The 72,089-nt window shown below is 36.2% G+C and overlaps 1 protein-coding gene across 1 annotated transcript; it reads right to left on the bottom strand.

Moving 5' to 3' along the window:
- Positions 1 to 21,667: 21,667 nt before the first annotated feature.
- Positions 21,668 to 43,411, bottom strand: LOC131160627 (uncharacterized). The gene is made up of 5 exons (XM_058116477.1): positions 43,189 to 43,411; positions 42,809 to 43,062; positions 42,069 to 42,525; positions 22,578 to 22,654; positions 21,668 to 22,170 (listed from the first exon to the last, which is right to left on the bottom strand). Exons 1-5 carry the CDS (start codon positions 43,352 to 43,354, stop codon positions 21,922 to 21,924), a joined length of 1,203 nt encoding a protein of 400 aa, XP_057972460.1. The 5' UTR covers positions 43,355 to 43,411; the 3' UTR covers positions 21,668 to 21,921.
- Positions 43,412 to 72,089: the final 28,678 nt, after the last annotated feature.

Genomic DNA, 72,089 nt, shown 5'->3' with positions numbered 1-72,089 from the left:
TGTTAAAACATCCTAAAGTATGAAATTATTTGTATGAATTAATTTTGGCAAATGAGCTGTTAATCCACAACAAACTCCATAAACGAACACCAAATTGTAGGAGTTATGGAGGAGCTCATAAATATGCAACTCATGCATAAGGACAAGAATACCTTTAAATAGAGACACAAGCCACAAGGAAATATATTGTGCATAATGAAATTTTGCATAAGGAAATAAACCAATCAAATATAATTTTATTTATTAATTTAATTTCTTAAATTACATAGTTCTTTGCATCCTTTTGCCTTGAATGGATTTATATCGAGCATATTGTGCATTATTTATGTGTAAATTAGAATGTACCATTTAAGTTAATATATTAGGGACTTATATTAAATTTATTAGTGGTGGGAGGGGCTTGGTTGAGATGAAACTGTATATATTAAATTTGAATAGTATATGAGTTTAACATTGTTGAAAACAAGAGTTGGACGCTGTTGAAGCCAGGAATTAAAATTCAAGCAAGGAAATGAAAAAAAAAAAAAAAGTGATCAGAATACAGAACCTAATAATTGCATGTTTAAGCCTAAGATCGTCTCTTTTCTTACGAATTTCAACATGTGATAGACGCGAGTTAGAACAACTTTAAGTTTTAACTGATCATGCATACATTTCTTTGTACATAATTTTATTATAGACAAATTTTAACGAAATTTGGGTAGCATGCCGTCTGTAAATTGGACATTTCCCAAAAAAATTCTGTACTAAAACTTGATAGATTCAAGCAAACAAATCACAATAATACGCATCATGTAGATACTAGTGAGTTTGAGCATGCGAGAACCTAATGTAACCAAGCTAATGTAACCAAACTAGGTCTACTGTTCAAATTGCTACTCATTTGGATTAGCACTTAGTAGTCCCGCTCAACTTTGTGCACGTAGATGTGCCCCATCTGAAGATTGTTCGTAAGCTACACTATTTTGGGCAACAAATCATCAGAATTATTCATAATGTGCATTGAACTTGCCCTCCATGCGCCTTTTCTAGGAAGGGCAGATGGCGCATCTGGTATTTATGTGATCATGTCATGTCTTTGTGGTGTATGTTTATTGTTGACCATGCCTAATTGATAACAAATGAACAACTTTATTGTTGACCTAAACCTGCTCTCAATTCATTGCATTTGGGATGAAAAGAGAGTTTTAACATATAGCTGTATAATTTTTAAGAGCCTAATAAAAACCTCTATCATCATTATAATAAAGGATATATAATAATAGGTGTATATGGCTTACTCAGCTACTTTAAGTAAAATACTTTATTCGATAATAATAATAATCGTAATAATATTATTTACATAAATGTAATCTTATATGACTCCATAGTACATGGTCGGTGCTATCAAAGCGAGATGCCATTTTTATTATTATTATTATTATTATTATTATTATTATTATTATTATTATTATTATTATTATTATTATTATACATTTTGAATTCTCATAAAAAGATAAATTTATCTTCCTAAAAGACATGTAAATATAAAAATCTTATATTTAGAGAGCCTTCAATTTGAATATATACAATTATATTAAAATTTATCCATATTAACTCAAATTCAAATTCAACCTAATAATGACGATACTCGTAACAAATGGTGCATCTATCCCTCTACCCTCCAAAGATTAAATACAAATATTGGCACATTTGAGTTCATTTGATATCATTGGACAATGATCCCAATAAATGAAATATTGCAAACTTCAGTTCATTTTTGAAGAAAAATAAGTCATTATTTATTTGCAATGTTTTAAACACTAGCATTTCATTCACATCATGAGTTGGACATCACCTTCTTAAGTTTCAACAAAGTGCTCACTTGATGTGATGATGCCCACTTGATTTGATGATGGATAGGTTTCAGAATATCTATTTAACATAATTTCAAAAGGTTTTATTAGAGGTACGCATTAAATTTAAATAGAATAAAATCATCCCTAAAATAATAATGAAATTATGTCAAACAAAATAAAGTTAAATTGATCACTTTAAATATTTGTATGTTTCCATTGAAATATCTTTTTCAGTCAGAAAACTTGAAATCAATTGAAATGTACAAAAGTTCATGTCTTCTCTCTCTCTCTCTCAAGCTTATAAAGCAAAATAAGAATGGCCACTACATTTTCAAACTAGATTGTATTACTCAAAAAAAAAAAAAAAGATAGAAAATATATTTTGAGTATTCAATGGGAACTCTCCATTAATTGAGAACAGCACAAAATGAGGGTTCCTGGATGATGATGTGCTCATCAAGAATAACCTGCATCCAAAGTCCAAACAATTTTGAAAGGCAACATTTTCACAACATTACAGACCATTTCCTAAAACAATTCCAACAAAGTGAATTTTTTTACTTCCGAAGTGTTCCAATTTTGGACACTTCAAAAATCAAAACAAAATCTCCAATAAAGCATATTTGAATGAAATGATTTCCTACTATTTTACACACAAAAATTCAAAAATAACAAATAATAAATGCAGCAACAAAAGTAGAAACAAGACAAAAATAGATACCCTAAAGCACCAACAGAATGCAAAATATTTCTGGAATACAAAATAGGCGTATAGGTCTCAAGAAATACCTGGGAGTAGCAAGAGATTGGGAGAGGGGTTCGACATGGGTTGTGAGTTGGCTAGGGCTCCGACCAAACTCAAGATGTCCGGCGAGAAGGCCTTCAGTTGGTTGGGAACAGCGGGAGACTGGGAAAGGGGTTCGACGGGGGTCGCGAGTCTGCTAGGGCTCCGACAAAGCCTGAGACATCCGGTGAACAGGGCGTACCAAGTCGAAAGAAGTGGGAGACTGGAAGAGAGGTTCCCGGGAGTAGAAGGGGAGGAGGAGGAGCCAGTTGGAGCAGGAGGGAAAAGCGAGGAGCAGGGGAAAGTGTGGGAAAATATCTTGTGGGAAGGGATAAGAGTTTTGGGCATTAGTGACAGTTTCAAAACCATCACTGCTACTCTCCTTCTATTTTTTTTAAAAAAATGACATAACAATAGTGACAGTCCATAATTCGTCACTAATAATGGCCTATTAGTGACGAATCTAGAAATTTGTCACTAATAAGGGACCAACGGTGACGAATTTGTAAATTCATCACTAATACTCTAAACTTAAAATTTTTTATTTTTATTTTTAAAAAAAAGAAGTATTAGTGATGAATCTACAAATTCATCACTATTAGTCCCTTATTAGTAACGAATATACAACATTGTCACTAATACTCTGAACATAAATTTTTTTATTTGTTTTTTTTTTTTTAAAAAGGAAGTATTAGTAACGGTTCTCAAATCCGTCACTAATAAGGGACCAATAGTGAAGAATTACTTAAAATTTTTTATTTTTTTAAAACAGGAAGTATTAGTGACGGTTCTTGAATTCGTCACTAATAAGGGACCAATAGTGACGAATTTACAAAGTCGTATCTAATACTTTAAACTTAAATTTTTTTTAAATTTTTTTTTTAAAAAAGGAATTATTAGTGACGGTTGTCAAATCTGTCACTAATAATGGTCTAGTAGTGACGAAACTATAAATTCGTCACTAATATTCTGAACTTAGCATTTTTTATTTTCTAAAAAAAATAGTACTAACGGTTTTTTAATCGTCACTAATGTTTATTTTTTAGTGACGGATTTAATTCGTCACTAATACCCCATAAATCGTCACTAATATTTTCACGGGTTATTTTACGCGCAAAAAATGTTTTCGTGCGATATTTTCATATTTTTAATGACGAAAATATTAGTGACGAATTTAATTTCGTCACTAATATGTTCGTCACTAAAAACCAGTTTTTTTTGTAGTGTTTGTCCAGACCTCTGTGAGGAAGGATGGAATTTCAATCTGGGGACCTTTTGTTTATAGGGATTAGAGCTTAACCCCACATGATTATTCATAATCCCTTGCCTAGGGTAGAGCCTCAAAGAACCCCATGTACATACCTTCCCTTGAGTTGGGACAGAAGCCACATCCTTCTCCACATGTTGTAATCCATGTCTGCTATATATATGTTTTGAAATGCTTCATGTTGTACATCCTGCATCCATGTCAAGCATCCATATCACTTGGCCAATGTTTCGAGAAAAGTCTAATTCATTTATGAAAAATTCAAATTTTATCTCTTAAAGTACCCTACCTAGGAGAAAATGGATTATTCATGGGATCATTAAGGTTTTTCCTGAAACTCTGACTCAATGATTGTTTAGGTTTCATTACATGCATGCATGCATGGATGTTCTTCTCCAATGGGCTGATAATCACTTTCTAACTTCCATCGAGCCAAATTAAAATCTAGAATTCCAACATTGAGCCCACCACTACTCACCCCTACAACACTAGGAGTAAAGCAAAGATCATGGTAGAAAAATTGGAAGGCAGAGTCCTGAGAATAGAACAATGGCAAGAAAAGCTAAATAGTAAGATGAATAAGCTTTTGAACCTAATGATGAGTAAGGGTAAGACTATGCAAACACAAGATGATGAGGAGTCAGACCCTACTTACCCTCTGGGATTCACCCCAGTACACGGAAAAACCTTGACACAACCTCTGGTCACCATAGAAAACCCCCCACCAAACAGTGCTTCATTCATTCTTACCACAGCGACACTAGAAGTCCTAGTAGTCAGAGCACCCCTGATAATGTTGACAGATGTGGGGGTGAATAGAATCACAACTGAGTGTCGCTGTGACATACTTGAAGAATGGTTAAGGGCCATCGAAGGATCCAATTCATTCGGTCTTGTTGATCCAACTGACCTCTGCTTGGTGCCGAAGATCAATTTGCTGCCAAAATTCAAGATGCCGGACTTTGAAAAGTACGACGGAACCCAGTGTCCTCGAACTCACTTACTGATGTACTCTCAAGCGATGGCAGTGTACTCAAATGATGAAAAGCTAATGATGCACTATTTTCAAAGTAGTTTGACCCGGTTTGCTATCCGTCGGTACATTTAGCAAGATAAGACTAGGGTCCGTACTTGGAAGGACTAGGTCAATGCCTTTGTCACTCACTATCGCCATGTGACGGAGATGGCACATGACCGAATGACTTTGCAAGAAATGGAGAAGAAGTCCACTAAAACGTTCAAAAAGTATGCTTATAGGTGGAGGGATGTGGTGATCCAGGTGGATCCCCCGGTAAGTGACTGAGAGACCATTTATTTGTTTATGAGCACACTAAAAGACTCCTACCGCACGCATCTTCGGGGGGCAACTCCCCACGATTTCATGGATATTGTGGTTGCAAGAAGGAGAATTGAAGCCGACATCAAGGCGGGTCTAGGCAAGGATAGTGGAAACGAGGTTAGTACAGGCAAGAAATGGATAGGTAGGAAGAAGGATAAGGAAGCTCATATGGTTTAGGGGCATTATTATCAGGGAGGTGGAAATCGGTGGCCTAAGAAGAATTTTGCTTTCAGACCCACCGTTAATCATATTGCGCAAACAGACATGAGGCCTCAAAAGGCTCCTCCCGAGCCAATGCCTACCCAGCCAATTAACCAAGCACAGGAAAGGGGCATCCAAAGAAATGTTAGGAAGATAGACCCCATTCCGATGGCATATTCAGACTTATTCACTTAACTGAAGGAACAAAACATGGTTACAGCCATTCCGGGGACTCCTGTCTTACCCCGTTTTCCACGTTGGTACGACCTAGATGTCTGACGCATTTATCATACCAATATTCCTGAGCACTCCATTAAGCGCTGCTGGGCATTCAAATACAAGGTGTAGACGCTGAGGGATGTAGGGTGGTTAGATTTTGATGATAAGTGACCTGGAATTCAGAGTGATCCTTTACCTGACCACGGGGAAGGCAGTAGCAAGTAAGGGTCAGGGAGCCGAGAAGGGGCAGAGAAGCTTGCCGATGACAGAAATCCCTCCATAACCTGAACAAATTAATTTGCTTTTCAACCACCGGATTGGAAAATCTTTGGCTATTCAACTTAGTTCATGTGATGCTTTTGTTATTTTTGTTTTCCTCTTGTAATCCTTTGACAATTCAATGAAATTATGCATTTTCGTTATGAGTTCAAGTGCCAAGATTTTGTTTGCTCGTGTCTCATGCTAAGATTAGGAAAACAAAAATACTAGTATTCATGAGCCATGAAAATGATGAAAACTCAAAAAAGGGAGGATAAAAAGATAAAACAATTTCCCTCCCCTCATGGATTCACGCGTTAAAAAAAGCATGAAATGGTGTTGTTTGTTCCATAAGTTTTTGATGCTTACCACTCCTGTTTTGATCAAATAACAGATGACCATTATTTGTCAACTAGTCTTCCCACCAAAAAGAACCAAGCACTGATTTATTGCTCATTACACCATTTGAGCCTGAATGACAAAACTTTTCTTGTAAAAAGTCATTTTCCTAAAAATTAAACCAGGTTTGGGGTTTCAAGAGCCTGACAAATTAGATGAGACAATAATTGACTACCCAAAATGATGGTAGGCCATTTTTCTGCTTCCTAGAAAAAAGATTGAGAAATGAAAAATTCTTTTGATAACCCCTTTGAGCTCGAAATATTCGATTCTTGATTTAACCCGTCGAAAGATCACACCTCACATTGGGGCAATTTTAAAAGGTTTAGTCCCAAATGGAGATCAAATGAAAATAAAGTTAAAACTCCTCCATGAAAGTGAAAGCAAAAAAGAAGAAGATGCAGAAAAAGAAAGAAAGAGGAAGAAAGAAATTAAGGGACATACATCGCATGTGATCCTTAACTAATGATTACTTTTGATGATGTCAACAAAATTTGAGCCTTATCATACCTTTTTCTTTGATAACCTTTATCCCTTAGCATACATTACGATCCAAATGAAAATCCTTACCAGATTGGCATACATTATTATCTCAAATAATTTGTTAGACTTAATATTGAGTCTAAACTATGAAATGACCTGATCCCGAAAGGGTACGTAGGTAGCTTGTTCAAAAGGATAGGTTCGGTCAATACTTTGCAAGTACCCCACCACAAACTAGGGCAAAGGATATCATTTGGGGAAGGGAATTTTGATTATTGGTTTCCTTATTTTTCTGAGAACCCGTATCCTAAGGCCTACGTTTTGTTTCGAGTCATAAAGTCCATCTCGAGATCAAAATAGAGGTAAAAGCTTCCTTAAGCTATGGATAACGACCAAAACAAGAAAGTGATGATGGTTCCCCATCAAAAGACAAAAGGGGAATATTTACTTCAACAAAATTGGGGCAATGAACAAAGGGAGAAAGCCAGTCATCCACGCTGAAAGACCAGCATCAATATCACATGAATTTCGAATACTGGTATAAAATTTTTCTCTCAAGAATGAACATAGTAAAACACCTATCTTGTGCATAGGCCCTTTTTACTTTGCAAATTGATGTCTAAAATGCATGATTTCTCATCCACAAAAACCTCTTTTGTCCTTCAAAAGCCCGAAAAGATGATCGAACAACCAAAGAAGTATCCTACAAAGCTCACTGATTTACTAGAAGTCAATTCAGAGATTTGCTTACTCAAGTAGGATTTGAAGAGAAGGCGAAGAGCAATTATAGATGCATGTAACTAGGGCAAATTCCATAAGGATCTTCATTATAGTTAGTTCTTGTGCCTTTGTGTCAGAATAGGACTCAGAGGATGAAAGCTTGGCCACGATCAGTGGCAACTGGGGCAAATTTTGAGTTGAGCCTTACTATAGTCAGTCCCGATATCTTCACATCAGGGTGGAAGTTGAAAGAATGTAATTGGGACATCTTTTGAGTTCCATTAGAGCGAAGTCAAGCATCTTTATATCAGACTAGAATTTAAAAACATGCCCAAGATCAGAGATTGGGTTGTCGATTACAAGCCCGTTGGAAGAAGGAAAGTTCATGCGTCGCCATGCATTCCATGCATTGCATAAGAAAGAAAAAACAAAGGGCATCTCATGTAACATGCATACATCTTTGCATTTATGCATCATATGCACATGCACACGTAGCAACATATCACTGCTTTCTAGCATCTCAAGTAGCAACATACATACAAATAGCAATAGAGCACCATTCATTCATACTTGCCTGGTTGAATAAACTTTTGAATAATCCTTTTGCATCCTTCACTGAGCCATTCTTGTCTTGACATATTTAGAAACTGGGGGCAGTTGACCCCAGGCACACAAAAAGTTACAAGGAAACTACGGAAGCTGACCCTAAATATTGGGAAAAATTTTGAAACTGGGGCAACTGACCCCATGCACAGATTGACATACTTTGAAACTATGGTAGTTGACCCCATGAATCAATTGAGGCATTGGTTGTTGAGTCTCAAAGCGGGTAATCTAAAGACAGCCAAAGAATCTCGGGATTTCGTTCCCGATTGATAATCCCCAATGGAGTAACTTTGAGCCCTTCACCTAAGGACACTTTTCAGAAGAATCTCGGGGTCTTGCACCCGATTGATCACCCTCAGTAGGGTAACCATTTTCCAAAATACTGATCTTCCGAAAGATTTTGGGACCTGGCACCCGATTGATGATCACTAGTGAAGCAATTTTTCAAGACTTAGAACCCTACACATGAGCTTATTCTTCAAACAGCCTCGGGATCTTGCACCCAATTGATCATCCTCAGCGGAGCAATTCTTCAGGACTTAGAACCCTACACTTGAGGAAATTTCCCTAAAGATCTCGAAACCTTGTACCCGATTGATCATCTCCCATACAGAGTAATAATCCCCCTAGTCCAAATTGAGTCGTCTACCTTGAAATTAGGGCCTCGGCCCTTGCATCCAAAAATTATGTTGTTCACGATGAAACCGAGGCATTGGATCACCTTAAAGCCTTCTTGATTATCTCATTCATGCAAGTAGTTTCATCCAAATTGTTTTGATTATCTTATTCAGTCTTATTGACCCTTCGCGGTCCTACTCTTATTGACCTATCGCGGTCCCACCTTATTCACCCATTACGGTCCCGCTCTTATATTGACCCATCGTGGTCCCATTCTTATTGATCCTTCGCGGTCCCACGCTTATTGACCCATCGCGGTCCCACCTTATTGACCCTTCGCGGTCCCACCTTATTGACCCTTCGCGGTCTACTCTTATTGACCCATTGCTGCCCCACGTACTTATTAACCCTTCGCGGTCCCACTCTTATTGACCTATTATGGTTCCCCACCTTATTGACCCTTCACGGTCCCATTCTTATTGACCCATCGCGGTCGCACTCTTATTGACCCTTTGTAGTCCGTTCTTATTGACTCATTGCTGTCCCACCTTATTGACCCTTTATGGTCCCACTCTTATTGACCCTTTGTGGTCTCACCTTATTGACCCATCGCGGTCCCACCTTATTGACCATTTGCGATCCCACTCTTATTGAACCTTTGTGGTCCCACATAATTGACCCTTCGTAGTCCCACCTTATTGACCCATCGCGGTCCCATCTTATTGACCCTTCACAATCCCACCTTATTGACCCATCGCGGTCCCACCTTATTAACCTATTGCGGTCCCACCTTATTGACCCATCGCAGTCACATTCTTATTAATCATTCGCCGGTTCCATTCCTATTGACCCTTCGTGGTCCCACTCCTATTGAAGCTTCGCGATCTCACTCATATTGATCCCTCGCTTGTAATTTTTGGGAAGTAATACTTTGGTCTCTTTTGTAACATTTGGCCCAATCTAAAATCGGCGTCTTTTATCTTTACAAGTTTGTTGCTACAAATAACGTACAAGAGTTCCTACTGTTACTTTGAAGCAACGAAACCTACAAAAAGGGGCAGCTGTCGACACCCCATTTTGCTCAAGCCAAATATAATAAAGGCGCCATATTTATTATTATTATTATTATTATTATTATTATTATTATTATTATTATTGTTGTTGTTGTTGTTGTTGTTGTTGTTGTTATTAGGATATTTTTACTATTATTAGTATTATTATTATTATTAGCTTTACTATTATTACTATTCTTATTTGTATTATTATTATTATTATTATTATTATTATTATCTTTAGTACTAGTATTATTATTATTATTATTATTATTATTATTATTATTATTCTCAAACAAAAACAGCAAAAGAAGAAAAGTAAAAAAAAAAAAAAAAAGCAAACAAAAAAGGGGCTAGGGTTTTGTTTTAAAAGCCTATAAATAGGCACTATTCACGCGGGCGGGGGGCACAGCTGTGGTGGCCGCACTGTTCATGATTCATCCTCGCTCCCTCTCTCAGACTCTCTAGCTTTTCTTCAAGCTCACCCAAACCATGCTTCATCATCTCCCTCAACCTGCACACCAGACTACACCTAGGAGAACCGCCACCATCGCCGACACCATACACCACATTCGGCCATTGCAGCAACCTTCGAGCACCCCACCACCTTCACGACCACTGGGCTTCACCAGTTACGTTCGGATCTCCCAGTGTCCTCAGATTATCCCCTCTCTCCTTCGTTCCTCTTCCATCCTCGTTCTCTGCCCCTCTCTTCATCTTTGCCTCTCTCCTTCTCACCGTCTCACTATCTCAGTCCTCTCGTAACCGCCCCCACAGAACCACCAGCAGCTCTTGGTATCTCGCCCCTATTTCTATCTCACCACTGTTGTAGCCACTGTTGTGAGCTCTACTACCACCACTGTGCATCATCACAGCAGGGCCACGCCAGCAGCATCAGCCGAAACCACCACTACCAGATCTCCGGCCATCCCTGCACAACCTCACGACAAAGCCGGCAGACCAGCCGTGAACTCGCCACCCTCGTCCACTACCCTCACGGCCAAACCCGCAAGCCAACAAACCAGCAGCTCTCCAATCTTCATCTCCTCCATAGCACCTACACCATCCTCTACCATCATCGCTCCTCTCTCTCTCTCTCTCTCTCTCTCTCTCTCTCTCTCTCTCTCTCTCTCTCTCTCTCATTCACGGCGACACACACAGACACGGTGCCGCTCCTCTTCTGGGCTTTGATCTCACTATCTTGCGCCAGGGCGCGTAAGTTGCCTGCTTCCCGGCAGAAGCTTGAGGTCTGGAAGCACCTGAAGCGCTGAACAAACCCACCGTGAAGAGCATTCCGAGTACGGATTGAGATATAATCGACTGTGTTCATATGGGCCATTAACCAGCTTTTAGTTTCAGCAAGGAGATTTTAGGATTTGGAATTTTAGCGCAGTAGCGGGATTTCAGCCGAGAGTGGGGTTTTTTTGCATACCAGAGTAATTTTAGCTATGAGATTGCAGCATTGAGGTTTGAAGCCTCTAGTTCTGACACGGCAACCTTGAATAATCGACACCGAGCCTCTTTACTCTTTAGGTATCTCCATTTTCTAATTTTTCCCTCTGGCTTTGGGTTCGTAGATTGCCATCGAGTTGTGGTAGATTGGAGTTTTACGATGAATATTTCATGAGTTTTAAACCATTTTGATCTAACACCTTCATCCTTGCATGCTCTTGAATGATTTTGTTTTTAAGCCTACCACCTGTTTGATAAAATTCCTAAACCAGTGTCTATTCCCTTGCACTTGTGCTTAAATGCCGAACCCCTACTACCTGTTTGATAAAATGCCTAAACCAGTTTTGTTTCTAGGTGAATGGTTGAAAGAATTTTGGGGGATGGCAGCATCAATTGGGGTTTTGTTTGGGGCTTTGAGATCAAATTTTGATTTGAAATGGGAGTAACGTGTGGAGTTTGGTTTGTTTGCATACTAGGTGTTTGACATAAGTCCATGTGGATACGGTAACTCACTAACACTGTTCACCCACTATCTACACACACTCTTTCACACACCCTCACAAATTAACTCACTAACTTATACTAACATTTGCTAACACTTTATTTATTTGCTTGCATTCATACTAATTCTAACCCATGCATACTAACATTTATTTATTCGTGCTCTAACATTTACTTTCCCGCGCCCTTTTAATTTCATATATACTAACATTTACCTTCTTGCACTCTAACCTTTATTTACTTGCTTACTAACCCTTTTAACTACTTGTGTACTTGTATATGGTCCCCTTTACACACATTTATACACAAGCATTCACACACATGCATATACATGCATGCAATTTCACACATACACATGCATGCATGCAATTTCACACATACACATGCATGCATGCATGCACATACACCCACATCCACATACATGCATATACATGCATTCATATACACTCATATACACATGCATGCATGCATTCATATACACTCACATACACATGCATGCATGCATTCATATACACTCACTTGCACATGCATTCACATACACATGCATTCACACGCACATGCATATATATGCATGCAATCACACATACACACACATTCCCATTCATGCATGTACATGCATACAATCAACATAATCACATACTCGTATACATTCGTGCATGCAACCCATCTCATGCATCCTGATATCACCCATGACATCATCATTTAGGTCATTTTCCATTCATGCATGCATGCATGAGTATTCTAGTCCATGCACGCCCATCCATGCGTATTCAGGAGCGCACTTACACACACCACGCATGTGTGCTTCTTCTTGTCCATACACACGTACACTCATGCGGTACATCATCACCCGTGACCTCATCCATTCATGCATGTACACAACATTCACTCAACACCCATGCATGCACATACCCTCAATGCACGTGCACATCCATGCATGCACACACATTCAAACACGTACACATCCATGCATGCACACACATTCCTACAGATACACATCCATGCATGCACACACATTCATGCACGTGCTCATTAATGCATGCACACACATCCATGCGTAATCATGCGCGCACTTACACACACCACGTATGTGTGCTCATCCTCATCCATGCATACACACATTCATACACATACACATCAATGCATGCACACACATTCATGCACGTACTCAATCATGCATGCACACACATTCATGTACACTTACGCATGCATTCACATACACATGCATATACATGCATGCAATTTCACGCATACACATACACACACATTCCCATTCATGCATGCACATGCACACAATCATGCACATACCCACACATTCACATTTATGCATATACATGCATGCAATTCCGCTCATATGCACCCATTCATATACCCATGCATGCATGCATGTAGTCACACATACACACACATTCACATTCATGCACATGCATGCATGCATTCACACTCGAACACACACATTCACGTGCACATGCATGTAGATGCATGCAATGCACATAATCACATACTCATACACATGCGTGCATGCAACCCACCTCATGCATCCCAATATCACCCATGACATCATTATTTAGGTAATTGTCCATTCATGCATGCATGCACGAGTATTCTAGTCCATGCATGCACATCCATGCGTAATCATGCGTGCACTTACACACACCACGCATGCGTGCTCGTGCTCATCCTCATCCATGTATGCACACATTCATACATGTACACACGTGCTCATTTGTGCATGCACACACATTCATGCGCGTGCTCATTCATGCATGCACACACATTCACGCACATACACATCATTCATACACATGGTCATGCATTCGTGCTTATACACATATTATGCATCATTAATGCACTCTAACATACACCTGAACACACAGCCCACGCGTCTTGACTAATGGTATTGATCAAGACCTTAAACTAGTTTCCCCCCAGACAGGTCAATGTTTGACCGATTCACTCCCCCCGAACCTGTGGGCACCGGGTTTCTTCATTTTATCTATTTAGTATCCTTCCAATATTTGAAAAGTTCACAAAAAGTCACAAAAAATGTCAAAAAAAAATCACAAAATTTTTAGAAAATTCCAAAAATATTTTTAGACTTTGACTTCCATGGTTTTTGTCTTAATTTTATTTGTACTATTTTAAAATTCGGGAAAAATATTGAAAAATCACAAAAACCACAAAAAATATTTTTGAGGTTTGTTTTCGTCCCGAAGGAGTCCGAAAACCTCGCGGAATACTATTTTCATATTTAGAAAACCTATAGATTTCAAAACCCCGCGAGCATATTTTGTACCATATTTTTTTGATTTTCCATCCCAATGATTGCAACAAAGGGCATGAACTCTTCGGAGTATTGGATTGCCTTGGTTATGAGGGAATATTTATGTAGCATTTTTTTTTGTGCATTTTTTTTTTCGATTTTTGAAAGGGAATAATTTTCAAAAGCTTATTAGATTTATTTTGGGATAATTTTCAATTAATTTCATATCGTTCGTAAGAACGGGCGCGTAGGGTGTGCTAATACCTTCCCTTTATGTAACCGTACTCCTGAGTCCGACTCTGGTAACGCAGAACGATTCTACCCCTAACGGGGTAGTAATCAAGTGTTCTAACAGCACACCAAAAGGTTAGTGGCGACTTCATCACACTTTGTTTTTCCACAACAATATCTTTTTCAAAATACACTTCCATTTTTCCCAATTTGCAATCGAATCCATCGCCAGAGTGGTTTCTCGTGGGTCCGGGACGTCGCGACAAGCATTACTACCTCCTAGTTCCATCCTGTAATAATAACAAATTCTTCGGAGAATCCAAACCTCATAATACTATTCTAACTGTAATCTAACTAAAATGTTCTCATACTACCTATTACTAATTTAAGGTCTAGTGCTACCATATGGAAAAGAAACCGACAATAGTTTACTATGGTTTTTCTAAAATCGTCACCCTAGGAAAAAAAATAGAAACCAGCCCGAAGTTCCTGCTTCCAAACTACAAAATAGAACCCTAAATTCTCACCCTAGTTTCCCAACATTAACTCACTGATATCATGTTCTATCCTTCTCTAAAATTCCATTTCTATATTCTGATATTATTTTTTGCTGTACTCTAGAGTCTACAAAACCTAACTACCTAGACTCTGATACCCAAATGTAACGACCTCAAAATTCATATCATTTTAAAAAAAAAAATACAATATAAATAGACTGATAATAATTTGCTCTAATATCCCTATAACAACTACTGAGAAACACCTATGCAGCGGAAAACATAATACTGTATAACCATATACACAATACTAGAATTCAGTATTTCCCCAAAATATACACACATAAATACATATCTTTCTAGTTCATCTATAAAACCTCCAAGAGTCTACCCAAAAATACTTCTCCCTGAAAACACTTACCCTACAAACAGGGTAGTGCAACCGACCTTCCTACCTTCGAGCCTGATTTGCTCGTCTAGTTGGATCACTTGAAAAATGTTAATTTACTGGGATGAGACAACTCTCAGTAAGAAGAAATATGCTATTACCAATGTGTGGCAATTAAGTTTATATAAATAATTTACTGATAAATAACTAAAACTGAGATAGCATGTAAAATAATATACAGTATAACTCACACCTATGTGACTTAAAAATATATCTATAATATTTAAGCTTTCTATTTAATCATACTTCTAATATCATAATATATTTATTGTTATCCTGCAAATCTGTATATATATACTACCCTGAAAAACTGTATGTCATGATTTAACTCCTCAGAACAGGGTTGTGCGGCCCGTAGGCGGTACTTAACTCTGGTTGGCCCACCAGGATAAGTCAACTGAAACTCTATCAATCATCAGACCGACCTCCTCAACCCAAAATACTGGGGAGCCTGCAATCTTTCTTGTGTGGCCCATAGGCGGTACTTAATTCTGGTTGGGCCACCATGATAAGTCAACTGAAACTCTATCAATCATCAGACCAACCTCCTCAACCCAGAATACTGGGGAGCCTGCAATCCCTCCAGGCACAGTAATTAATCTCCTCACCGTCAAATCGGCCACCTCAACTAAGAATATTAGTGAGCCTGCAATCCCTCCAAGGCACGATTAACTGAAATTCTCACACTATTTGAGATGTGTGGTTGCACTCTGATCTGAAATAGCAACAGTACAGTACTCTACTGATTGAATCTGACTGAAATAATTCATTAAGGTCCGATACTATATAATACTAGCATATATATATATATATATATATATAATTATCTTACTGTTTCAACATGATTCCAAAATAATCATAACACTATAATACTGATCTGAAGATACTATAATATCTGACTGAAATAACTGTAATATCTTATCTGTAATATCTAAACTGAATAAACTGAAATATTTTATCTGTAATATCTAAACTGAATAAACTGTAATATCTGAGTGTTATGGTTTTGAAATTCTGGAAATCATGGTATTCTGTAAATACTGTAAAATATCTGTTTGTACATACACTGTAATTTATAACTCTATAAAATTTGGTAAAGCATATTTCTGTGCAATAATACTATATATCAGGATATTCTGAAAAACTATATAAACTATGTACTGAACAAATACCTACTCATGTCACATAATTAATAAACCCATGTTCTGAAATCTGTAAAAATATATAATTTATATCTTGTATTTTAATAAACAAATACTATAATTTACTGATAAAATTTTTGAATTTACTAGCATAGCATATTTCCCTTACCTGACAAATTAGGCTCATTTACTGATTTCTAACTTACGTCCACGACGTTTATAATTTCATAATCTTGAAATTATACACATACATATTTCCTTATTAATCAACTGAATTTTCAGAATAATTTTCATACTCACATTTCCTGAATTTATAAACGATTTATCTTTTACCCGAGTTCCTGAGAACACCAACTAAGTTCTCTAACCTACCTGTAGTAGAAGCCCTAAAATCCTGAATTCACAACACCCAAATTTAATCATCCCAAACACCAGTATAATAACATCTACAACCAAATCTAGGTTCAAAAAAACCTACAAGCCAAATAACTCTTAAATAACCTACTTACCTTGATTTTGGGATGATTCCCAAATCTCTCAAATCGAAATTCTATTTCGACTAATTGTAGAGAATCTCCCTTAGATCATCATGGTAGCTTCTAATCATTAAACTAGGGAGAAACAAGGCTAGATTTGTAGAGAGAATTCAGAACAGACGTTTTTCTAGAGAGAGAAAGGAAAGAAGATTTCATTTCCTTGCTATATATATGGGTGACTTGACATGTGGCTTCGTCGATGAGCCACGTGTACTTATCAACGAGATGAAGAAGGTAGTTTTTCGACGAAGGTAAAAATCTCGTCGACGAACCACTGGACCCAAAACACTCCCTTTCGGTATCTCTTCATTGATGAAACACTAACCTTCGTCCACGAACAGTATAAGGGAGTTCGTCGACGAAGCCAGGGCATTCATCGACGAACCCTGCTTTACCTCCTTTAAATTTTTCTTTTTCCTTTTTATTTAGTTACTATTATTTTCTAGGTCTTTACACAGAAGGTCTACAACAGATTATGTATTTTCCTTTGTAGGAGAACCCATCTATTGGAGGTCCATGGTACAATCCTTGGTGGCATTGTCTACAACTGAGTCTAAATATATGGCAGTCGCCGAAGCTGCAAAGGAAGCATTATGGCTTACCAGTTTGGTCAAGGAGTTGGGTATACAATAAGATGGACTTGTGATGCATTGTGACGGTCAAAGTGCCATTTATTTGGTGAAGAATAGAGTGTATTATGTTAGAACCAAACACATTGATGTAAGGTTCCATAGGATCCGGGGATTGATCTCTTTAGGTGAACCTATACTTGAGAAAGTTCACACATATGAGAATGCAACTAACATCTCGACAAAGTTGTTTACCACTGAAAATTTCAAGTATTATTTGGACTTGCTTCATGTCTTCAAGTATTAGAAGGGAGACAGTCCCAACCTAATGTCCCAAGGTTTAAGGTGGAATAGCGGGCTATGTTTTTGGATTCTCCTAAGGGGCGTATACCCGCCAAGGTGGAGATTTTTGTGATATGTGACTCATATACTTGATGGGATCTATGTACAAGGAGAAAACATAGTGAAAAATCAATGTGCTGATAGTAGGGAAACCGTCAATGGTTTAGCTAGAACCGTCGACGGTTTGGCACCAAAATTCAGAAAAATTACATTCTGTCTAAAACCATAGATGGTTTTTCCCAATCCATCAAAGGTTTGGCTCGGGGACTCGGCGCAAGTTTTTTGAATTTTGAAAGGGGGACGTTAAGTTGATTAGAGTTAGAGGGAAACCCTCTAAGAACTTTATATATACACTATTATGTGTGTATTTTAATCGTAAGAAGATCATTGTAAGTGTCTTTTGACACCAACATGGTAAAGTACTTTACTGATTGCTCCCGTAGATGTAGGTATTGCCAAACCACGTAATTCCTTGTGTTGATATATTTGCTTTCATATACACTATGTGGGTGTATTCTATATTTGGTTTTCATTGTTTGCGGCATTGGTATTATGCTGTTCAAATACAATTTATACAACAAGTGAGAATACTTGACAAAGCAGGAAAGGTTTTTTAAAGCTTTCTAAACTCATCATCAGCCAAAGAGAGAATGAATTTGAATGGTCTTTTTGAAAAAAAGGAATGTTTTGAAAATGAGAATTCCAAGTTTTCCCATGGCTTCTTCGTCCCATGGTGCAAACACCGGCTCCCATTCACCCATATTTGTTTAAGGGAGAGCACTTGTCCCTTGCCTAGGGTTGAGAAGGGATAGGTTACAATATGGTGAAATCTCCCTGATCATCCCATCATCGGCCGAGTTAAGAAATCCCAAACTACCCTTGGAGGCACACAAAATGCATTATGAGACTATAAGCAGGTGAGGATCAATGATAGGCATACATAGGCAATTTGAACCTCATTAACAAGTTGTACGAGTAGTGTAAACACCATCAAAATATGCATAGACACTCTATGCATCTCCAAAAAGTATGTTAAAGCAATCTAAACATCATCAAAAAGTATACATAAGAAAGTTATGCATTATTATCAATCCTACTCTCATACTCACATTAAACCATATATCATTAACAATGTGTACTTTACATGTATTCAGCCCTTGACAAAAGTTAAACCCCATATGATTAAGGAATACCCACATCAAACACTAGTAAAAGTCTCAATACTATTAGACCATTTGAACAAAGAAAACCTCCTTCAAGGAATTATCAACTTTCCTATCCAAGACTTTCTTGTGCTTTCAAAGGGATCAAACTAACATCAATTAACCAAAGAAACAAAGCTAGAGGAAAAGGATTTTTCATGAACTATAAGCAAAAAATTCATGTTAGAGTATGAATACCCATATTTTCCAACCATTGATGCAATACTTTAACAAAATTTACAATAAACAACTAAGAAAGGAAACTTTCCAAGGGATTTAAATGCAATAAAGTCCACTAAATCAGCCCATAATGGGCCTGCATAGGCTAGCCTCACCCTCTACACCTTTTACCACACCAAGATTTCATAATAAAACCTTAATAATTGCGCTTAAGCTTCCTTGCGACCCCTATAACAGTTGCCATGTTTGGCTATTGCTGCCCTAAACAGCCCCCCAAAACTGAAATGTTATTGTGACTACTATTTGCAGCAACTAGTGTTGCTGCCACCACCCAAACCCTAGTCTCCTTTTCACTCAATCCATCCTCACTCCTTCACGTGGCAAGTAGAACCCAAATTGTCATCGTCCTAGGATTCATCATGCACTTGCTACACCTTAACTCATGACTGTTGCTTCTGTTTTCAGCAGTTGTTGTTTGCTGCCACAACCTTTATCTCTACCGACCAAACCTCTACCCACCCCCCCCCCCCCCAAAAAAAACCTTCTAACCGAGCTAGAACAGCTAAGGTTTCCTTGGAAACCATATCCGCCTCCTCTCTCTTATCTCCCTAGCATCCTAACAACTCAAAACAGTCTGATCATGCCTTAAATTATGGCTATTGTTGTTATTTGAAGCAACTGCTTTTGCTATAAATGGGCCCCAGTCTCCCTTAATAGTCCTTGCACATCTAGGGTTTCATTTGAAACCCTATCCACTCCTATTAAACGTTAACTCTAGCCTTATATCTGCTGAAAAATACCTAAAACATCCCCACAATAGCTGCATTCGCAACTGCTGCCTTGCACAGCAGCTACTACTACATGTGAAACCCACCTAAGATGAGCACTATGTTGCCCCCCGTCAGAAAGAAATAACAACAAACCTTAAAAACTAAATCATGACTAAATAATCTAAAAGGAAAAAAGAGGGGAACGAAGGCTCACCTTAAAATGGAACTTTGAAAGGTCGAGGATGTCGAATCTTCAAAGAAACTTAGGTTCAAACCAAACTTCCTTTGTCCCTCTTCCTCCTCTTGCTCTCTTCTCTTAGACATGAGCTTCCTCTTCCTTGTGTTCTTATGTCCAACCCCATCCTCTTTCTTTTTGTGCGTGTAGTCATGTGTCTCTCTCTCTCTCTCTCTCTCTCTCTCTCTCTCTCTCTCTCTCTCTCTATGTAACTTTATTCTCTCTCCCCCATTCTTTTCTCTCCCTTGTTCTTAGGTGTGTAAGCATACTCACCCTCCCTTGTTTCATACGCAAACTCTCCCTCAGCTCTTTTTCTTTTTCCTTTTTTTCTACATAGGCACCTCTTTTTTTTCTCTACATAAACCCCCACCCCCTCCTTTCTCCCTAGCTACCCTTCCTATTTATAGGCAAGGAGGATCTAGGGCTTCTATTAAAAAATTTGATAATGCCAAGAATGTCCCTAGAAGCAAGAATAATTACTTCCTTGCCCCTCATGGCTAATAAGAGTGATCCTGGGCCCTTGGGACCTAATAAGACTTAAATAATCTACATTGAGCCCCTTATGACCCTCGTTGAGGCCTAGAGATGCCTAAAGGAAACCAAAGAGGTTTTGAGAGGTCATATAGGCCCAAAAAGGCCCACTTAATTAGCTGCAAGGAGCCTAAAGAGGCCCTAAAAGGCCTTGAGAAACCCTAAAAGGCTCTGATCTGTAGAGAAAGCTCCCTAGAAGGGTTTAAACCTCCCTTAAGCCCAAAGACCATTGTAAAGAGGTCCCTGGTTCAAAATTGAGCATTGACACCTTTGTAGTGTAGGGATGAGCCTAGGAGAAAATTTCTTGTGTGTCTACATGTGTTTGTGTGTGTGTGTGTGAGAGAAAGAGAGAGAGAGAGAGAGAGAGAGAGAGAGAGAGAGAGAGAGATTACCAAGGATGGCAACATTGAGGGGAGGCAACGAGGGCAAGGTAAGGCTGCAACTATGAGGAGAGGCACCAACAAGGGTTGGCGAGATGAGGTGAGGCAATAATGCAACATTTAGGGCTTTTGGAAGTTCATTTTTGGGATAGATCAAGAGGGAATGGAGAAGAGGGCCAGTTATTTTAAAAATTTTTAATAATGTGCAGGTACTAACATTACCAATGCATGCCTATATTTGATAACTTATGAAAATAGACGTTGCTGTGTAGATGCTGCCAAAAACTAGTTTTTAGTTGAACTAAGGACCATAACTTTTATTTTTCGTAAGGGACTAGAACTTTTTATTCCATCTTGTGTTTCTTAGTATCTTGACCATTGGTCTAAATGGAAAAAAAGAATAAAAATGGTTGATTGGCTGGATTATTCAACCTTCACACACCGAATGGCCCATGATGAATAAGAACCAAATATATATATATATAATCGTTTGATTATCTCATAGCTTGATGAGATGCAAGGCTTGAGAGGGGAAAATGATTCGAAGCAAGGCAGCAATTGATTAAACAACATCCAAGGTTCATATTAGCTTATATTTCTTGTTTGTCTTTGTGCCCCAAGTTCACAAAAAACAGCTTATAATTAAGTAAACATGAGAGAGAAAAGAGCAGCAGGCATTTTTCTCGTCTACATCTAATTTATATGTGTATATATATACTGCAGTTCCCTTAAGATCTTCATATATCCCATAGATGCTTGACTTTTCCATTGCTCGATGGGTGCATGCATGCATGTGTTGATCTGTGCTAGGCATAAATTTCCGAGTAAATTTGAAGCAGATCTTCTCTCCATGAGCCACTAGGGTAGCCTTCTGAGTTGCTCCTTGCACTGTTCGTATTGTGAAAAGCACGTACCAGCTGTGTGGAATGACCCCGCCAGCTGGTTATGGTTGCACTCAGACTGCACCCTGGGTTGCTGCAGTACGTGGACAAGAGAGCTTGGGTCCGTGGCTGTGGGTTGACAAATTGGTGCCCATAACTGCTCAAAAACCAGCATTCGTTTTGCACGGTTTGCTGCTGAAAGTCTCCGATAATGAATTCTATATTTCTGCAATTGCACAAGACAGCTGTGTTATGATCTATCAGCCACAACAGTAAAAATAAGTAATTAGAGACCATTAAGAAATAGGATAGGATAGAAAATTTAAATGCAAGTTTATTAGTGCTTTCTCTCATGACAGATTTAGGAACTCTTAAATTGCGAAAAAATATTTTTAAAGCATCAAAAAATTGTCATATTACTTTTTCAATTTTCAATTTCAAATATGAATGTTGGAAAATGGAAAAAAAAAAGTTGACTTTTTTAGAAAACTAAAAATAGAAAATAGCAAGTACGCTTGCTCTTAAATATGAAAAAAATTAAATAATTAATTCAATTTTTGGTTTGATTCAGAGTGCAAAAAATAAAGTACAATTGAATAATATATTTTGACAGAGTCAAAATATATCCCCTACCTGCAGATGACTTTTTACTTGATCGTTGGTCAGCCCTTCAACCTGCATTACCTCCCTTATCTGCTTTGGAGTAGCAGCTGCATCCAAAAATATTTTTAAAAAATCAAAATCAAAACAAGAGTTGTAGAAGAGTCAGAGACTGCGTGAAAGATGGCACCTAAAATAAAAATAGGAAAAAATAAAAAATAGAAGAATTATGGGTCTTGTTCAGTTGAAAAAATATATATACAAATTTTTAAATAGTTACAAAATTTAAAAAAAAAAAAAAAAGCAATATAACGAGCTTTTATCTTTTGGTTGGAAAACATTTTAAAGGTCATTTTTCTAATTGTTTATTTTAGTTTGTGACCATAATTTTGTCTTACAAAGTTACTTTTCATCACTCACAAGGGCCTAACTAAACCCTTATCTTTATATTTTATAGCATGTTTCAACTAGTTGTATTCTTTCCTTTAAGATTGTTTTTAAAAAAGGTAAAGACTTATTAAAAATGCAATCAAAGCAAAACAAACTCAAGCCAGAAACTTGAGAAAAGAAGGAGGTCAATACTGCAGCAAAACCTAAAATCAGTAATCGCTTGATGACGATAACATTACAATGAACCAACCAACCTACAACACGACCAACCAATAAAGATTTTTTCTTTGGTGTTTATGGTAGTAGAGTTTAAATAATAAAATTACAAAATTACCTTTAAATAAAACTAATATAAATACACACACACACACACACACATATATATATAACCTTTTAATTTATATGTAGTTGGATCAAAATTAGAAGATGAAATTTGTTTATTTTTTTCCCACTATTGTTTTGGATACCTTCTTTAGTAAGTGTTGGCCTTAAAAGACTTAAAATCTTATTTTGATGAGAACAAACAAGAGGAACTTAACATATTTTGTTAAGTGATGATATTTTAGAATTCAAGTATGTGAACACAAGGTCAAATGCTCACAAGGATCATTCAAAACTTATGTTTCAAAGAAAGATGATCAAAAGAAGCTTAAAGAGTCAAATTATGAATTTAAAGATGATTGAATAAAGCTTGAAAAATATGAGAACATGGATGACTTGCTAAAAGCTTAAAGTATGTTGAAGCTCAAAGATAAGATGAAACCAAAGTAAGACAAAGCATGAGAGTCAAAGAAAAACAAGCATGAAGACTTAAGTGCTTTGAGTGTCAAAAGTTCTAAGAAGTCTTTATATAAGTGTTTCGTATTTAAATATCTTTGTGAAATATTTTTAAAGCTCTTCTAAGGTTAATTATGGACGTCTTAGAGACCTTATTTCAAAATCCTGAAAAAAGTTTTATAAATACTCAAAGCTAAGAGAACAAAGAAACTTTTGAAAACTAAAGTGGAAAACTGGATTTTAGTATGCCCAGTCATCTGAGGTGTACCCTCAAAAGACTGAAGGTGTACTTCAGAAGCTTGAAGTTTTACTTCAGACACCTGAAGAAATTCCTTAGAAGACTGAAGATCTATCAATTCAAACATAGAACAGACAAGACACCCTCAGAAGACTGAACCTTAAGTTCAGTCATCTGAGTTGGGACTTTAGAAGACTGAACCTTAAGTTTAGTCGTCTGAGTTGGGACTTCAAAAGTCTGAACCTCAGTTCAGTTATCTGACCCTATGTCTAGTTCAAATTTTTCCAAACATTAAGGAACATCATAAAAGTGAACCTTAAAGTTCATTCATCTGAACACCGTTAGTGGTAAAAAAAATTAAATGTTTTAAATTTAGAATAAAGGTTTCTTGAGCCCCAAAATTAATGAAAGCGCGGAAAATACTTCAAGTAAACCTGGGGATCACAAAAATGCTTTTAGAAGTCTATAAATACATGGTTTTGCACATCAAAATATACAAAGAACAAAAGAATTGAAAATTTTGTTTTTGCTGAAAGCTATCTTGCTGCTCTCTCTTGCTCACTCATTGCAAAATCTGAATTACTAAATTTCTGAGTTGCTAATCTATCCTACTCTGAGTTCCTACTACTGATATTCATTTAGAGAAGAATTTGGTGAATTCTAACGTGAGCCTCAATTGTATTTCATATTAATATTTGAATATTGAAGTGCATAGTTTTTTGAATTTGTACTAATCTGCTCTATGTGAGAGTGTTCTTGTACGCAACACTTGTTTCTTGTTTCTTGACGATTCCAAGTTGTTGGATCGTTGACCGAGTGTGGGATATCACTCGGAGAGACACTACTCTAGCCTATTGAAGGAGTGACCGAGTGTAAGGTATCACTTGGAGAGGTGCAGCTCTAGCCTACTTAAGGAGTGTTTGAGTATGGGGTATCACTTGTAAAATGTTTGTTCCGCCCAGAAAGGAACGATTTAGTGAATCCTTTGGTGGTATTGGGCAAAGGCGAGGTCGTAAGTTGGGGATAAGTTGAACCTTGTAAAAAATATGGTGTCACTCTCTTTCCCTATTCTCTTTACTTTTCCAGCATACTTATAAACTGCGTGGATGTTTTAAAGTTCATAATCATATATACTACGTAGTTTGGAAATTAAATAAACTAAAGTTTAATTTGTTTTTGGGATTGCGGAAACTGAAAGGGAGTACGTTGGTAGATCAATAATTTGCGAAAACCATAAGAGAGTACGTTGATTGGTTAACACCCAAAGACTCTTTAACTAAAAGTTTATTTAAAGTCTAAGCTTTTAGAAAGAGTGTTGATTGTGCGGCAAATTGAGAAATCAAATCCATTAACCATAGGACTTACGTAAATTCATAGGACTACAAACAAGCAAATTTCTTAAAATCTTGTAAAAGTTAAGAATTCCCAAGAAGTTGCATATTATATCTTAAGTTGGTATCTTTGGTTGTTTAATTTGTTGAAGATTAAACTTGAAGACCGGCAGCCCACCTCCATTGAAGACCGGCAGCCCACCGTTGTGGACATTGGAGATTTGCAGGCAACCTACTCCACCTACCAGCCCACCTCTATTGAAGATTTGCACCCACCATTGTTGATTGTTTGATTTCTATAATTACTATAAATAGCTGAGTTGTGTGTGAGTAAATGTGAGCAAAATGTGGTGTGTGAGAGAGATTAGCCAGTGAGCCGTGAGAGAGATTTTATTCCTCTGTAATTTATTTTCAGATTGAAACTACTGATTTGGCAATTTATCCTCACTGAGTTTCAGCCACAACCAGTGGCTGAGTGCTCCTCTCCACCCATCAGTGGTATCAGAGCGTCCAGGTACGCCGGAATTCACCAAACAGAGGTGAACAGAGAAGAAATTCAAGTTTCTTCCCAGTTTTGAAGTTGCTCCAAATATCAAATTGAGCCTACCATTGTGCAATTAAGCTCGAGACGATTCCAACGGTGAAAACCACGTCTCAAACAGACACCGGGATATCCCCCACGCGCTCCCACGCGCCTCCCACGTAAGCACCGTTCTTCCCACGCGCCGGCAAGACTCCGACGACGGCGACACGCGCCTGCACGCGTCTTCCTCGCCCGATTGGCGAGATCCTACCCGCAAAGCGACCCGCGACCCGGATCCACGACTTGCGACCCGCGTGCCAAACCCGCAACCCTGATCCGTGAACGAGATCCGACCCGCTCCCAAGCGCCGACACGCGGCGCGTCCAGAAAGCGCCACGTGGCCTAACGGAAGGGTTAACGCCGTTTAAAGGCCGTTAAATTAAACCGGTTAGTTTAAAATTCCCCAGGATTTTCCTATAGCCGGTTCAGTGATTTTTAGACCGGTTCTTGGCAAGTAAAAACCGGTTCCTAAGGTTTTTCAATCTTCTGAATTTATTGGTGCCATTAGATTTACCAAAATCAGCCCCCATTTCTCTGTTTTTTTTATATATTAAATTCGATGGCTAATGGTACTATCCAATCGGTCATTCCAAAATTGACCCGAGAGAATTATGACAACTGGTCGATTCAAATGAGAGCCCTTCTAGGTTCTCAGGATGTCATGGATATCGTTGAAGATGGGTACAGAGAAAGCCCATCAAAAGAAGCCGAAGCAGCTATGCCCGAAGCTCAAAGAACAACCTTGCGAGCCGATCGAAAGAAAGATTGCAAGGCAAAATCCATAATCTACCAAGGCCTTGATGAGGCCACGTTCGAAATCATCGCCTCCGCAAAGACATCTAAAGAAGTCTGGGACTCTCTCCATCGAACACACAAAGGTGCAGATAAAGTAAAAAAGATTCGTCTTCAGACATTGCGAGGTGAGTTCGAATCTCTAAAAATGAAGTCTACTGAATCCATTACAGACTACTATACACGATTAATGGTAGTATCAAATCAATTAAGAAGAAATGGAGAAATTCTCAATGACGAGAGAATTTGTGAAAAAATTTTGCGATCTTTAGATCCAAAATATGATTATATAGCTGTGACCCTAGAAGAAACAAAAGACTTGGAAACAATGTCTGTAGAAGAACTTGTGGGCTCACTCCAAGCCCATGAGCAAAAGTCAATAGAAGAAGTGATGATAAAGCACTGGAGCAATCTCTCCAAACGAAGTTGTCCCTCACTACAGATAGATACGACAAAGGGGGGGACGTCACAACAAGGAAGAGGGACGAGACCGAGGATCTCATGGAAGAAATTCTGGAAATTTTAACTCCAGAGAAGGTGGGAAGAGGCAAAAAGAGGCCACACTAGAGGAGGACGAAATCAACAGAGCTATGTCCCACAAGGCAGAGGACAAGGAAGAAGAGGAGGATATAATAATCGCTCAAATGTAGACAAAAGAAACATTCAATGCTACAATTGTCACAAGTATGGACACTATAGCAATGAATGTTGGGGCGACAACAAGAAAAGGTTAGCGAGGAGGCCAACCTTGCCGAAACTGATCATGCAGATGGAGAGTCATTGATTTTGATGGCACACAATGCAACTCCTCAGGACCAGAGTGTTTGGTACCTTGATTCTGGAGCCAGCAATCATATGACTGGCAGAAAGAACTTATTCTTTGAACTTAATGAGAAAGTTCAGGGGGAGATCTCTTTCGGCGATAATTCTAAAATCCCAGTCCAAGGGAGAGGAGATGTTTTGATCAAACAAAAGTCTGGAGATCATGCTTACATCTCCAACGTCTACTATGTGCCAGCCATGAAGACTAATATACTTAGTCTCGGACAGCTCGTGGAGAGAGGCTATCGAATTAGCCTCAGTGATAAGCAGATGGTGATAATAGATGCTCGAGGAAAGCTTGTTACTCGAGTTCAAATGGCAAAGAATCGAATGTTTCCGCTTGCCAGTCAACATGATACGCCAAGGTGTGTGAGCGCTATCATCAAAGACAAAGATTGGCTATGGCATCTAAGGTATGGGCATCTAAACTTTGAAAGTTTGAAACAATTGGGAAGCAAGAAGATGGTGAAGGGCTTACCCAATATTCATCATCCAAATGTGATATGTGAAAGCTGTATTTTGAGTAAGCAACATAGAAACAGCTTTGGAAAGCAAGCCGACTGGAGATCAACTATGCCGCTCCAACTAATACACACAGATGTGTGTGGTCCACTAAGACCATTTTCCAATGGACAGAATCGATACTTCCTCACCTTCATCGATGACTACAGCAGGAAGACCTGGATTTACTTCTTGAAAAGGAAGTCAGAGGTATTCAATAAGTTCAAAGAGTTCAAAGCTCTTGTGGAGAAACAAAGTGGCTACCGCATCAAGTCACTCCGATCAGACCAAGGAGGAGAGTACAAAGACAAAGCTTTCCTAGAATTCCTTAGACAGCAAGGGATTCAGAAACAGTTCACACCATCATACACTCCCCAGTTGAATGGTGTAGCTGAAAGGAAGAACCGCACAATCCTTAACATGGCTAGAAGCATGTTAAAGGATAAGAATGTGCCTAAGAGTTTTTTGGGCAGAAGCAGTGTTATGTGCAGTCTATCTGCTAAATAGGTGTCCAACGAAGAGTCTTGATACAAAGACACCATATGAAGCCTGGAGTACTCACAAGCCCAGTGTGAGTCATCTTAGGGTGTTTGGCTCCATAGCCTACGCCAAGATCCCAGAAGCAAGAAGGACAAAGCTGGATGATAAAGGAGAGAAGTGTATCCTTGTAGGATATGGCGATAGCACCATGGGATATCGACTCTACAATCCCATCAACAAGAAAGTCTTTCACAGTCGGGATGTCATCTTTGAAGAAAATGAATCCTGGAAATGGGACCAGGTTGAATGTTCCAAAGATGCGGAATTGACACTTGAAGTAGAAGAACCTACACAGACAAGAGAAGTGGCTATCGAGCCACAAATTCCTGAGCTGCAGACACCTCCACATGGTTCACCACAGAGGAATGAAGCTCCATCACCAATTGAGCGTGAAATCTCAGACATGAGACCTAGAGGAGCTCGAAATCTAGCCGACCTGTATGAAACTACAGAACCAATTGAAGAGTATGTTACTCTTTACTGTCTATTGTTAACCAGCGACCCGGTTAGCTTTAAGGAAGCTAACGAAGAAGACAAATGGAGAAAAGCGATGGATGAGGAGATTCAATCCATCGAGAAGAACAAAACTTGGGAGTTGACAAATCTCCCGAAGGGCCGCAAAACCATTGGTGTGAAATGGGTCTATAAGACCAAAAAGAATGCTCAAGGAGAAGTTCAGAGATATAAAGCAAGACTTGTCGCCAAAGGCTACAAGCAAAAAGAAGGGATTGATTATGGAGAAATCTTTGCCCCGGTTGCCAGACTCGAAACCATCAGATTACTTATTTCACTTTCAGCACAAAATGGTTGGAAAATTTACCAGCTGGACGTGAAATCAGCATTTCTGAACGGTTTTCTGGAAGAAGAGATTTATATCGATCAACCACCTGGATATGTAAAAGAAGGGCAAGAAGATAGAGTGTACAAGTTGAAGAAAGCACTCTATGGCTTGAAGCAGGCACCTCGTGCGTGGAACATGAGGATTGATGACTACTTCCAGAAGAATGGATTTGAGAAGTGTCCCTACGAGCATGCGCTATATATAAAGATGGAGACAGATGGAAGCATGCTCATAGCCTGCCTATATGTTGATGATCTGATCTTCACCGGCAACAATCCAGAGATGTTTGTCGCTTTCAAAAGGAGCATGGTCAAAGAATTCGAAATGACAGATATTGGCCAGATGGCTCATTTTCTTGGCATAGAAGTCATGCCAAGCGAGAAAGGAATTTTTATCTCCCAGAGCCACTATGCAAAAGAAATATTGAAGAAGTTTGGGATGGACAAATGCAACCCAGTGACAACTCCAGTTGAAACAGGATTGGAGTTGAGAAAGAATGAGCAAGGAGATGTTGACCCCACATATTTTAAGAGTCTGGTTGGAAGCTTGAGGTATTTGACGTGCACCAGACCAGATATACTCTACGGAGTTGGACTTGTCAGCAGGTACATGGAGACTCCTGACCAGTCCCACCTGAATGCAGCGAAAAGAATACTCCGATATGTCAAAGGTACCATCACCGATGGTATGTTTCATTCATCAAGAGGTAATTGCAGACTTATTGGCTATTCAGATAGCGATTGGGGAAGAGATCTTGATGAAAGAAAAAGCACAACTGGATTCACATTTTTCATGGGAGATACAGCGTTTACATGGTCTTCAAAGAAGCAACCCATCGTAACGTTGTCATCATGTGAAGCTGAGTATGTTGCTGCAAGCTCGGCTGTTTGTCATGGTATATGGATTAGGAATGTACTGAAGTATCTGGGATTTCTTGAAGGTAACCCCACAGAAGTTACAATCGACAACCGATCAGCGATTGCACTTGCGAAAATCCAGTTTACCATGAAAGAAGTAAAACATATTGATACTCGATATCATTTTATCAGGGAGCATGTCAAAAATAAAGAAGTGGAATTGATATCTTGCAGAACGTATGATCAGATTGCTGACATTTTCACAAAACCACTCAGACATGATATTTTTGCAAGACTGAAGACAATGCTCGGAATGACAAAATTAGGAGAGTCAAGTTTAAGGGGGGATGTTGAAGATTAAACTTGAAGACCGGCAGCCCACCTCCATTGAAGACCGGCAGCCCACCGTTGTGGACATTGGAGATTTGCAGGCAACCTACTCCACCTACCAGCCCACCTCTATTGAAGATTTGCACCCACCATTGTTGATTGTTTGATTTCTATAATTACTATAAATAGCTGAGTTGTGTGTGAGTAAATGTGAGCAAAATGTGGTGTGTGAGAGAGATTAGCCAGTGAGCCGTGAGAGAGATTTTATTCCTCTGTAATTTATTTTCAGATTGAAACTACTGATTTGGCAATTTATCCTCACTGAGTTTCAGCCACAACCAGTGGCTGAGTGCTCCTCTCCACCCATCATAATTTAAAGTTGTTGATTGATTGTTTAAAGTTTCAATTACTTGTGTTAAGTTTTGTATTGTGGATTGAATAAGAAACTAAGTTCTTTGATGTGATTGCTAAATCAACAAGAAGTCAAAGAATTCATAGAAAAAAATTAAGAGAAATTTTTAATAATCCAATTCACCCCCCTCTCTTGGGACAACTCTTTAACTTTCAATTGGTATTAGAACGAGGTTATAACAAATCCTAATAAGTAATTATATAAAGATTTAAATGACACATATAGGAGTAGCTCCCTTTGGAGAGGGTCAATCCTTAACTAGGTCACCCATCTTTTTGTGGTTTAAATTATACATTTTGGAAACAGAAGATGAGAATCTACCTTCAAACCATAGATTGGAAAGCATGAAAATTTGTCACACATGGTGACTTAATTCCTACCAACCATGTAGATGGAAAAGAAATATCCAAAGAAGAAGAAGAGATGACTGACAATGACTATAAGATGTTTCAAGTAAATTCAAGTGCTATGAATGCATTATATCGTGCTTTTAACACAAACAAGTTTAATAGGGTCATGACTTGCAAATCAACCAAGGAAATATGAGATGAGCTAGAAGTTACCTATGAAAGAACCAGTGATGTTAGAGATAGTAGAATAGACATACTCACAAGCGAGTATGAAGCTTTCAAGATGAACCCGGATGAAACTATAACAAGTATGTAAACAAGGTTCACATATATTATAAACTCCCTCAATGCTTTAGGAAAAAACATATTCAACCTATGAGATGATATGAAAAATACTTAGAGGACATCCTCCAAACATGGAGGATTTAAAGTTGCATATTATATCTTAGAGGACATCCGGAAAATTCATAGGGATGCAAACAAGAAAATTTCTTGAAATCTTGTAAAAGCTAAAAATTACCAAGAAGTTGCATATTATATTTTAAATTGGTATCTTTGGTTGTTTAATTTAAAGTTGTTGATTGATTGTTTAAAGTTTTGATTACTTGTGTTAAGTTTTGGATTGTGGATTGAATAAGAAACTAAATTCTTTGCTGTGATTGTTAAATCAACAAGAAGTCAAAGAATTCATAAAAATAATTAAAAGAAAATTTTAATAATCCAATTCACTCCCCTCTTGGGACAACTTCTTAACTTTCAGTAAGAAAATAAATAGCATTCAATTTAATTTGAAATATACAATCCAACCCATATCTTGAACGTACATAAACCAGTGTTTTGGACCTTGCAATCATGCAGGTCTAATTTAATGTAGGGTTCACTCTGCGTCTATCTCGAGACCTGTACATACTCTTAAATACTAGATATAATAGTTAGACTTTTTCTAAATATTATAGGTGAACTTACGAGTTTAAAACATAAATAATAATAAATAAAAAACTTTAAGATAAGCACTAGTTAGGTGAGGCATAAGCTCATCCATACTTTTGAACACTAATAGCATTAAGTTTCGTTTATTAGATAATAATGTATTAAGCTGAACCATTCTAAACAATTACCTAATTTTGGTTATCGATTTTTAGACAATATCAATAAACCCCCCCTCATCTAAACTGAACTATTAAATTCAATTTAATTTTGAAGTACTAGCTACAAAGTAATATTTTTCTTTCATAATAATCAGCAGATGGTGCAAATTTTTATATATATTCCTATTAAAATTTATTATCAATTATTAAAGCATACAATTGATTTTTATTGATTTAAATGTTAAAAAATATATTATTGTATATTTAATAAATTTTATATATTTATAAAATAAACGGTTAGCTAAGTATTGTTTTTCAAGGGATCAAATCAGAATTTGAAAAAAAAAAACATAACTGAAAAATTCAAAATTTTGAAGGGAACCGAAAAAAATAGTTAATGAATTTTTTGGTTCAATTTGATTTTATTTTGCTTTTGATTTGATTTTATCCTTCACCTACATCTAATGTACTGGTATGATAATCATGGAATGGAATGGAATAAATCTGTTGGTATTTAATCAATCTTTTTTTTTAGATGCTAACATTATTTCTTGGTGCCAATTTCCAAGTATGGGGGATAGGGGTTTGAGTTCTAAATTGAAATTACCTTCGGGTGCCACGTGAACACATTCAATGCGGCAAAAGCGAGCATGCACTACTCCGGCGTCCAGCATCTTCTGTGGCTCTTCCAACTTGCCCCTCTTCATGGCTTCCTTCTCCGCCCATACATGCGCATTCTACTCTCCGGCCCTGTCCACGTGTTTGTGGCCGGAATATATTTAATAGACTTTTGCTCTCATCTCGTCCGACGTTTGGCCTGCCCCAGGTCCACTCAGTACTGGGTGGGTCGACGGAGTAATCCCACGGCGCCATGTCGTCGGAGTTAGCATGCAGCCCGGCTGCCGGAGCCAGGCCACACTGCCTTGCAGTCCCTTATTGGTGTTATCTCTCCCTTCGCCTTGGGTCAAAATGCTACTATCGGAAACCTTTAAGTTTGCCGTCGGAGTGCAATATTGACTATTCTGTGTCCATTTCCCACTTAATGCATGGCCTGATCAGGTTTGAAGTTGCACGCCTGGCAGGTACGTAGATTCCAACACAGTTTTTAATTATTTAGATTCTTGATTATCTTATATTATTTTACAACATATTTATTAGTGAAAAAAAATACCGGAGTTTATGCATTCACGTCGTATTAACACAACGAACGGAAACGTGAATGCATAACCCTTTTTCAGTTATTTATTTTTCAATATAATTTTTTTTAATAATATTAGAATCAAGAACTAAATAATTAAACTGTGTTTGTGATATGTACCTGCATGTCGTGCACACTTCAACACTTGATCAGCCTGTCATTAGTGGGGACATGACAACAAAATTATTCATGATGCCATCCGCTGCAAATTAAGGTTTCCTGATAGTCACATTGTTGACCCAAGGGCGAAGGGAGAGATACAATAAGGAACTGCATGAGGTTGGCCATGGCTCCGGACCGCCGCTGATTTCTAACTCCGACGACAATGGCTCCCGGTGATTACACCCGCCGTCGAACCACCCCCTCCCCCCCAGTGACCTGGACCTGGGTGCAGGCCAAGTCGACGAGATGAGAGCAAAGTCATTCTATTTATTCCGGCCACAAACAGCGTTGGACATGCCGGAGTAGAATGACAATATTGGGCGGCAAGGAAGCCTTTTGAGGAGGCAATTGGAAGGAGCTCTACAGAAGATGCTGGACGCCGGAGTTGGCATGCTCGCTTTTGTGCATGCTTTGAAGATCCACGGTGGCCCCATCGCGGTAATTTTTCAACTTAGACCTCAACCCCTATCCAAACTTGGAATGGAACCAAAAATATTGTTCAGCTCAAAAATATGATTAAATACCAACCAGATTCATTCCATTCCATTCCATTCCGTATCAATACCTATCATTTTAGTGAGTAGGGTGAAAAAAATCAAATCAAAATGCCAAAACTAATCAAAGTGAACCAAAAAAATCATTAACTATTTTTTTCGTTTCCCTTCAAAATTTTTATATAATTTTTCATGTTAGTGTTTGCCAAATTCTGATTTATCCCTTGAAAAACAATACTTTAAGCTAACCTGTTATAAATATATAAAATTTATAATATATATCCAATAACTATCATTTAATCATTTAAATCAATAAAATAATTGTATTGGCTTTAATATTGGAACTTAAATTTTAATAATGAACTATATATTAAAAATTTGTCGCTACATATGCTGACATTATTATGAAAGAAAAATATTTCTTTGTAGCTAGTACTTCAAATTTAAATTGAATTTAATAGTTCAGTTTAGATGATTTGGATTGGTCTAAAAATCTATTAACCAAATTTAGTTAAATTGTTTAGAATGGTTTCAGCTTCAATTCTATTATCGAAGAACTGAACTTCCAATTCTAGTAGTGTTTTTCAAATTATGGATGACTGATGTCCTCACCTAACTAGGTCTTAGCTAAATGGTTTTCTTTATTTATTTATTTATTTTTAACTTCGTAAGTTCACATAATAATAATTTAAAAGGGTCCTACTATCATATCTAGTATTTAAGAGTAATCGTACCGGTCTCATTCGACGCAAGAGTAACCCTACATTAAATTTAGACCCTGCATGATGTGCGTCAACACTGTTTATAGTACGTTCAGATAGGGTTGGATTGTATATGTGCAAATTAAATTGAATGCTATTCTATTTTCTTACTGAAAGTTTCAGAGTTGTCCTCAAAGGGAGTGGTACTTTGCATTTATTAAAATTTTTTCTTTTAACTATTTTTATTTTTATGAATCTTGACTTCTTTGTTGATTTAACAATCACACAAAGAATTTATTTTTCTTATTCAATCCACAATCCAACTTAACACAAGTAATCAAAAACTTTTAACACTCAATCAACAACTTTACATTAAACAACCAAAGATACCAATTTAAAATATAATATGCACTTACTTGGTAATTTTTAGTCTTTTACAAGATTTCAAGACATTTTCTGTATTGAATCCCTATGAATTTCCGATGTCTCTAAGATAAATATGCAACTTAAATACCTCCATTTTTGGAGATGTCCTCGATGGGGATATACTCATTGTGCACAGCCAAGAGACCTTTAGTTTATTCCTTAACGTGAGTATAGATCTGTATATAGACAGAGAGAGAAAAATGGAAAGCATGAAGGGGCAGGGAGAGACATGGGTGGAGGAGGAGCGATGAGGGCAAGGTAAGGCTGCACTAGAGGAAGAGGCACCACTGGTTGCGGATGAGGAGGAGCAATAATGCAGAACATTGTGGGCTTTTGAAAAGTTCATTTTTGGGATAGATCAAGAGGGAATGGAGACGAGGCGCAGTTATTTTTTAAAAATTTTAATATGTGCGGTACTAACATTACCATGCATGATGGTGCCTATATTTGGATCACTTTGAAAGCTATACGTTGCTGTGTGGTAGATGCCTGGCCATAAACCTAGTTTTTAGTTGAACGATGACCATAACTTTTTTTTTCGTAAGGGACTAAACTTTTATTCCATCTGTTGTATTCTTCGTATCTTGACCATTGGTCAAATGAAAAAAAGAATAAAAATGGTTGATTGGCTGGATTTTATTCAACCTTCACACACAACCGAATGGCTCATGATGAAAAGAAACAATATAATATTTAAGCGTTTGATTATCTCATAGCGTGATGAGATGCAAGGCTTGAGAGGGGAAAATTTTGAAAATTTTTTTTCCGAACAAGCAGCACTTGATTAAAACAACAAATCCAAGGGTTCATATTAGCTTATATTCTTGTTTGTTCTTTGTGCCCCAAGTTCACAAAACCACTTATAATAAGTAAAACATGAGAGAGAAACAGAGCAAGCACAGCAGGCATTTTTCTCGTCTACATCTAATTTATATGTGTATATAATATACTGCAGTTTCCCATTATGAGATCGTCATATATGTCCCATAGAGGTGCTGGACTTTTTTTGTTTTCCATTGCTCGAGGGGTGGCATGCATGCATGTGTGGATCTGGGCTAAAGGCCATAAATTTTCCTCCGAGTAAAATTTGAAGCAGATCTTTCTTCCTCTCCATGACCCACTAGGGTAGCCGTCGAGTTGCGCCTTGCCCTGTTCGTATTGTGAAAAGCCGTACCAGCTGTGTGCATGACCGCCCCCCCCCCCCCAGCGGTTATATGGTTGCCCACTCAGACTGCACACTCCTGGATTCTGGCCGTACGTGGACAAGAAGCTTGGTCGTGGCTGTGGTTGACAAATTGGTGCCCCACAACTGCTCAACAAACCAGCATTCCCGTTTTGCACGTTTGCTGCGAAATCTCCGAAGAATTCTATATTCTTTTCTTTTCTGCAATTGCACAAGACAAAGCTGTGGTTATGATCTAAGCAGCCACAAACAGTAAAAATAATAATTAAGACCATTAAGGAAATAGGATAGGATAGAAAATTAAAATGCAAGTTTACTTAGTCTTTCTCTCATGACAAGATTTAAGACTCTTAAATTGCGAAAAAATATTTTTTAAATCTCAAAAAAATTGGTCATATTACTTTTTCAATTTTCAATTTCAAATATGAATGTTGGAAAATGGAAAAAAAAAAAGTTGACTTTTTTTAGAAACTAAATAGAAAATAGCAAGTACGCTTGCTCTTACTATGAAAAATTAAATAATTAATTCAATTTTTGGTGTGATTTCCGATCAAAAATAAAGTACAATTGAATAAATATATTTTGACACAACAAGTCAAAATATATCCCTACCGTGCAGAGACTTTTTACTTGTCGTTGGTCAGCCCTTCAACCTGCTTCCTCCCTTATCTGCTCTGGAGTACACTGCATCCAATCTATTTTAAAAAATCACCATCAAACAGAGTTTGTATAAGATTCAGACTGCGTGAAAGATGGCACCTAAAATAAAAATAGTAAAAAATAAAAAATAGAAGAATTATGGGTCTTGTTCATTTGAAAAAATATATATAAAAATTTTTAAATAGTTACAAAATTTAAAAAAAAAAAAAAAAGCAATATAACTAGATTTTATATTTTGGTTGGAAAACATTTTAAAGGTCATTTTTCTAATTGTTTATTTTAGTTTGTGACCATAATTTTGTCTTACAAAGTTACTTTTCATCACTCACAAGGGCCTAACTAAACCCTTATCTTTATATTTTATAGCATGTTTCAGCTAGTTGCATTCTTTCCTTTAAGATTGTTTTTAAAAAAGGTAAAGACTTATTAAAAATGCAATCAAAGCAAAACAAACTCAAGCCAGAAACTTGAGAAAAGAAGGAGGTCAATACTGCAGCAAAACCTAAAATCAGTAATCGCTTGATGACGATAACATTACAATGAACCAACCAACCTACAACACGACCAACCAATAAAGATTTTTTCTTTGGTGTTTATGGTAGTAGAGTTTAAATAATAAAATTACAAAATTACCTTTAAATAAAACTAATATAAATACACACACACACACACACACACACACACATATATATATAACCTTTTAATTTATATGTAGTTGGATCAAAATTAGAAGATGAAATTTGTTTATTTTTTTCCCACTATTGTTTTGGATACCTTCTTTAGTAAGTGTTGGCCTTAAAAGACTTAAAATCTTATTTTGATGAGAACAAACAAGAGGAACTTAACATATTTTGTTAAGTGATGATATTTTAGAATTCAAGTATGTGAACACAAGGTCAAATGCTCACAAGGATCATTCAAAACTTATGTTTCAAAGAAAGATGATCAAAAGAAGCTTAAAGAGTCAAATTATGAATTTAAAGATGATTGAATAAAGCTTGAAAAATATGAGAACATGGATGACTTGCTAAAAGCTTAAAGTATGTTGAAGCTCAAAGATAAGATGAAACCAAAATAAGACAAAGCATGAGAGTCAAAGAAAAACAAGCATGAAGACTTAAGTGCTTTGAGTGTCAAAAGTTCTAAGAAGTCTTTATATAAGTGTTTCGTATTTAAATATCTTTGTGAAATATTTTTAAAGCTCTTCTAGGGTTAATTATGGACGTCTTAGAGACCTTATTTCAAAATCCTGAAAAAAGTTTTATAAATACTCAAAGCTAAGAGAACAAAGAAACTTTTGAAAACTAAAGTGGAGAACTGGATTTTAGTATGCCCAGTCATCTGAGGTGTACCCTCAAAAGACTGAAGGTGTACTTCAGAAGCTTGAAGTTTTACTTCAGACACCTGAAGAAATTCCTTAGAAGACTGAAGATCTATCAATTCAAACATAGAACAGACAGGACACCCTCAGAAGACTGAACCTTAAGTTCAGTCATCTGAGTTGGGACTTCAGAAGACTGAACCTTAAGTTTAATCATTTGAGTTGGGACTTCAGAAGTTTGAGCCTCAGTTCAGTTATCTGACCCTATGTCTAGTTCAAATTTTTCCAAACATTAAGGAACATCATAAGAGTGAACCTGAAAGTTCAGTCATCTGAACACCGTTAATGGTAAAAAAAATTAAATGTTTTAAATTTAGAATAAAGGTTTCTTGAACCCCAAAATTAATGAAAGCGCGGAAAATACTTCAAGTAAACCTGGGGATCACAAAAACACTTTTAGAAGTCTATAAATACATGGTTTTGCACATCAAAATATACAAAGAACAAAAGAATTGAAAATTTTGTTTTCGCTGAAAGCTATCTTGCTGCTCTTTCTTGCTCACTCATTGCAAAATCTGAATTACTAAATTTCTGAGTTGCTAATCTATCCTACTCTGAGTTCCTACTACTGATATTCATTTAGAGAAGAATTTGGTGAATTCTAACTTGAGCTTCAATTGTATTTCATATTAATATTTGAATATTGAAATGCATAGTTTTTTGAATTTGTACTAATCTGCTCTATGTGAGAGTGTTCTTGTACGCAACACTTGTTTCTTGTTTCTTGACGATTCCAAGTTGTTGGATCGTTGACCGAGTGTGGGATATCACTCGGAGAGACACTACTCTAGCCTATTGAAGGAGTGACCGAGTGTGGGGTATCACTTGGAGAGGTGCAACTCTAGCCTACTTAAGGAGTGTTTGAGTATGGGGTATCGCTTGTAAAATGTTTGTTCCGCCCAGAAAGGAACGATTTAGTGAATCCTTTGGTGGTATTGGGCAAAGGAGAGGTCGTAGGTCGGGGATAAGTTGAACCTTGTAAAAAACATGGTGTCACTCTCTTTCCCTATTCTCTTTACTTTTCCAGCATACTTATAAACTGCGTGGATCTTTTAAAGTTCATAATCATATATACTACGTAGTTTGAAAATTAAATAAACTAAAGTTTAATTTGTTTTTGGGATTGTGGAAACCGAAAGGGAGTACGTTGGTAGATCAATAATTTGCGAAAACCATAAGAGAGTATGTTGATTGGTTAACACCCAAAGACTCTTTAACTAAAAGTTTATTTAAAGTCTAAGCTTTTAGAAAGAGTGTTGATTGTGCGGCAAATTGAGAAATCAAATCCATTAACCATAGGACTTACGTAAATTCATAGGACCACAAACAAGCAAATTTCTTGAAATCTTGTAAAAGTTAAGAATTCCCAAGAAGTTGCATATTATATCTTAAGTTGGTATCTTTGGTTGTTTAATTTAAAGTTGTTGATTGATTGTTTAAAGTTTTGATTACTTGTGTTAAGTTTTGTATTGTGGATTGAATAAGAAACTAAGTTCTTTGCTGTGATTGCTAAATCAACAAGAAGTCAAAGAATTCATAGAAAAAAATTAAGAGAAATTTTTAATAATCCAATTCACCGCCCTCTCTTGGGACAACTCTTTAACTTTCAATTGGTATTAGAACGGGGTTATAACAAATCCTAATAAGTAATTATATAAAGATTTAAATGACACATATAGGAGTAGCTCCCTTTGGAGAGGGTCAATCCTCAACTAGGTCACCCATCTTTTTGTGGTTTAAATTATACATTTTGGAAATAGAAGATGAGAATTTACCTTCAAACCATAGATTGGAAAGCATGAAAATTTGTCACACATGGTGACTTAATTCCTACCAACCATGTAGATGGAAAAGAAATATCCAAAGAAGAAAAAGAGATGACTGACAATGACTATAAGATGCTTCAAGTAAATTCAAGTACTATGAATGCATTATATTGTGCTTTTAACACAAACAAGTTTAATAGGGTCATGACTTGCAAATCAACCAAGGAAATATGAGACAAGTTAGAAGTTACCTATGAAAGAACCAGTGATGTTAGAGATAGTAGAATAGACATACTCACAAGCGAGTATGAAGCTTTCAAGATGAACCCAAATGAAACTATAACAAGTATGTAGACAAGGTTCACATATATTATAAACTCCCTCAATGCTTTAGGAAAAAACATATTCAACCTATGAGATGATCTGAAAAATACTTAGAGGACATCCTCCAAACATGGAGGATTTAAAGTTGCATATTATATCTTTAGAGGACATCCGAAAAATTCATAGGGATGCAAATAAGAAAATTTCTTGAAAACTTGTAAAAGCTAAAAATTACCAAGAAGTTGCGTATTATATTTTAAATTGGTATCTTTGGTTGTTTAATTTAAAGTTGTTGATTGATTGTTTAAAGTTTTGATTACTTGTGTTAAGTTTTGGATTGTGGATTGAATAAGAAACTAAATTCTTTGCTGTGATTGTTAAATCAACAAGAAGTCAAAGAATTCATAAAAATAATTAAAAGAAAATTTTAATAATCCAATTCACCCCCCTCTTGGGACAACTTCTTAACTTTCAGTAAGAAAATAAATAGCATTCAATTTAATTTGAAATATACAATCCAACCCATATCTTGAACGTACATAAACAAGTGTTGACCTTGCAATCATGCAGGTCTTAATTTAATGTAGGGTTCACTCTTGCATTTACTCGAGACCTATACATACTCTTAAATACTAGATATATAGTTAGGACCTTTCTAAATATTATATGTGAACTTACGAAGTTAAAAATAAATAAATAAATAAATAAACATTTAAGATAAGTACTAATTAGGTGAGGACATAAGCTCATCCATACTTTTGAAACACTAATAGAATTGAAGTTTCAGTTTATTAGATAATATGAATTGAAGCTGAACCATTCTAAACAATTAACCTAAATTTGGTTAATCGATTTTTAGACCAATATCCAATAATCATCTAAACTGAACTATTAAATTCAATTTAAATTTTGAAGTACTAGCTACAAAGTAAATATTTTTCTTTCATAATAATCAGCATATGTGCAAATTTTTAATATATATTCATTATTAAAATTTAAGTATCAATATTAAAGCAATACAATTATTTTATTGATTTAAATGATTAAAATTATATATAATGTTATATTTATAAATTTTATATATTTATAACAGGTTAGCTAAGTATTGTTTTTCAAGGGATCAAATCAGAAATGAAACAATAACTGAAAAATTAAAAATTTTGAAGGGAACCGAAAAAAATAGTTAATGAATTTTTTGGTTCAATTTGATTTAGTTTTGCATTTTGATTTGATTTTTCTCACCTACACCTAATGTATGGTATGATAAGAATGGAATGGAATAGAATCTGTTGGTATTTAATCATATTTTTAGATGCTGAACATTATTTTTGGTTCCATTCCAAGTTTGATAGGGGTTGAGTTCTAAGTTGAAATTACCTTCGGGGCCACCGTGGATCTTCAAAGCATGCACAAAGCGAGCATGCAACTCCGGCGTCCAGCATCTTCTGTGGCTCTTCCAACTTGCCTCCTTCAATGGCTTCCTTCGCCGCCCAATACTGCCCATTCTACTCCGGCCATGTCCAACGCTGTTTGTGGCCGGAATAATATTAATGACTTTGCTCTCATCTCGTCCGACGTTGGCCTGCCGCAGGTCCAGGTGCTGGGGGTTCGACGGAGTAATCACCGGCGCCATCGTCGTCGGAGTTAGAAATGCAGCCCGGCTGACCGGAGCCATGGCCAACCTGATGCAGCCCTTATTGTTATCTCTCCCTTCGCCTTGGGTCAAAATGCTGGCTACCGGAAACCTTAAGTTTGCCGCGGATGGCATATTGAATAATTTCTGTTGTCCATTTCCCCACTTAATGCATGGCTGATCAGTGTTTGAAGTTGCACGCTGCAGGTACGTATATCACAAACACCGTTTAATTATTTATATTCTTGATTATATATATTATTTAAAAAATAATATATTATTGAAAGAAAAAAAAAAAAAACTGAGTTATGCATTCACGTCGTAGATATCTACTCTATAATTGGTGATCTTATCCATTATTCTTAACACTAATATTTTTTTTCTTGCTTTCTCCCACGCTTCTGTTTGTTTTCTTAACTCGTTCTTATTTATCTCTTTGTTAATTATTTGTACTCATTTGGATTGACTCTTAATAGTAACGTACCTGTGAAAGCTGGACACTTGAATTGTGCGTGTTATTGCTGGAAATGTTCCGCATGGGAGGAGAAGAGCTGATCCACTGGGTCTTATCTGCGCATGTGCCCTCATTTGTTTGCATCGTCGCTCTCAGTTGATCATCCCGTGAAGAACCTCTATTTCCCTTCAATAGGAAAAGCTGCGTCACCTCAGATTGTTTAGATTCCGAAATTATGTCATTCTTCTTCTTCTTCATCTCCTCCATTCTACATGCTTTCACAGCTACAAACCAAAACAAATATAAACTAATCATATCCAAACAAGAGAGAAAAAAAAATGCAAACCTGGCTATTACTTAAAACATCAACAACAAATCAAAAGCTCATGAAGATTGAACGATATATATACCATCTTTGAGGAGTAGGATGTGCACCAGCTCACCATCACGGGGTTGCATGCTACTCATATCGTTCTCTAACCTTTGAACGTAATTTTCTAGTAATGGCAGCCTCTCTGAGGCACCTTCAATGGTTGAAAGGAAGTTCCAGAAGTTGCTCATATTTAGACGGTCCATCTCTCTCTCTCTCTCTCTCTCTCTCTCTCTCTGTGAGTGTTTGTGTGTGTGTGTGTGTGTTCTTGGGTGTAATATAAACAGTACAGAGGGATCAAATTCTAATAATCTCTCTCTCTCTCTCTCTCTCTCTCTGCCTGTGTTTATGTGTGTAGTGTGCATTTTAATATAGACAGTAATAAAGGGATCCCTCAAAACTCAAAAAATTGGAAAAGGGTTATTTGCCAAAAATGAGAAATGAAAAAAGACACAGTTAAGCTCCTAAAAATTTGGTTAATTACTAATCAGGTCTTTGCTTAGTGGTTTGGGGAAACAAAGTACTTTTATCAAAATTTGATTACTTGTTTAAGTCTAAAAAAATTAATATGCTTTTATGATATGATGTAAAAAAATAAGACTATCGATTTTAAATTTTTAATTTTCCTTTGAATTGTATCGTAGATTCAGCAACAAACCCCATATCATTCATTTAATTAATCCAGTTGTCATTCATGAGTTTCTTAAATTCATTTATGTCCTGTTGGATTATGGCATGCATCATAATGACAGTGATAAAGAAAATAAATATATAATAAATTAATAAATAAATTCTAAATTTTTTTTGTACATTATTAATCTTTAGTTTTTTGTTAATTTATAATCTTAGAACAAGTTTTTATTTTTAGAATATATTATTTGATAAAAGAAACAATGGAAAAAGAATTTCTTCCTTATTTTTCTTTTCTTGTTCTCAAATAAAATATTTGAGTCAAATGAAACCCAGACCCATACATAATTTATTATCAAATTATTTATTTGGTAAGGTTTGGTCAACTTGAACTCTAAATAAGATATTATTTAATTGAATTCATTAAATTTTACTAGGAAAATATTTATCGGTAAATAGTCATATTTTTCATAACTTTGTCACATAATTTACTTTTCTTCAAAAATTAAATTATCTAACTATAAAATCCAAGTATAAAACACAGTAGTATATGGCATTATTGAAAAAAAAAAACACAAAATATATTATCGGGAGCAACTTATTAAGAGAGTATATAATTCATATTGCATTTCATTTAAATCTAAAATTCTAAATAATTTTGAATCTAAAAAATTTTAAGCAACATGTCTGGCTAATTGAAAAAAAGAAAAAAAAAATCTCTCACCCCAAAAAATTTATATTTTTTTTTATGGATAAAAAATAAAAAAATTAAAATAAAATAAAAAAGCCTCCAAACACGGCTGACTATTAGTGGATCAAACCTCCAAAGCAACTTCATGGATCCCAAGATGCGTTATAACTCTGACTTCTGAAAGTGAAACTGCAGACTTGAAGTCACAAGTTGGAACAGATGCGCTTTTTCTGTGTCATCCCCAGTGGACAGTGCTTTTTCGCTCCCTTTCTTTTGTCTTCACTGTGCCCAGAAACTGAAATTATATTAATGGGTTTGAAACTTAGACCGTCTGCTTGCTTTCCTTTGGCAGAGAGCCCTGGCCCTGGGGCACCGCACTTTACTTAGCCTAGTTTCTCTTTATTATTTTGTTTTTTGGACACAAACTTTTTGCCCATGTGTACAATTCATAAAAATGTGTAGTGAATAATATTGAATGAATTTTGTAAAGCTACTCTTCTATGATTGATTCATCATAGGTTTAAATTCAAATGAATAGTCTTTCTACCATAATGAGGCACGATCCGTTTATGGGTCATAAGCAAATGATTTAATTAGGGATTCTTAATATTTTATTTAATTTTTATTTTTATTTAAATTTATTTTTTTAGGTACATCAAATTATTTTAACTGTACTGCATATGTACTCCATACACCAAACACAAAAATTTTATAAATAATGTTAATATTATTATATTAAAAAAAAAATTTGGGGCGGCCTTAATGAGCCCTGACCATAGTATATTGTGTCCATCTTCTTCCTACCCTTGTGATAAGGAAATTTGCATATAATAATAAAATGGAAACCAATTAAAATTTAATACTAACATTTAAAATTATTTATCGAAATATTTATGTACCGTATCATCATGTCATTTTTTCCTATGTGAAATAAAATATTGTACTTGTAAGGATAGTATGATGTTTAAAGATCTCAACTTTAAACTAAGTATCAGTTCAAGTTATAAAACGTTCATTTTGGCAGCACGTATTCTAAATTTAAATAATTTTATTTTTTAAATAAATAACTAAATTCAAATTCAGAAACCAAAATTCATTCTCTGAATGCTGCTTTAGAAAATTTATGATGTCATTAACGGTGGAGGTACACGGGTCATTAGACCTTACGTTAGTATTGTCCTAACAAATTTTGTACCATAATGAAGATAGCTATCAGGGACCTAATGCATAAGACTTTAAAACATTTTTTATGTTATAATTAGGGCGTTGATCCATAAATACAAGAATTTAATAAAATAATAATCATGAAAAACAATAATTGAAAAGGTTTTGTGGGCCCATAGTTAGTAATAATATGAATGTGCAAAATCTATCTTAGCTCCGATAACATGTGATCAGAAATGTTTAAATTAGAAAATTCCATAAAAATTTAATTCTTTGATATTTTAAAGATAATAGGGGCCTTACAAGGTTTTCATATATTAAAATTGAAATGTTATATTAGATTAAGGAGGTTTGTAAAGATAAATACAGCTTTTATATTTATCTTTATTTGTCTTTGTAAGTATAAATTTTAAATTGCATTAGGTTAAATATGTAAATCCTAAATAATAAAATTTAAATTTGAAGTGAATAATAAAATATTTTACTAAACTAAATGACTGGATCGAATTAAACCTTTATTTGACAAATAATATTATACCACTTTTTCATTTTTAATAGAATTATTTATAACCTTTTTTAGTACAATTTTTTTATTCATACAAATTCATTGAACAAGGACTCATTTATAAACTATCTGCAATGTCTTTTCTTGTGCTAACAAATGGATAGACTAAAACAGCTGTAATGATTTCTAATCCTTTTAATAGAGTATGCTTCCAATTGATGTAATCACAGGCCTTTTAAATTGAATATATCACAATTGGCAAGTGAATCCCTCAACATATATTAGTCATCTTATGTGCGTACATGGACTAGAAACTTGCCATGTTATGTTTTATCTTGTAAGCCAATTAGAAGATGCCTAATGAAAATTGATAGAAAGAAATTTATCTATCCACAAAATATCAAGCTTTAATTACTTAATTTTTAAAATTGATCTCTCTCTCTCTCTCTTTCACTCACACACACACATTGGTGTATAAGGAATCACGCGGTTCGACAATACTTACATTCACGGGAGTAATCGGTAAAATTTCATTATCTTGGCATCAAATGACAAATGATCTTCTTACTATGAGAATTGTAACGACCCTGAAAATTATAATGATAAAATAATTAGGAAGATAATAAATAAAATAGATAAATAAAGAATAAGGGAAAAGAAGGAAGATTTAAAAGAGGAAGAACAGAAGACCTCATCGACGAATAACCTGTTTTCGTCGACGAGTGTTCTTCTAGAGATCATTGACGAAATTCAGTCCCTCGTCGACAAAGAATTCCCGAGTGAGCAAATTTTAGATTTTAAGTTTCGTCGACGAACGTACCCTCTCGTTGACGAAGTCCTTTCTGTGACTCGTCGACGAATCTTGTCTTCTTGTCGATGAAGTCACGTGGCAACATCAAGCACAAAAGGAACCAAGGTTGCTTCTTTGGGAAGAAAACAGTTTTCCTTTGTTTTCTCTCTCTAGAAATCGTTTCCGCTGCCTTCTCTCTTCAAATTCGGCCTGGATTCAGCCCAAATCAACAAACAGAAACCGCTACGGTGTTCTAGAGGAGATTCTCTACACATCTAGTTGAGCAAATTTATAAACTGAACTTTTTGGGAAACGCTCCAAAGTTGAAGTAAGGGTTAAAATTCTTAGTTTTGGGGTTTTAAATGCTTATTTGAAGTTTATAGGTTGGGAAAATTCTAAAATAATAGGTTATTTGGGGTTATCTAATTAAACTAGGGTTGTTGATTCAGGGTTCGGCTGAGCGCCACAAGCATCATTTGGGATTCCTGTTAGCGTAGTTCAAGAACACAGGTAAGGGAAAAATATATATTAAAGCAGGTTTTATGAATTAAACAGATAAATGGATTATGTTATGTATATATGTATATGTTTCCGTATGAGTTTAAAAATGCCAATCGTTTAAATTATAATTTATGAGCCTAGGGTTGTTTTATTAGATATGTATTTGTGAAAATGGACCGATAAAAGTGAAAGATTTTTTAGGATAATTGTGTAGGAAATTAAAGGTATACTTTTAGAATATGAATGATAAATGAGGGTTGACTTATTTTACAGAAAATGTTTGAAATATATTGCTAAATTATGTGACATGAGTAAAAATGGAAATTCTATGTTGAATTATGTTATATGTATGAAATATAGATTATACAGGAAATGCATTGGGAATGAAAATGTTATATGAAATATGCTGCACGTGATTGTTAATGTAACCATGAAAACAGATGAACAGCTGAAAGGAGTTGTAGACTAACTGATGAACATCTGAAAGGGGTTGTAGTAGCAGAATAGCACATATCTATGTGGACTAATTGAAGTACAGCTGAAAGGAGTTGTAATACGAATGCAGGAAATGAAATGAAAATAAGAATGAAATGAAATATGAATGAAATGGAAATGAAATGTGCAATGTGAACAATGTAAAATGGGAAAAAGCCACATAAAGTGAAATGCTGCGTAATGTCAAAGCTAAGAACATGAACAGATGAGAAATACAGAATAAATGACAGACATAGTAATGTATTATTGTAGTATAAGTATTCATACTAGTATGATATGTATTTATATGGGCAGGGCAAACTCTTCGCCCGAAGGCTTGTTGAGAAAGGCAAGTGCCCTAGTAGGTATTAGATGTAGCAATAGGCTGCATAACGTATTAGGGCAAAGGGAAATTACTTGTATGGGTGGTAAGTTTCCTTATTTTAGGGAGCCTTTTCTGATAAACCATTATATGAAATGTGTAAGTACAAGATTACTTTTTCATCTGAGGGCTTACTGAGTAAGGTAAGTGCCCTGATATGCTTCAATTGTGACCATTGGTTGCTTAAAGTATTAGAGCAGAGGGGTGCTACTTGTATGGGCGGATAATCACCCCAATCCTTGGGTATTCTTATAGGTAAGATACCTTGCATATGTTTGATCAGGATCAGGAAAGGATTTTAGAAATTATGATAATGGTTTGCAAATGATGAATACATATACATATGTTATTTACAAATCTCATGTTAGCCACACACTGATTTAATATGTTGTTTATTCCCTTACTGAGATGTGTCTTACCTGAATACAAATTTATTTTTTTTCAAGACTTCCACATGATCGAGCTTAAAGAGCTTGGGGTTATTATAGCATTTTTGATTATAGAAAAAAGAAAGGCTATAAACTTTTATGATACTTTTGGGATGTATAAGTTTTATGTTTTATGTTTTAAGTCTTCTAATTTGTAAATACTGGAAGTTGTAGATTATGTTTTTGGAGATATGTATATATGTTGATACTAGTGGATGAATGGTTTATTTTGGAACGTAGATAGATGTAGAAAATTCTGGTATTATATTGTTAGAGGATTATATATATTTATGTTTTTCGCTACGCAAATAATAATAAAATGTCAGGTATTAGGTAAATGAATGGATGACATGGCACTCGGGTCCTACCAGGCGGGTTCGGGGCGCCACAAAGCACGATTTATTCAGGTATAACGCATCGGACCGGGTTTTCGAGTTCGGGGCGTTACATTTTGGTATCAGTGCAATAGGTTTTGGGTTCTGTAAACTTAGGGAAGATTTATACCAGAATATAGGAATCGGTTAGGATGAGGATACTAGATGGATAGGTTATGTGTTGAGAAGTATAGGATTTTGTTTTGTAGTTTAGAGGCGAAAATACGTCGACGATTTCCTATGATTTTTCTAAAGCAGTCGATGACCTCAGAAAAGTCATGGTAAACCTTAGATGATTTTGTTTCTGAACTGTGAGACTGGTCCTTATATGGAGAACTTGGATGTATATTGGATTTAAATTTAATGATGGTGCTGTTAGAGTTATGATATGGGATTCTTAACTTTTTATTGTCCTATTTTTAGGATGGATCCTAGGGATGAGGATGTAGAGGCTAAAGGAAGAGATGATGCGGAGACTTTTAGTGAGGAGGACATGGACACCTCCATGATGTTGAGGGGTATAGCCCGACACGTCAGGGCAGAAATGAAGAAGGATACTAGAGGGCAAAACTGTCCAGTGGTTGATCAGGGCTGTAACATCAAGGAGTTCATGAGAATGAACCATCCGGCCTTCATAGGAGGACCTGATCCAGTGGTTACAGAGAATTGGGTACAGAAGATAAAGGAGATCATGGTTGTACTTGATTGTACAAATGAGCAGAAGTTCCATTATGCTACATTTAAGATGGCCGGAGATGCAAAATGCTGGTGGCTTTCTATGAAACTACTAGAGGAGTAGAGGCTGGTAAAGATAGCACTGACCTGAGAGTGATTTAAAGAGTTGTTCTTTGATAGGTATTTTCCCTTATCTATCAGAGAGAAAAATATTGAAGATTTTACTAACCTAAACCAAGGGAAAATGACTGTTGGGGAATATGCAGCGAAATTTGTGGAGCTATCTCGCTTTGCACCACTCTTGATCCCGAACGAGGCAAAAAAATGCCAGAAAATTTGAAAAATGGCCTAAGACATAGAATTTATGAGCTGGTGGTGGGATTCTAGGTCCATAATTTTTTAAACATGGTTGATAAGGCTTCGATGCTGGAAAAGAGCATCCAGGGCAGTACAGAGCCGACAGAGCAAAAGAAGAGGCCAACACCATCCAGTATTCAGGCAGAGGGTAGTCAGGGATCGGGGAAGAAAGGGAAAGATGCTATGGGCTCGAGACAAGAGACATACGATCGGGGTTATCCTGATTATCAAGATAATCAATTTTACTCCGTATGCCAGAAATGTAACAAGAGACATAGGGGTGAATGTTGGTTTGGGACTCCTAATTGTTTTAGGTGCGGTAAACTAGGGCACATCAAGAAGAGTTGTTAAGAACCATTGCCTATTATACCTGTACCGAACCAGGACTAGGGGAAGTAGCAAGTACCATTAGGAAGAGGTGGTCCTGCACGAGTTTACTTGTTGATTCAGCCTGAGGCAGATAATGTCAGGAACGCGCAAGTACAAGTTTATGATTAAGATAATAATGATTTAATTTGACTATGGACGATTGAAAAGTTTATATGATGATTTTATTTCATTGTGGATAATGTAGGAATTCTTTTGATATAAATATTGGGATATAGTGAATTAATGAATGTCTAAAATGAGGAAATGATTGATTAGTAAAGAAATTTTGAGGATAAAATTTTCTAAAGGAGGGGAGAATGTAATGACCCAGAAAATTATAATTATTAAATAATTAGGAAGATAATAAATAGAATAGATAAATAAAGAATAAGGGAAAAGAAGAAAGATTTGAAAAAGGAAGAATAGCATACCTCATCGACGAATAACTTGTTTTCGTCGACGAGTGTTCTTCTAGAGATCGTCGACGAAGTTCATCCCTCGTCAATGAAGATATCCTGAGTGAGCAAATTTCAAATTTTAAGTTTTGTCAATGAATGTACCCTCTCATCAATGAAGTCCTTTCTATGACTCGTCAATGAATCATGTCTTCTCGTCGATGAAGCCACATGGCAACATCGAGTATAAAAGGAACCAAGGTTGCTTCTCTGCAAAGAAAACATTTTTCCTTCATTTTCTCTCTCTAGAAATCATCTCCTCTGCCTTCTTTCTTCAAATCCAGCCCGAATTCAACTCAAATTGACAAACGAAAATTGCTACAGTATTCTAAGGGATATTCTCTACACATCTAGTGGAGCAGATTTCAAAATTGAGCTTTTTGGGAAACGCTCCAAAGTTGAGGCAAGGGTTAAGATTCTTAGTTTTGGAGTTTTAAATGCTTATTTGAAGTTTATAGGTTGAGAAAATGCTAAAATAGTAGGTTATTTGAGGTTTATCTGATTAAACTAGGGTTCTTGATTTAGGATTCGGGTGAGTGCCGCATGCATCATTTAGGGTTCCTATTGGCATTGTTAAAAAACACAGGTAAGGGGGAAATATATATTAAACCAGTTTTTATGAATTAAACGGATAAATGGATTATGTTATGTATATATGTATATGTTTCCATATGGGTTTAAAAATGTCAACCATTTAAATTATAATTTCTGAGCTTAGGGCAGTTTTTTTATATATGTATTTGTGAAAATGGACTGATGAAAACGAAATATTTTTTAGGATAATTGTGTAGGAAATTAAAGGTATACTTTTAAAATATGAATGATAAATGAGGGTTGGCTTTTTTTATAGAAAATGTTTGAAATATATTGCTAAATTGTGTGGCATGAGTAAAAATGGAAATTCTGTGTTGAATTATGTTATATGTTAGAAATACAGGTTATACGGAAAATGCATTGAGAATGAAAATGTTATATGAATTATGCTTCATGTGATTGTTAATGTAACCATGAAAACAGATGAACAACTAAAAGGAACTGTAAACTAACTAATGAACAGCTAAAATGAGCTATAGTAGCAGAATAGCGCATATCTATGTCGACTAACTAATGTATAGCTGAAAGGAGCTATAGTACAAATGCAGGAAATGAAATGAAAATGAGAATGAAATGAAATATGAATGAAATGGAAATGAATGTGAAATGTGAACAATGTAAAATGGGAAAGAGCAACGTAAAGTGAAATGTTACATAATGTCAAAGCTGAGAACATGAACAAAATAAGAAATATAGAATAAATGACAGACATAGTAATGTATTATTGTAGTATTAGTATTCACGCTAGTATGATATGTATTTATATAGGCAGGGCAAACTCTTTACCTGAGGGCTTGCTAAGAAAGGCGAGTGCCCTAGTAGGTATCAGATGTAGCCGTAGGCTGTATAACTTATTAGGCAGAGGAAAATTACTTGTATGGGCGAGTAAATTTTCTTATTCTTGGGAGCCTTTACTGATAAACCATTGTATGAACTGTGTGAGTACGAGATTACTTTTTCACCTGAGGGCTTACTGAGTAAGGTAAGTGCCTTGATATGCTTCAGTTGTGACCATTAGTTGCCTAAAGTATCAGAGCATAGGGGGGCTACTTGTATGGGCAGGTAATCACCCCAATCCTTAGTTATTCTCGTGAGTAAGATACCTTGCATGTGTTTGAACAGGCTCGAGAAAGGATTTTAGAAATTATGATAATGATTTGTAAATGATGAATGCATATACATATGTTATTTACAAACATCATGTTGGCCACACACTAATTTAATATATTGTTTTTTCCCTTACTGAGATGTGCCTTGCCCGAATACAAATTTATATTTTTCATGACCTCCATGTGATCGAGCTTAGAGAGCTCGGGGTTGTTGTAGCATTTTTGGTTATAGAAAGAAAAATGGTATGAACTTTGATGATACTTTTGGGATATATAAGTTTTATGTTTTATGTTTTATGTTTTAAGTCTTTTGAGTAGTGAATACTGAAAGTTGTAGATTATGTTTTTGGAGAAATGTATATATGTGGATACAGGTGGATGAATGGTTTTTTTTTTTTGGAATGTAGATAGATGTAGAAAACTCTAGTATTATATTGTTGAAGGATTGTATTTATGTTTTCTGCTACATAAATGATAATAGAATGTCAGGTATCAGGTAAATGAATGGATGACATGGTACCTGGGTCCCACCAGGCAGGTTTGGGGTGCCACAAAGCACGGTTTATTCAAGTATAACGGTTTTCGGGTTCAAGGTGTTACAAGAATACACCTAGAATGATGTAATTATAAACACTATAGAGGTTTCCCTCCAAACACCCAACCATACTAACGTTCGTATTCAAAATTTGAAATCAGCCTCGTTGTCGAGAACGAAACCATCGACAGTTTCCCATAATGTGCCGATTTAGCTATGTTCTTCTCCTTTGTGTATGTTATCTACTTAAAGATAGGAGCCATAAAAAATAACAATCTCCACCTTGGCAAATATCTGCCCCTTCGGAGAACTCGAAAAACATAACTCGATGCTCCACCTTGACCTTGGAATGTTAGGTTGGGTTCGTCTCCCTTCTAGCACTTGGTGCTTGAACCTTTTAATAGTATCTAGTTTTTTCAAAATGTCCATTGCATTTTCAAATGTGTCAACCTTCTCCCATACAAGTTCACTTGAAGTAATCAATTCTCAGACCCTATGAAACCTTACATCAATATGCTTAGTTCTAGCATGGTACACTTGATTCTTTTCCAAGTAGATGGCGCTCTGACTTTCACAACGCAACACAACCCCACCTTGTTGTATACCTAGCTCCTTGACCAAACCAGTAAGCCATAAGGCTTCCTTTGCAGCTTTGGAATTGTCATATATTCAGACTTAGTTGTAGACAATGCAACTAGGGATTGTACCATGGACCTCCAATAGATGGGTCCTCTCATAAAAGTGAAAACATAACCTGTTGTAGACCTTTTGTCATCCATATCCCCTACATAATTAGCATCAACAAACCCCACAACTGATGGACTATCCTATTGCTTGTCGAACATGATGTCAGAATTAAATGTACCTCGTAAGTATATGAATATCCATTTAAAGACTTCCCAATGACGTCTACCCGGATTAGAGAAAAATTTACTCACCACACTCATTGCATGTGCCAAGTGTAGTCGTGTACCCACCATGGCATACATTAAACTCCACACAACATTAGCATAGGGGACTTTTGACATGTCTCGGATTTCATCATCTGCCCTGGGGCATTCATCGATAGACAACTTAAAGTTATTCTATAGAGGTGTACATACCATTTTATCATCTGTCATACTGAACCTATCCAACACCTTCTCCACATAACTGCCTTGAGATTACCACAACCTCTTTATAGTTCTGTCCCAACAAATCTCCATCTCAAGTATCTTCTTGGCAGTGCCAAGGTCCTTCATGTCAAACTCTTTATGCAATAGATCCTTTAACTAATTTACCTCAGTTAAATCCTTCAGTGCTATTAACATGTCATCGATATACAACAATAAGAAAATAAGAGAACCATCATCAAGGTCTTTCACATACATGCAACAGTCATACTCACACCTTTTTTAACCTATATAGATCACATAGGAATCAAATCTTTTGTACCATTGTCTTAGAGACTATTTCAGTTCATAAAAAGATTTCTTCAACTTGCAAACTAAGTACTCTTTCTCGGGTTCACGAAATCCCTCTGGTTGCACCATATAAATATGCTCCTCTGGAGAAATGTCATCTTCACATCCATTTGTTCCAAATGCATATCATAATGAGCTACTAATCCCAACACAACCCTGATAAAAGTGTGTCGTACCGCAAGTGAGAATATTTCATCATAATCTTACTCCCTTCTTCTGTGAGTACCCCTTTGCCACCAATCGTGCCTTGAATTTCTCTCATTCCTTTTTTGAAATTGCTTCCTTCTTCCTATATACCCATTTGCAGCCTATCACCCTCTTCCCATCTAGAAGTTTCACCAAAACCCAAGTCTGATTCTTATGCAATGACTCCATTTCCTCCATCATAGTAGCCATCCACCTACTTTTCTCCTAACCGTGCACTGCCTCTTGAAATGTAGTTGGATCATTATTACTAGTAATGAATGCATAAGATACTAGATCATCAAAGTCATGCCTTGGTGGTGGTCGAATAGTGCGTCTGGATCTCCATATAGGAACATTATCAACTTACTTGTTAACCTGATTTGTCACGCCCGGTTTTGATTATGACAAATACTCATTGTATCTAATAAACGTTTGAGGTTTTGTGCAGGAATCAAAAATGATAAGATCAAGATGTGCACAAAGTAAGAAAAGCTTGAAGACCAAATCATATTCTTGTAATATATTTATATTGGTCTGTAATAGTAATTAGGGCATTCGGTTTGTAATAAGCTCACACACATCAAATGTATGATTTACTACGAAAGCTCAAACCGAACCATGAATAAGAGAGGACCGTAGAAAGACCTTAGGGTGCCTTTCGGTCGACAGACACCGAATTTTTTCGGTGCTCTCAAATTGGACCCCAAGTTACCTTAGGACACACACATATTCACATATATTTGTTAGGCACTTGAATATGGATTGTTTGGGTCAATACGGGACCGAAATGCACACTTGGTGCACTTTCCATCGACCGGCCAATTCAGATCAATTTGGCCCGGTCGACCGAAACCGGTCCAGGTCAACTATTTGACCCAGGCCCGGTCGACCGAGCCCTTATAGGTCATTTGACCTCGGTCGACCGAACCACCTGGGAATCAACAGTTTGACCTCCTGGTCAACCGACTAGATTTGTACTCCAACTACCTGGTCGACCGAGGGGTCTTGGGAGGATTCCCAACGGTCTGGTCGACCGAGCCATGCAGTTCAAAAAGGGCCGGTCGACCGAATCTCGGAGTTTTGGAAAATCGCCCTTGCCCGGTCGACCGGCCACTCAGTTCAAAATGCCCCTGGTCGACCAAGCCACTTGAGTCCTGGTCGATCGAACCATTTCTGGTCGACCGGACCTCTCGGGTTGGTCCAATTTTTACCGTGGTTAATATTTTTTAAACAGGGTTAAAATGCCTTAAACATCATTAAACTTCTCTAATAATACCCAATAGGTCCCTAACGGTCATATTTTCTCCCGTGCCTATATATTCAAGTTCATTTGAGAAAATTAGTAAGAGATTAGGATATCTAATTAAGAAAAATTCTCTGAAAATCCCAAAGTTTATAATACTCATTTATTGAGTCTCCAATACTTATTCTTACCAGATCTTCCACTCAAATATACTTTGTAAGTATCATTTAAGTGTTGTTGTTTTCTAGGGTTGCTCTCCCAAATGTGGTAGTTGTTTGTAACGATTTTAATTGAGAGCCAACCCAAGTATTCTTAGGGGACTTTGTTAATAAGTCTCTCCTAAGAAGACTTATATTAAACTTCCAAGTATTGCACACTCATTGCAATATCTTGTGTAGTTTGTATTTGTTTTTGGATTGCAAAATCTCTTCAAAACATTTCCAAATATCTTGTGGGATTTATCTTGATATAACTTTGAAAAGATATTTGTTTATGTGATATTGATCTTTGTTGCAATATTCATTGACCTACATATTGTTTGCTGGATACAAAGATTAGATATCTTTTGCAAACCAAACATATACATTACTAGAGCATAATACGATTGAGAAAATCCGCTCATTGTAATACATATATATTTTGTTTGGCTAGTATCTTTATATGAACATCTTGCCTGAATATCTTGTGATACAAAGACTGCTTGATTGACACTCTCACGTATGCATTACACGATAGTAAATTTATTTGAGAGTAGACATCATAAACCACACTGAGCTTACATATTGAATCATACTGTGGTGTTTGTTATTGCGCGCATCCGGGTACATATCTGCTTTACACGAAAGCACAATCACTGTACCATTTGATTCTAATACACTTTGGTTGTATTTCCAGGCACGGGCCTGAAGAGGGAGACTAGCCCTGGAATAGTCCCGGATTGGCTTGGACCTGGTTAGGAAAGCTAGGTGCGTCATCATGTTAAGGCGTGTAGGTTGAGGTCAGCCCAGCTAATTGACCTGGTTAAGGTTGAGGTCAGCCCTGTGTTAATTTGACCTGGTTGTAAACGGTGCCGCTCCACCCTTAAGTGAGCTATTAGTGGAATCCTCTAGCTTGCGAGCTTGAGGCGGGGATGTAGGCACTGTTGGCCGAACCTCGATAACATATCGTGTGTTTATTTACATTTCTGCACTTCACATTTACCGCATGCGTATGTTATTATGTGAATGATGCGCTTAACTTAAATTTCCACATATCTCTTATATCTGCGCATTTGGAATTATATAGACCAACCCGAGGTTGTTTTATATGAGTATTTTATATAACCTAGGTGATAAATTTGAAAATTCCAATTCACCCCCCCTCTTGGGAATACACCAATTCTAACATTGCTAGTTTCTCGAGCTAGAACTCCCTGAAAATGGAGGACCAATATCATTGTCATTGCCCTAAGTTTCTAAGTCCACCTGCACAACATGTTTATCTCTGTTATAATTTTCAAGCTCCTATTTCTCTTTATCATCAACTGGAAAATGTTTCACCATAGCTTTCTTATCGAAAACTACATCCCTACTGATCACCACCTTATTTGCCATTAGATCCCACAACTTGAACCCCTTCACACCCTTTTGATACCCCAAAAAGATGCGGTGATGTGTTCCTAAAATGTGCTATTTTAGGCCCCCATTTACCTATGCTTTGTTCTTATTTTTATTATAATTATCCCTTTTATCCTTGTTCGGAGTTACACATGGTTTGTTCATGTTTTAGGAAATTGGAGCTTAAATTGAGGAGTTAAGCAATGCAAGAAGCCAAGGAAGCAATTGGGAAGCACAAGGCTCAACCACATTCTCAACCAAGTCTCCAAGGCCTTTGTTTATCAAAGGTAACATGATCATGTTCGGCTAAGTGGTGCGACCAGCAAACACAAGGGGTGACCATGTCATGAAATGAAGACTCTAAATTGCTGATTGAAGTAGAAATACTGAGAGCTTTGACCAGGGGTGCAACCAAGAGGTCTTAGGTGTGCGACTAGGTTGAGGAATGCTTCAGCTGAACCCTAGATTTTCTAGAGCATCTCGACCAGGGCGCAACCAGGGGAACACTGTGGTGTGACCAGGTTGATTGCCTTTGAGCCTAACAATCTGCTTCGCAAGATTTTTGTCGAAACTTTCTTGATTTGAAATCAATCACTTGTAAACCCTCTTGGGTATAAAATTAACTTTTGAATAGGTGATTAGGGTTCCCGTTTGGCTCCTCCTTGGTTAGTGGCAGACCTAGAGTACTGATTGGAGCCATTTAGATTAGGTTTATAGCTTTCTTTCAATTTCATGTATGGTTCGTATTCAAGTTCCTCAAAGGCCTGTGATAGCCTTCAAGTTCTGATTGCTTCCGCATAGATTAACTTGGTTCTTAGTTGTATTCTTGAATTGCTAGTGACGGGCCTTCAAGTTTCAATTGACGCCGTTTTCAATTACTTGTTGTTAGCTTTACTGTGATCCCAAGAGGGGGGGTGAATTGGTATTTTTAAAATTTAAGCCCTAGGTAAATCTCCTAACAGTATTATATTCACAATCCTATGGAAAATCTAGTGCATGTAATGTAAATTAGTTGTAATATGCACCAGTAATTAAAAAAAAAAAAAGCAATCTAATTAGCAATACAAACACTAGAAAGCAGTAAAGTAAGAGTGACAGCAGAAATGTTATCGAAGTTTGGCCAATTGCCTAGGTCCCCGCCTTGGCTAACAAGTACAAGGATTACTACTATAATTGCTCACTTAAATGGATGGAGCGGCCACCTAAACAAACCAGGTCAATTAGCACAGGGCTTACCTCAACCTTTACAACCAATCCTTACCAGGCCAGATTACCACCCCCTCAGGCCACGCCTAGAAATACAACAGTATTCTCTCAAACAGATGGTACAGTGATTATGCTTTCACATAAAGTAGATATGTACCCAAATATGCGCATTCACATATACATCAATGATATGGATATAGTGTAAGCTCAGTGATGCAAATTTTGTGCAATCAACACTCAATACAATATGATCAGTATGATGCTCAAGAGTGTTCAATACAAGCAATATCATGGAATCTAAACAAAGTACTTCAATAGCAAATCAATATTTCAAATATACGAATCAGATAATCAAACTAGTTCAAAAGAGTTTTCTTCAATGAAATATGCACAAGACTAGTTTGAAAATATTTGCTTGTTTGAAAAATCTTTACACAACAAAAACCAAGGTATTGGATACTTGCAACAAAGATGCAAATACCCTAAGCTTACTTAGTTTATCCCCACACAAGATTTATAATATGAAAATCTGTGGGATAAACTAAAGCTAAAACCCTCTAATAAAATATAGCAATCAATCAATCAAATAGGAGTTTCTAGCAATGTATTGCAATCATACGCACTCTAGAAATGTCCACACAATCTCAGAATATATCAAAGGAATGGAGATTTGAGAGTATTTGGCCAAAAGGTGTGTTTTCAATAGAGAGGATATTTTGGCTAATCTATTTGCTAATTGTTGTCTAATCTTGCAAATGAACTCATATTTATAGCCAAGGGTAAAATTATAACAGTTTGGGATATGTTGGGAATAATTAAAAAAGTCCCAAATAGTTAAAATACAATTATCCCAAATTAACCCTGTTTTACAGCGGTTAAAATAATTTTTACCCGCCGAGGTTTGGGTGGCTGAACCGAGGTTCGATCGCCCGATAAGACTCAGTAATAAAAATTATTTAATTTAGTTCGGTCACCCAGATTCAAGTTCGGTGACCCGAATCAAAGTTAGTAGCATTACTTCGTGACTTCGGGTGCTCGGTCCTATATTCGGTGGCCCGAATCCATATGTTCGGTCACCCGGGGTTCTTCTTGAACTAAAATAGTCGATCACCCGAGTTGGTGGTTTAGGGCGCCTGTGGAAGGTATGCATGTTATTTGTCAGTCGCCCGAGAGCCCTAGTCAATTATTGACTTGTCAACAATTCGGGCGCCTAAGGAGTTTAGAACTCCAGGAGTTCGGTCACCCGAGATCTCTCAAAATCCTGATATTTGTTTAATTTTAATGCACAAATTTAACACTCCTGTATATTATATATGTGAGTGTTGGTACCTAGAGTCATGTTATGGTCTTATTGAGCTTACCATATATCCTATATGCATGATGTGCAGGTAAGATAAATACAGACCATATCCTAAATTACTATTATAGACTCATATTACAAATATTGAATTTACAATTGCAAATTCAAGCTCATCAGGGCCTTCTGGTTGCTTCAAGTGTCATTCCTTGGGATATTCATTTAAGCCTGCACAAACACTTGACAATCATCAAATACCAGTATTTGTCATTATCAAAACTGGGTGCGACCTATAAGGTCAACATTCTCCCCCTTTTTGATGATGACAAATACATCATGCAAAAAATGGGTATAGCCTTAGGAGGCTCCCCCTAACAATGTGCATCATGTAAAATTCTAAATAATAAGTTCAATGCAATTTAATTTAATCTAATAGGTCAACCCAATTTTCGCCCCTACATCTTCCCCTTTTGGCAACAACAAAAAGGGCCATAAGAATTGAACACTCTAGGCAAAGGGTAAATACCATATTTATACATTACAAGTTTTGAAAAGTTTTTTGATAAAATTTCGGCAGAGTGCCGTTTGAAAATAGGACTTTCCAAAATAGATCCTGTACAAATAATAACCTGTTTGAGTTTATAAATCCTAGTAGTTTATCAACAACTACTCAAATAGTTCCAGTATGATCATACAATAAAACATAAAGTCCAATATCATCATGAAATGGAGAAAAGAATTATGTATCAGAAACAATAGTCAATATTCATAAAGTCCAAGGCAATGAGACATATCAACACTAATATTAGTTGCTAAGACTTGTAAATATCACTTGAGAGCTCCCCCTAAATTTATGCAAATTATGAAACATCTAAGAAGCATTTCTACTATGCATTAGACCTAACTCAAGTCTAATTTGTATGAACCTTTCTTTGGGAAGTGTTTTAGTGAATATGTCCATTCACTGTTCATTGGTGCATACAAACTCAAGTGCAACATCTCCTTTCTACACATGATCACGAAGAAAGTAATGTCTAATCTCAATGTGTTTAGTTCGTGAATGTGAGATAGGATTTTTAGAGATGTTTATTGGACTAATATTATCACATTTAATTGGTCTTGTATCATAGTGCAATCCAAAATCCATAAGTTGTTTTTTCATATAAAAAGTTTGGGCACAACAACTTCCAGCCACAACATATTCTGCTTTGACTGTGGATAAGGCAACTGAGTTCTATTTCTTAGAGAACCAAGAAACAAGAGATTGTCCTAAATAGTGACAAGTGTCGCTAGTACTTTTCCTATTAACTTTACTACCGGCAAAGTCAGCATCAGTATAACTCACAATATCAAAGGTAGTATGCTGAGGGTACCATAAGCCTAACTCTATAGTTCCAACTAGATACTTAAGGATTCGTTTAACTGCTTTTAGATGGGATTCCTGAAACCTAGCACACATACACACAATAAACATAATATCAAGTCTACTAGCAGTGAGATATAGGAGACTCCTAATCATACCATGATACAATTTTATGTCTACAGGGATTCCTTGCTCATCTTTATCAAGCTTCATGGAAGAGTTCATAAGTGTACCAAGAATTTTACAATCTTCCATATTAAATGTCTTTAGCAAGTCTCTAATATATTTAGATTGGCATATGAAAGTTCCATGTTTAGCTTACTTAATTTGTAGCCCTAAAAAGAAGCTAAGTTCACCCATCATGCTCATTTCGAATTCACTTTGCATGCACTTGGCAAACTCATTACACAACTCATCATTAGTTTCTCCAAAAATGATATCGTCCACATAAATTTGAACAAGGAGCATATCATCATTTTTGTATTTGATGGAGAGTGTGGTGTCAATTTTGCCACAGGTAAACCCATTTTCTAGTAAAAAACCGCTAAACCTCTCATACCAAGCTTTAGGAGCTTGTTTCAATCCATACAAGACCTTAGACAACCTGTAAACATGATCTAGATATTTATGATTTTCAAAACCGAGTAGTTGTTCTACATATACTTCTTCATTGCTATAGCCATTTAGAAAAAGCGCTTTTAACATCCATTTGAAATAATTTAAAATTTTTGAAAGGGGCTTAAGCAAGTAGCATACGAATGGCTTCTAACCTAGCAACACGAGCATATGTTTCATCAAAGTCAATTCCCTCCTCCTGATTATACCTTTGGGCAACTAGTCTAGACTTATTCCTAGTTACTACCCCATTCTCATCTTTCTTATTTCTATACACCCATTTAGTTCCAATAATTGTGTGATCATTAGGCCTAGGAACTAGAGTCCGCACTTTACTTCTTTCAAATTGATTAAGTTCTTCTTGCATGGACATCACCCAAGACTCATCCTCTATGGATTCTTTAATATTTTTAGGTTCTTCTTGGGATAAGAAAGCAGAATGATTCACTAGATTTCTCAAGGAGGATCTTATGGCTACACCACGGGATGGTTCTCCTATGATTTAATCTAGAGGATGATTTATAATAAATTTCCAATCTCTAGGAAATTCCTAATTTTCATTATCTTCAGATGATTTTTCATTTACTTATGGGTTTTTCACTTGCATTGTTTTCAATAAATAATTTATCTAAGCATTTTCTAATATCAATATCATCTTCATCATCTTTCTTAGAAAATGGATTAGATTCATCAAACACAACATAAATAGATTCAATGACAGTCAATGTTCTTTTATTGAAAACCTTATATGCTTTGCATAACTTAAGAAAATACCTTCATCAGATTTAGAGTCAAATTTTCCTAAGTATTCATTATCCCTAAGCACAAAGTATTTACAACCAAACACATGAAAATAGTAAATATTAGGTTTATGGTTGTTCCATAATTCATAAGAGGTTTTATTTATTCACGGTCTAATTAACACCCTATTCATAACATAACATGCAGTATTTATGGCCTCGGCCCAAAAATATTTAGGTAAGTTATGTTCATTCAGCATAGTTCTACCAGTTTCTTGTAGTGACCTATTTTTTTCTTTCTACTACTCCGTTTTGTTGAGGTTTCCTAGGTGCAGAGAAGTTATGTGAAATACCCTCTAAGTCACAATAATTTTCTATGCCCTCATTTTTAAAATTTTGTGCCTCTATCACTTCTTATATGAGTTATCTTATATCCTTTTTCATTTTAAATCCTCCTACAAAGTTTGGTAAATTGTTCACATGATTCATTTTTATGTGCAAGAAATAACATCCATGTGAATCTAGAGAAGTCATCTACAATTACAAAAGCATATGATTTACCACCTAGACTTTGCACATAATTAGGACCAAACAAATCTAAGTAGACCATCTCAAGTGGTCTAGTAGTAGATATGAATTTCTTTTTCTTAAAACTAGATTTTGTTTGCTTACCCATTTGACATGCATCACAAATTTTATATTTTATAAATGACATTTTAGGTAAGCCTTTTACCAATTCTTTTCTAACAAGTTTTGACAATAAATTCATGCTTGCGTGTCCTAAGCGCCTATGTCATAACCAACTAACTTCATTTACAGCAGAAAGAATGTTACTTGTTGTAAAACTAAGTTATTAAGAGAAGTAGTATAAACATTTTCATGGCGATCGACAGTAAAAAACACTTTGTGATATGTTTTATTTTCTACTATGCATTTATCATTTTCAAAAGATACTTTATATCCTATGTCACATAACTAACTTATGCTCAGTAGATTATGCTTCAGCCCATCAACCAATAAAACATTATCAATAGTAAGAGAGGAATCCTTACCAACCTTACCTACCCCGATGATGCATCCTTTTGCATTGTCACCAAATGTCACATAGCCTCCATACTTGGGAATGATTGAAGTGAATTTTCCCTTATCACCGGTTATATGCCATGAGCACCCACTATCCAAGTACCACCGGTCCTTGGAGGAGGATAATCTTAAGCATACCTGTAAAATAAACTAAGTAACTGATGCTGGTCCCCAAATTTTGTTGGGTAGATGAGGGTTAGTGGTCAGATCTCCCTTAACTACCCATACTTTCCTAATTTTAACACGTTTATTTCTAAGTGGACAATCAAATTGAATATGACCAATTTGTTTACATTTAAAACATTTTATTCTACACTTAGGATCTTTAGGAGGAATATGAGACTTTGACTCACGTATAAAATGTCCTAAGTAAAAATTAGGTCGTCTAACATTTTCAATACCATTAAAACCAAGACCTTCTTTACTTAAGAAGTTTCTTTGAACACCAAGTAGTTTTTCAAAATTGCGTTTGCCCTCGGTGAATTTTAAAATAATTTTGGAACTATCCTCTAATTTCCTCTCTAGCTCAACAATAGTAGCATCTTTTTTCTTTTAAAATGGAAGCATAAAAGGTTTTTGCAATATCAAACAATTTTGACCAATTTTCACATTTCTTTTTCAAATCATCATTTTCTTTGGTCATTTTATCTAACAATTTAGATACACTAATATATTTAAATTGTAACTCTCTAAATATAAGCATGCAATCAGAATCACAATCATTAGATGAATAATATGAAGATAATGAACTAGAAGACGATACCTCATCATCGTGTGCCATCAAGCATAGATTAGTGACCTCTGAGTCGCTGTGGTCTGATTCTGAGTCGATGCTGCTAAGTTTATCCCATGATGTCCCAACCTTCATGGCTTTCTTATTTTTCTTAGCTTCCTTTTTCAGTAGTGGGCAGTCTGGTTTGATGTGCCCGACCTTGTTATAGTTATAACACGTGGGAGCATTTGATTTTGATTTTCTTTTGCTAGACTCTCCCTTCTCAATAGTAGACTCCCTATATTTTTTATATGGCTTTTTGTTCTTCCTGAAGAATTTGCTAAATTTTCTGGTTAGCATGGCCAAATCATGATTAGTGTCAGATTCACACTATTCACTAGATGTGTTAGTGGAAGTTTTTAATGCAGTAACTTTCTTAGCCTTATTATGTTCATTAAGCCTCTCATTTATGGATAATTCATAGTGATCTGGGAACCTATCAATTCCTATAGAGTCATGGCCCTAAGGTCTCTAACCTCAGCAATGGTCGTAGCCTTAACGTTTGGAACAGGAGGTAAGCCTCTAAGGATCTTCCTAATCATCTCATATGTGGGATAGGTTTTTCCTAATGAATGCAGTAAGTTTATGATGTGTGTAAATCTAGTGTACATGCTCTAAATGGATTCACCTACATTCATCCTAAAGGCCTCATACTCACTGGTCAACATATCTATCCTACTATCTTTCACATCTCTAGTACCCTCATATGTGACCTCTAACTTATCGCATATCTCTTTCGTAGTAGAACATGTCATAATTCTGTTAAATTCATTTACATTAAGACTACAGTACAAAATATTCATAGCAGTGGCATTTAGACTAACAACTTTCATATCATCATCATCATATTCATCCTCAGTCTTAGGAACTCTAGTTGCCCCCTTAGTTTTCATAGGGACACAATTTCCCTTAAAGACAATCCTCCACACCTTCCAATCAGTATTCTGAAGGTAAATGTGCATCCTCCATTTCCAGAAGGTGTAATTAACACCATTGAAAATAGGAGGTCATGTGAAAGATGGTCCCTCAGGGAAAAGGGTCATAGAGCTATGAGTCATATGTGATCTTTTACAAAATAACAGCTAGTCTATGCTACGTGGCTCTGATACCAATTCTTAGCTTTACTGTGATCCCAAAAGAGGGGGTGAATTGGTATTTTTAAAATTTAAGCCCTAGGTAAATCTCCTAACAGTAGTATATTCACAACCTTATGGACAATCTAGTGCAAGTAATGTAAATTAGTTGTAATATGTACCAGTAATTAAATAAAGCAATCTAATTAGTAATATAGGCACTAGAAAGCAGTAAAGTAAGAGTGACAAGTATAAATGTTATCAAGGTTCGGTCAATTGCCTACGTCCCTGCCTTGGCTAACAAGCATAAGGATTACCACTATAATTGCTCACTTAAACGGGTGGAGTGGCATCTAAACAAACCAGGTCAATTAGCACAGGGCTTACCTCAACCTTTACAACCAATCCTTACTGGACTAGATTACCGCCCCCTCAGGCCACGCCTGAAAATACAACAGTATTCTCTCAACATATGGTACATTGATTATACTTTCACGTAAAGTAGATATGTACCCAAATACGTGCATTCACATACACGTCAATGATATGGATATAGCGTAAGCTCAGTGATGCAAATTTTGTGCAATCAACACTCAAAACAATATGATCAATATGATGCTCAAGAGTGTTCAATACAAGAAATATCTTCAAATCTAAACAAAGTACTTCAATAGCAAATCAATATTCCAAAGATACGAATTAGATAATCAAGCTAGTTCAAAAGAGTTTTCATCAATGAAATATGCACAATACTAGTTTGAAAATATTTGTTTGTTTGAAAAACCTTTGCACAATAAAAACCAAGCTATTAGATACTTGCAATAAAGATGCAAATACCCTAAGCTTGCTTAGTTTATCCCCACACAAGATTTATAATATGAAAATCTGTGGGATAAACTTAAGTTAAAACCCTCTAATAAAATATAGCAATCAATCAATCAAATAGGAGTTTCTAGCAATCTATTGCAATCATACGCACTCTAGAAATGTCCACAAAATCTCAGAATATATCAAAGGAATGGAGATTTGAGAGTATTTGGCCAAAAGGTGTATTTTCAAAAGAGATGATATTTGACTAATCTATTTGCTAATCGCCATCTAATCTTGCAAATGAACTCATATTTATAGCCAGGGGTAAAATTATAACCATTTGGGATATGTTGGGAATAATTAAAAAAGTCTCAAATAGTTAAAATACAATTAGCCCAAATTAACCCTGTTTTACCGCAGTTAAAATAATTTTTACCCGCCGATGTTCGGGTGGCTAAATCGAGGTTCGGTCGCCTGACAAGACTCGGTAATAAAAATTATTTAATTTAGTTCGATCACCCAGATTCAAGTTCAGTGACCCGAATCAAAGTCAGTAGCATTACTTCATGACTTCGGGTGCCCGGTCCTATATTCAGTGGCCCGAATCCATATGTTTGGTTGCCCGGGGTTCTTTTCGAACTAAAATAGTCGGTCACCTGAGTTGGTGGTCTGTTCCTTTTAAGGGGTTCGTGCGCTTGTGGAAGGTATGCATGTTATTGGTCAGTCGCCCGAGAGCCCTGGTCAACTGTTGACTTGTCAACAGTTCGGGCGCTCGAGGAGTTTTGAACTCCAGGGGTTTGGTCGCCCAAGATCTCTCAAAATCCTAATATTTGTTCAATTTTAAGGCATAAATTTAACACTCCTATATATTATATGATATGTGTGAGCGTTGGTACCTAGAGTCATGCTATGGTCTTATTGAGCTTACCATATATCCTATATGCATGATGTGCAGGTAAGATAAATACAGACCACATCCTAAGTTACTATTATAGACCCATATTACAAACATTGAATTTACAATTACAAATTAAAGGTCTTCAAGGTATTCTGGTTGCTTCAAGTGTCATTCCTTGGGATATTCATTTAGGCCTGCACAAACACTTGACAATCAAATACTAGTATTTGTCATTATCAAAACCGGGTGCAACCTATAAGGTCAACACTTGCCATTTACATTGCATTCATTTAATTTCTGCAATTTCAATACCATGCATTTAATTTCTTACACATTTAGTTCTCTGGTTGTGATGAAACCCTAGGGGATAGGAAATAATAGCTAGGGATTCAGTCAATTTTGTGTAATAGGGTATAGTTTCTAAAGAGGAATCTGTGTTTGCTGGATAGGGTATACCCCAGTTCTCGATCATGCTCCGGACGATTGGTGCACCCTCGCTACCCTATGCCACTCAAGTGGATTTATTGACCATTGAACCTAATACGGATAGTTGATCGAACATAGTTATCACAAACGACAGCCTAAGCCGGATTCATAACCAGAGACTTGCTTTCATAGTTAATTTCATTCAATTTGCTTGCTTTCATAGTTTAGTCAATAAACCAAAATTCAATCTTTTTCCTTTTGTTAAAAGTGTAGTCAACTATATTAAAATTGGTGCAACACTCCACTATAGTCCCTGAGATTGACACTCAACTCACTCCCCATTCTATTGCAGACTTCTTCCATATGTCCCTCATTGGTAGAACAAGGGGAGGCTCTCCCATTTATATAAACTTCTTTATTAGACTTGACATCTTCTAGTGGTCAACTAGAGAGCAAGCCTCAAGCAAGCCTATAAAACATACATGCAGCCTACTTCACCTCACTCATGGCTCTTGAGCCTAATTGTACACTACTCTTATGTCCTTATTTGGTTTAAACTTTAAGCATTTTCCCTCCAGTAAAATTCAAAAATTATAAGTTTTGTATAACGATTTGCAAGAAACAACTATTCTAACAGTAACTTGCCAGTTTTTTCTATTCAAATTTTGTTTTATTTTTTTGTTTAAAATTTTAAATTTCTCTTGTTTAAGTTATATATTCAATAGTCAATTTTTTCAACTTATTTTCTCAATTGATGTCTAGTTTAAATTAAGCAAATAATTACCTCTTACTAAAACTATATATAGGGATTTTTACTTTACTTTAGGGCACTTAATCATCTATAGGTTTTGTGATATTTCAAAAACTCTTCATATTACCTCCAAATTTCTTATCTTTTCATGTACATTACGATTAGGTTCATTTCAAATACACACTACAAAAATAAAAATAAAAAATAAAAAATAAAAATAAAAAGACTTTTAGTTATGGTTTAAAACTATCACTATTAATTATTAGTGACAACTTGTGACGCTTACAGATTGCTAGCTATAACAACCATCTCAACTCACTATTAGTGACGGTTTTAAAAATTGTCACTAATAATTGACTATTAGTGACAGAGGCGGACCGTTTCTAATAGTGTAATACCGTTACAATAACTGACACTATTTTTTGGCTGAAAATCGTCACTAAAAACTTACTATTAGTGACGGTTTAGAAATCATCACTATTTTCTAACTTGTAGTGATGGTTTCAAAACTATCATTATTGGCTTACATTTAGTGACAGTTCTAGAGTCATCACTACTAGCAGAATTTTAGTGACAACTTAAAAATCGTCACTAAAAGTTTTTAATAATTTTTTTTTTAAAAAAAATCACGCATTCCTGTGAGAGCCCTGTAATTAAATTTCATCGCACATCATATTGAACCATAATTATAGATTAATTGCAGTAATTGTTAATAAAATGAAAATATATATAAATAAAAAGTGTTAGAATGTACATAAATATCATATATACATGGTCTATCCACATAACAAAAAATACATAAAATAGTCTGCAGCATCATCATCGTGGTCATCGTCGTCCTCATCGTCATTTGAAAGACCGCATACCCTACAAAATAATAATTATAGAACAATTTAGTATAAAAGTTTGAAATACTATAACTACAAATGATTTGATATCAAGAATGATTACTACATAGTTAAATGAAAAATGATACACAATTTTAAATATCTAACTTCAATTATTAAATACATTTTTAACATTGATTTTAACCTTCAGGTGGGGAGGAGTTTTTGGGCACTGTTAGCTTCGGCATGTCCACCTCAATGTCACGGACGTGTCAGAACTGTCCCTACTCAATTTGGACCTTGTATGCCCGATTTGGATACCAGAGTCTTGAAATCAACTAAGTATATATCAAAGGCATGTATTCTAAGTTTGCGTTTAAGCACCTAATTTTCAGTTGGGGAGGAGTTTTTATGTATCATCAGCTCTGGCATGTCCACCTCAATGTCACGAACGTGTCGAACTAACCTGACTCAGTTTGAACCTCGTATGCTCGATTTGGACACCTGAGTTAAGTAATCAACTAAGTATAGATCTAAGACATGTATTCTACATTTTCTTCTAAGCACTTAGTTTTCAGCTGGGGAGAAGTTTTTAGGTACCGTCAGCTCCGGCATGTCCACCTTAATGTCATGGATGTGTTAGAACTAACCCCACTTAGTTTGTATCTTGTATGCTTGATTTGGTCACCTGAGTTTTGAAATCAACTAAGTATATATCTAAGGCATTTATTCTAAGTTTGCTCTTCTAAGTGCCTAATTTTCAATTGGGAAGGAATTTTTGGGTACTGTTAGCTTTTGCACGTCTATCCCAATGTCATGGACATGTCAAAACTGATCTTACTCAGTTTGAACCTCGTATGCCTAATTTGGACACCTAAGTTTTGAAATCAACTAGGTATATATCTAAAACATATATTCTAAGTTTGCTTCTAAACTCTTAATTTTTAGCTAGGGAGGAATTTTTGGGTATTGCCAACTCTGGCACGTCCACCTCAATGTCACGGACGTGTCTAAATTGATTCCACTCAGTTTGGACCTTGTATTCCTAATTTGGACACATAAGTTCTGAAATCAATTAAGTATAAGGCATGTATTCTAAGTTTCATTCCAAGCACCTAATTTTCGGCTATGGAGGAGTTTTTGGATATCATTAGCTCGAGTACGTCCACCTCAATGTCACGAACAAGTCAGAACTAACCCCACTCAGTTTGGACCTCGTATACCCAGTTTGGACACTTGACTTATTAAATAAACTAAGTATATATCCAAGGAATGTATTCTAAGTTTTCTTATAAGTGCCTAATCTTTAGTTGGGAGGAGTTTTTAGGTACCGTCAACTTTAGCATGTCCACCTATATGTCACGAATGTATCGAAACTAACTCCACTCACTAATATCCTATTGAATATTTCGCCTAACCATCCTTGAAGCAAAAAAAATAATCCAAACCAACAAGAATGCCTACAGAAAATAGATGCTCCATGAGCAGCAGTTATAGTTAATTGAAGACACTCAGAACCTCTTTAGGATTTTTGTTAAATGAAAACTAAGGTGTAGTCCCAAGAGGGGGGTGAATTGGATTTAAAAATTTTCTTTAATTCTTTTTAACTAATTCTTGACTTTTTTTTTATTTATCAAATACACAATGAATACTTAAAACAAAATTCAATTCACATTCACAACACAAGTATTTAAACAATCAAGTAACCAATCAATCAACTAAGCCATTTAATTTTCCAATCAACCACAACATCCAAACGAAGATATAAAACTCAGCTTTTATTTGTTTGCAGCCCTGTATATATGAAAGTTTGAATCAAGCCTCTGTGGTAGTGAATTTGCTTTCTCAAAATGATTTTTAACAAAACATCCACACTTTTCCCAAAATTCATAATTCAAATAAACTCTTAGTTAATTTATCTTTAGGTGTTAACCAATTAACGTACTCCCTTATGATTTCTGCAAAGTATGGATTAACCAATGTACTCCCTTTCGGTTTCTACAACCCAAATTAAAATTAGACTTTAAGTTTACTTAATTTCCAAATTTATGTAGCATATATGATTTAAGAAATTAAATCATCCATGCAGTTTATATGTGCTAAAAATAAAGAGCAAGGGAAAGAGAGAGTGAGACCACGGTTTGTATGAGGTCTGGCTTATACCCAACCTACATCCTCACCTTTGGAAAACAACCAAAGGATTCACTAAAACCAGTTCCTTTACAGGGTGGAATAACACCGTTTACACACACCTTTAGTAGGCTAGAGCCTGCCTTTCCAAGTGATATCCCCTCACTCGGTCACTCCTTCAATTAGGCTAAAGCCCGCCTCTCTAAGCGATACCCATGCTGAGCCAACGATCCAAACACCTTGAATCATCCAAGAATACTGCAAGAATACAAAAGAGTAGCTACGTAAAAGAACACTCTCAAATAGAGTAGATTAGTACAAATTCACCACTATGCACTTCAATAAATTAAATACCAGAATGAAATAGAATTGAAGCTCAAGTGTAGAGATCACCAATATTATTCTTAGATGAGGATTAGCAATAGGAATA

The sequence above is a fragment of the Malania oleifera genome, chromosome 1 (genome assembly GCF_029873635.1).
Source record: "Malania oleifera isolate guangnan ecotype guangnan chromosome 1, ASM2987363v1, whole genome shotgun sequence".
Lineage (NCBI taxonomy): Eukaryota > Viridiplantae > Streptophyta > Magnoliopsida > Santalales > Ximeniaceae > Malania > Malania oleifera.
This window is presented reverse-complemented; position numbering and strand designations above follow the sequence as displayed.

Excerpts from the sequence above, each read along its gene's own strand:
- LOC131160627 (XM_058116477.1), bottom strand. The coding sequence starts at position 43,354 with ATGGACCGTCTAAATATGAGCAACTTCTGGAACTTCCTTTCAACCATT. Across the intron at positions 43,063-43,188 it reads CATCCTACTCCTCAAAGATG|CTGTGAAAGCATGTAGAATG; the intron begins GTATATATATCG and ends TTTGGTTTGTAG. Across the intron at positions 42,526-42,808 it reads CAAGTGTCCAGCTTTCACAG|CGTGCAACTTCAAACACTGA; the intron begins GTACGTTACTAT and ends ACGTACCTGCAG.